At 34.9% G+C, this 72,089-nt stretch overlaps 1 non-coding gene and 1 pseudogene across 1 annotated transcript; both read left to right on the top strand.

Moving 5' to 3' along the window:
• Window positions 1-24,164: 24,164 nt before the first annotated feature.
• LOC112100451 lies at window positions 24,165-24,269 on the top strand. Its single transcript, XR_002906823.1, has one exon. It is a non-coding gene; the product is annotated as a small nucleolar RNA R71 (small nucleolar RNA).
• Window positions 24,270-51,313: 27,044 nt separating this feature from the next.
• Window positions 51,314-55,026, top strand: LOC18046460 (annotated as a pseudogene).
• Window positions 55,027-72,089: the final 17,063 nt, after the last annotated feature.

Genomic DNA, 72,089 nt, shown 5'->3' with positions numbered 1-72,089 from the left:
TAAAAAAATAGTTATTTTTAGATTTTAACAAGGGCTTTTATGGTTTGTAATTTTTGAAAATCAAGCAGGGGCTGAACCAATGTGTAACCTCTACTACCTCCTATTGTCTTTAAATACTCAATAATCCCCTTGGCACCATTATTTGTATTTATTATAAACTAAATAAATCATATAAATTGAAATTAAATTAAAAATTTAAATACTTAAAATAATAAATACAGGTTTCGGTGTGAATTAAAAATTAAAAATATTTTTTTTGTACTTTTGGTTATTTTTTGAACATTTTTACTTATAATAAATATATATTTTGTATTTTCAAGATCAAATATTAAGCAAATAACTCAGTTATCCCTCTTTAACTTTAAATGTTTGGTGCTAGGAGGGTTATTAAATATTAAAAATAGTAGGGAACAAATAGTATATGTTAACTTTAGTAAGTGGAAAAACTAGCAATCTCCCTTCTAAATATCATGTTAGAATACAAAGAAAAATGTTCCCTTCCTCAATTATTCCATTTATAAATGTGGATCAAGATTATTAAAATTTTCAAGAAAAAAATGGTATTCCATGTCAATTGAGAATAATTACTAAATTAAAATTATAAGTTGAGATGAACTTAAAAGCCCATGAGTTTCTAGATGGTACCAAAGTGTATATATATATACACACACACACACACATACACCAACAATGTGGTGGGGGAGTTACGCGGTGTAAGAAGAAGAAGCTTGTTCAATTTAAATCTATATTTTACACATGTGTGCAGCACATATAAATAATACTTTACAGATAATGATATCGGTTGTAACTTATAAGAAAGATAACGAATATGATAATTACAATACATAGTCTACATAATTATCTAGAGAATATCATGCATCCATAGTTATCTTACATAGTTATCTTATCACATCCTAATTCTATAACACCACACGATGTTATGTTTCATTCTCTCTTCTTTGTATCATCCTTCGATTTTATTTTTTTTTTCAACTTCCTTCTTTTTGAGTCCCCACAGGAAATTGAAATTTTAGTAGCTAAGTTTTGAATAAGGCTTGGATTAGAATAACAGAATCATTCAAACACGACACGTAAAGTATTTATGAACAACCAAAGACACGGCAGCAATGACGCAAAACACTATCTGTCCAAGTTATTTTTCAAAAGTTTATGTTTATTTACTAGATATGTTTTATCATTTTATTCGTAACAACTCTGTAGTTGAGTTATTTGACGCCTCCTCCATGAGGTAGAGGATTTGAATTCTTTTTTAAATTGTGAGAGTAATTCTTTAAAAAAAAAAAATTCTTATAACATTTTATTCCACACTAAACAAGAAAATTTCATCGCGTCATGCATGTTTCCAGTTAGTTAATCACCCCAAAAAAAATAATAATAATAATAAATGAAAATTATTGTAAGTTTTAAATTGTTTCTCGTGCAGAGTCTTTTAGTAATATGAAGAATTATAAATTAGAGCTCCATGCTATAAATAGTAAAAGGAAAATAGGAAATTGTGTAAGTGACAGGCTCCATTTGGTATTCTGGCATTATGGCTCATCGGTGAAGCCAAACTTAGCTAAGTAAACAAGGAAATTTTAGTTTGCCTATTGATTTTGGGTCTGTCAGGCTCATTTAAAGCGATTTATTGATTTAGGTAACAAAACGTAATTTTAAGCGAATAGCACTATAAAGTCTGGACATTCATACTCTTCACACTTATAAAAATGTAAATTCATATTTTTTTATTCAGGTGCAATAATCTGTATTTTTATTTTTATAAATATATTTATTTCACCGAACCTCTTTTCGAGGTAGTGCCTGGATCGTTATGCTTTTTGTAGAGGTCAGAACTTACCTGACAAAGAATTTTGCTACCTTAGGACTGTTATAGTTACAGCCGCCATTCGCTGACTCTGGCTCCCGGTTTATCAGGTCAACAACTTCTTTGACGTTCCGGCACTGGGGCAGCGTCATCCCTCATGCATGATCTTACAGTAAAACTTTTTTCACTGATCTACAATTCCTATTCAGCTGTAAAAGTGCAAGTAAATGCTTTATAAAGTGTAAACTTCCATACCGGATGAATCCATAAACATATACATGCATCTTCTCATGTACATTCACTCAAAGTTATTATATCAACGTAGGTATATTCTTTTTAAATGAAAGTGACATAAAAGAAATTTTATTTTGTAGTTGAGTAATAGTGTCATATTATTGCATGATCAGCCAGCAAATTTATCAATAGCGACAGCACACATCACTTAGCAGACAAGAATTAAGGTTGGTTTCCCATAGATTAATTTCCAGGATAGAGATATCCATAAAGCAAGATAAAGACCTTCTGGTGGTTTCTTTTTAGTCATTGCAACTTTGTCGTTAAAAGCCCAATCCAATTGCCCTTGCTTCCTCATTTACCTAGAGAAATTAATGAAGCCATCTTTTCCTTTCACCAAAAGAGCTTGTGCCTTCTCTCAATTTGCTGTCCCAAGTAAGAGCTATGACAGTTATTGCTACTACTATATCACCCTTTAGTTATGCACAAGAAATTAATCAATAATGTATCTGAATGTATTTTCATATGCAGTAGTATTGCATGTACGCAGTCGTGTGCACGAATGTGTATTAGAAAGATGCAATGGTGAGTGTTGATCATTTGAAATATTGTTTTGTGCAGTCAAACATTCGAATTCAATGGCAATAATCTCAATGATAATGGTAACAGTCCTTGTAGTGGTACTGGTTATCAGTTTTACAGTTGAAAAACAAAAACATAATGAAGCAAAGGTAATTATTTGCTTGTTAATTAATATGTTAATACACACACACACATGTAACTTCTGTTTTAACAGAAATTAAATAGCCTAACTTATAATTTCGAAGAAAAATGGAAATAATTTTAGTGTAAATTTTACGTAATGTTGAATTTCAGGATTGTGATTTCAGCGCCGGGAAAGAAAGTACAATCAATGTACCTGAAGCTGATCTGGATCTAGAAGTGGATCAATCATCATGTGAGTCTGGAATTTTGGAGACACACAGTCAACTGAATTTGCCTTCAGCAGTACAATCCGAGCTCCCACAAAATCTTGAAGAGGTCTGAATTTTGTCAACTTCTTTTTTTCTTTTTTCAAACAGGAGTTGTTATTGCCAAGTATGAATATGAGACTGTACTGCAGGTATATATATTAAAAAATTATAAATTATAATTAAATGCCTATATATATATATATATATATATATTATACGCTCCGTTTGGTATTTCTCTCTAGCATGCTATAACTTTTAATCCATAATTTATAAAGTATTTACAATTGTATATTGAAAGTTACAATTGTTTTACAGTTCGATGAAAAACCTGTATTATTACTAACTTTTTATTTTACATTATAATTTCTATTTTACCGCAGTTATTACTTTTTAGTCATAACATAGTATTAAAACCAGCTTTAATAATAAAGCTACTGTCTTTCGTGGTTTCAAACCAACAAGGCAACAACATGCATCTATTTGCATAGGAAAAATGAAGGGGAAAAAAATAAAGAAGAAATTGAAACAGAAAAGTTGATTAATTTTCAAAGACATGCTAAATGATAGCTCCGTGACTTTTTCATATGACAAGGAGACTTCTCTTCTTTTCTTTTTTTTCTTTATTTTAATAATCAGTAAGCCTTAGATTGTAATATCTACATATTGTATCCCTGAGATTTTTTATCGCATTATTTGGTTGGTCTAAGCTCATTCTTCATAAAGCAAAACTTTATATTATGCGCACATGTCACATATATACAGTAAAATTTTCTATAATAATATTTTATCTAAGAATAACCTCTATATTGCAATATGTTATATTATTTCTAAATCTCGTCTTAAGACATTTACCATCACATAATAATAATTGTCAGTATATTACAAAAAAAAATTATTTTAAATTATAGTTTTAAGATAAATAAAATATTCTTCAGTCTTTCATGATAACTTTACATAATCATAACATTACATCGATATATTATACTAGTTTTTTGAAACTATATGTGTCTGTCTCTTTTATCATTATCTGTACACTAGATCTGACATGTTTCATTAATTGATTGTCAATGTAGCACATATTATACCGCTATATCACTTGCATTAAAGATAACTAAGTCCAAAAAAAAAAAAAAAACTTTGCAACTATTCCTCTTTTAAGTTGACCCCAATGTTATGATTATGGAGACTTTACTATATTTTGATATTTATATATGCAAATATTTTGTTTTCTATATGATATGATATTTAACTCAATTATTTTCTTTCATGGGCAATGGCAGCTAGCTAAAACTACAGCAGCTTGTCAATCACCAATGACATTATTGCGAAGTTTGTCGTCTCAAATAGCGCCATTGATGCAGCAAAGTCTAAGAGCTGAATCTGAAGCACAAATTCTGAAAAATGGCTTGAAAATTGCGTGCGTTGTGATCTCAGTATCCACATCTGGGATTATTAGCTTTCTGGTTGGATTTTCAGGAAGTAATAATAATAATCGATATTCAACAAGAACCAGTAATAACGGGCTTCTCTTCAAAGCTGTGATCCTCTCAACGTGTGCCTCTCTGTTCTCAGCTTTAATCCTGTTATTAATCTCAACCATTAAATTTAATTTTTCTTGGTTGATTATGACTGTGAGAACCATAATCTGGATTTCCATAGGTCTATTGACACTTGGAGTGATTCTACTGATCGTATTTTACTTCCATGTAGCATAATTAACTGTCAATTAATTAATGCCGTAACAGTAGCTGGTAGCCATAATGAGAAAGGCTTGTATGGAATATTTACTTAACACCTTCACTAGAGAATTTGTACTTTTAGTACTTTGAATTTTATCGACTGTTCTCCACATTATATTTGTCAGAAAAGTATGTTTCGATTAGTTTGCAAATTTCCGGTCACTGAGGCTTGATCTTTAGCCGCCATTGAACGGTGAGGGCAATTTGATAAATTTATGACTTAAGGGTATTTCGGTAATTTCAAGTTCCAAGGTAAGTATCTTTCAGATCGCTAAAGGTTATTTAAATTATGATATAGTCCATATATATTTAATTTTGTTTATATTAATTGTGCTATGACCTGAAGTTTGTAACCATGTATATAATAACCTGAAGTTATTATAAATAATTTTTGGAGTTTTAAGTTTTGAAATTTAAATTGGACCTGAAGTTCTAGATTATTAGATTAGAACTTGAACTACAACCATATGTAAATGAACTAGAAGTTCTGACTTTAAGATCTATAGATCTAGAACTAGAGGTGGGCATTCAGATCGGGTTAACCCGAACCGAACCGAACTCAAAATTTATTTTAGGTTCGGTTTTATTTGGGTTAAGCTATAAAACCCAAACATGTTCAAAGTATCAACTCGATCGGGTTGAAGATTTTTTTTCTTTAGTTTAGCCTTTTAAAAATTAAAAAATATATGCATTAAAAAAATTCTCTCACACAGTCACACTTTTGTTACCCCTTCCTGTTCTTACCCTCAGCACGGTGCCCCCCAAAAGCAAATCCCTAAACAATAAACACAAGACCCACGACCATGGTAGCCATAAGCCTATTGCCCGCAGCCATCCATCTCCAGCGAATGCCCTGTTGCAACCGTTCTCCTCAGCCCGCTAGCCATCGGCCATCTCGCGCTCAATAGTCAAGATGCCCGCAACCAGGCCATTCACCTCGCAGTTCACTTAGCCCTACATGGCCATACTCTTGCAATCGATTAACTCATCAAGGTTTGTTACTTAGTCTATACTTAGTAGTCAATAGTCAGTAGGTTTGTTGCTGTTGTTGTGACTTGTTGTTATTATTATTAATTAATTAATTAATTAGTTAGTTTAATTAATTAATTAATTAAGTTTTTTTGTTTGTTTAATTTAGAATATGGCAATATGCTGATTCCTAGTTATTATTACTATTATTATTATTGTTTGTTTAACTTAGCTGTTGTTCCACAAAGTTATATTAATTCCCAGTTGTTGTTGTTAATTGAATTGTGATGTTTGTTCAATTTAGGATATTATAACATCATGCAATTCTGAGTTTTTGTAATGAAAACCCATTTTTTTGCTGTAAAATCATAAGTGGATGTCAAAATAGGATTTGTATTGGCTAGAGCGTCCAAATCCGCAATAGATTATTATTATTATATTAAATTACGATGTTTGTTCAAGATTTCTTTATTTTGTTATGTTTATGCTATAGATTGACTCTAATGACTGGTGCTATCATGCTATGGATTTATGATTCAAATGTCTGAGATAGATGGACAGAGCCACATGTCTACAATCAATTTTAATGACTAGTGCTATCCTGCATCCCTTTCTCCTTGACATGTACCCATATGTCAAAACATTAGGCTCATTACTCATCCCTGCGCTATACCTATGTCCCTTAAATATTCTACCCATATGGAACCATTCACCACCCATGAAATGATTTTGCACTAGCAATTTTCCAACTGGCCATTCTCCCTGAGAATGTACTTGTCGCTACCAGTTGTTCCCTCTCGACTTCACCTAAGCCATCATCATGTCCACATAAGCTCCTGTTTGTCTTCTTTGCAGACCACAACAAAGTTCCGTTTTTACTACCATGTTGTCAATAAAATCTGAAGTATCCATAAATCTGATAGCTACACATGCCTTTCTCCACCTTAGGCCACTACACTAAGCTTCCTCACAACACTGATGATCACCCAGCCATATGTGCTCTAATAAATAGAAAACGATACTACGGCACCCAACAACAACAATAAGAACTAAATAGCCCAATATGAAACTCTGACCGAACTTTCGCTTGCTGTTTTAAAGTACTCAAATCCGCACACTTCTTTGTCAATGTACCCTCACTTCTCTTGAACAGTAAAGGCTCACAACAGTCAGTACATTTTTTAATGACTCCCACATTTTTACTATTATCAGTCCTTCGGTTATGCTAGCTAAGGACTCAGCCTTCGATTCTTATTCAACTAAGTTCTTTTCTTTGATTATTAACGTGTTTAGTTCAAGCCTAAATGACTTTTCAGCCACAAGTTTTCTAGATTCCTTGGTATACCTGTTGGTAAATTTTATAATCAAATGCTACTAATGCCAATGTGCAAGTATACACAACAAGTAATAAAGTGATGCATATTCAAGATCGTCTCCACAGGGATTGATGTTACTTGAAATGCTATAGCAATCACAATAGTGCAAACTAACTTAAGTCCGAAGTTAACAAACATAAAGTAGTTTCTATTGTAATTGATGATTGTGAGAGAATAAAGTAAAAAAATATCGTAATGAAATAAACTAAATTAAATGTGTCTAAGATTCAATTGAGACTATGGTAGTTGAATGATCAAACTCTCCTTATGAGCTGACTGTTTTTCATCAAGTTAACACCAATTGTTACGGCAAGTGTTGCAGCACTGGACATAATTAATTTGTATCCTCAGCTGTCGTGTATTAGAACTCTCATACCTTTAAATATATTAGCAATGACCAGTTACTAATCTACTTATGATATGGCCTTATGATTCTTTAGTCTCTCCACCCTACAAAGTGGGCACCTATGTCTAGTGTGTCACAAATTTTAACTTCAAGTATAGCCCTTATGGGATTCAAGCTAACTTAATTCAGGAAACTTAAATTAAGATCAAGTAATACTCTAATAATATCCGCTAAGACATATCATTTTGCTGCTCTATCTTAACTTGAACTATTAAATGGGTGGTCAACCGAAATAACAGTTATATTAATAATAACTACTAGAGTATAATGCTACAGCAATGACATAACAACACATAAGAACAATCAAGTACCCATTAGATTGTTTGTCACTCAACTACAAGAAAATCTAGTTCATATTCTGAATGAGAAAAACAAGCAGCAAAATATTGGTCACGAAATACATTGGTTCAATCAAAGAGTAAAGAAAAGAACAAGTAAAGAATGATGAAGATTGAATCCAAATAACTCTGCTGGATTCTTCACTGATGCAGACTTGGTTCTCTTGAATTCTGATTATTTTCTTCTTTTCCTCTCGATTTCTCCAATGTTAATTCCTTGCCGCCGTTTTATGTGGTGCGCGCCCTTCTTTTATACTGCAAACTAGGGTAAATAAAAGCCGTGGACGTGCATGAGTTAAATTAGGAAACATGCAGATCGCAAATTTGCAGCTGACCCGTGCTTAAGTTTTCTCCCTCCGTGCTCCCAGATTGCTACATCATTGGTTGCTCTAACAATAGTTACAACACTGCACTATTATCGATTGTGCTTTACTTCTTTTGCGGCCATCTTCTTTCCTCCTCTTGCTAGTTTAATGTCTCAGCATCCCTTCATGAATTAAGACTTTCTAAAAACTTACAATTATGCACATGTTTTGAGTACAAATTACTTTGATTCAAGCAAAATGAATGTTTATGCAAAATATAACCAAAATGTAATAAAAACACCTTATTTACTCTCTAAGTGATCTTGATTTAAGTCTAGAATTGATGTAATAACTCTAATTTTATAGAGTTATCACACCCCCAAACTTAAACCTTTGCTTGTCCTCAAGTAATGACAACATACTAACACTTCACACAAACAATCATGCAACACAACTTTAGCTCTTTTATCAAATTTGTAAGGATTCTTCCACCTTCATATCACAATCCCAATCATGCAAAGTAACTATAGTAAATCAGTTCTAGACTTAAGCTTCCTTCTATCCATAATGTGTGTGTGCTACTTCGATTGAATTCCAGAGATACTATAACATCACCAAGAGATTGCATGTAATTCAGCAGTAACAAAATTGCATTTATATATGGGGTAGCATAAATTTTCCATGCTCAAACTGTGCTAATTTTAAGATTGAAAGCTTGAGAGTATTCAACCTCCTCACTGCAACATTTATTTGTCATGTCAATGTCAATCAATTGTAATGATGACACCCAATTATTCAAACCATGCACAAATCAAAGTTGCTGTAGCAATATCTGTAGTATAATCTTATCTAGATATATCTTTTACTCAAGGCTGAACATGGAGCTCATGAACAGACATGACTACTCAATGCCTTAGACAAAGGACTTTCTTGTATTATTGTCTTACTTTTTTTTTTAAGAACATAAAAATACTACAACATTGTTCATAACTCTTATTACCTTTGAACACAACTCTGCATATGGGGTACATACTTAGATCTGGTTACTCAGCAACTTGAGCCATTGGAACAAAGTTTATTTCATAGATATCGCAGTCAATCAAACTTGCTTTTACCCCCAAACTTAAGATCTTTTCTACTCTCTTGGCTTTACTCTAGCAGTCTCATAAAACTCAACCAAAGTCTAAGTGTTGGGACAGAATTTCAACCTCCATCTATAACTGTCTCTACTTGGCATTCTCATAAATACTGAATAACACTCAATTTATCTTCATTAGGTTTTCAAATCCATACACAAATATTAGATAACAGATGTTCACACAACATACAACACAAACATAAACACATGCATTCAGAAACACAATCCCCCCAAACTTGAAAGATGTTGTGTCCTCACAAGCATACACAACGAAGTCACACAATTTGACAAGGACATGAAAGACAGTAGAAAATACCATAAAAATTGAAAAAAATAAGGAAAGAAAAGTTTTTTTTTTTTAAAATGAAATAAATGGACTAGCAAGAAGGGAATACTTCCCTGTGGTTGGTACTGCTGCAACATGACGGGAGGACATCAGCGCTTCTTGGATGCACTGCGTAGCTTGCCTTTTGGTGAAACTTGTGGGGAAGTAGCTGACAACTTATTTGTCTTTTTCTTCACTGGGCTGGTAAGAGGAGTTGCGGCTGGGGCAGCTAGCGTAGTTGACACCGATCTGGTCCGTTTTAGTTGTGGCGAGGCTGCTGTAGCAATGCCTCTAGATGTACTGCCCTTTATTTTGCTGGATTGTCGTGGACTGGTACGAACAGGTTGGCCATGAGTTTGCTGTAGAGGAGTTGGGGTTGATGCCTCAGCTACCTGTCCCTCGGTTGTGATGGCGACAATGATATCAAGTAGCTGCTTGGCTTCTGTGGGTGTATTCGTAACTTTGGCTGCTGAAGCAGCCAGCTCTGCATCGACTTGTTCAATGTCATCTTCAGAGGCTGGAGGGGTTACTATTTTTTTCTTGCCTTTGCCCTTGCCCGAAAGGACTGGAATAAGGAGCTCATCTTCCTCTTCTTGGATAGTATGCCTTTTTCTGGTTTTAGAAGGGGTCTTGATGGAGGGTTCCTCACATTCTTTCTCAGACTCGTCCTCTGCCTCTGTGGGTGAGCCATTAGTCGCAGACTCGTCACCTTCTTCTTCAGGTTGATCAGATGGTTCAACATCTTCTTATTCTACCTCTACTTGTGGTTCGACTGCAGCTTCTTCTTTTGGTTCATCTATGGCAGTGGCTTCTTCACTGGCTTCTGTTGGAGCACTTGTGGTGGTGGTGTCAAAATTATACTGCTGGAGCAATGAATCAGGGAAGTTCCCGTGAGTGCTTTTCATGTAAAGAGCAAATTGGTGTAGTTGTTTGTCTAGGTGTTGTAGATAGCTCTAAAATTGATCGTTTTCCCTCTGCTGAGCCTCAGCACATTGAGTTATATTAGTGCTTAGCGCCTGAATTGTCTGTTCTAAACCAACAACTCGTCTTGCTCCTGTTACAACAGCTGATTTTGTTATCGTTCTAGCACTCTCACCAGCAATTCTCTCAATGGTATGTGCAATAAGAGAACCATCATTCTTGACATGTTCATCTTTTGCGTCAAGACGAACACCGGATACTACACAGATGCTGGTGATGAGTGAATGAAATAGCAAGACAGCAGTTTTATGATTCTTTACGGTACAATCTCTGATTTCTTTTTCACTGCCCATATCTATGGGAAGCCCTCGAACAATGGCATATAACAACACCAACCTTTCTTGTGAAACCGTAGTAGTGTGAGTGGTTGGCATAAGCCTAGATTTTAGAAATTTCACCCACGCCTTAGCAATATGTTTCAAGTCTATCCTATTAACTACACGCCCTTTCTCATTAGTCCATGATGCCCCTTCTATTGTAAGAGTTGTGAAGATGGTGGTCTATTTTTTCGGGGTCAATTTATCAAGCAACTTTGCATACTCACAATTAATTTCAGCGGGTAAATAATAGAAAGCATTTATAACTCGAGAGTCTAAAGGAACAAGTGTGTTTCTTACCCAAATATTGTGCTGATCAGAGCTTACCAAATTGGCGTAAAATTCATTGACTACTGGTAGCACAAGATCTTGAGGGTGGTTGTAAAACTCTAACCATCCACGCTTTACTGCAGCATTGTATATTGTTTGCACAATTCCGGTGAGTTGTTTTGGAAATTGAAACCCCTTTTCTTCCAGAATCTTACGCAACTCAATGAATTCTTCATATTTTTCTTCGACGTGGTAACTCTGGAAGCGTGAAGGATCTTTGAGGCGGCTAGCTATTTTCTTATACCTTGGCATTGCTATAGCAGTAACAAATTGAGGATGATGGCCCTGAGAGTAAAATGAGATATGAGAGTAAGAATTGTTAGAGTTGTGCTTGCGAAGGAGAGGGGGAATAGTGTCTTATGTCACTACGCACATTGATTCCCTTTTACAGTAGAATTTAAATGAAGATAAATCCAAAAAATAAAGATAAATTAGGGAAGAAAAGATTTTGAATATAATGAGTATATCCCAAAAACATAGGTCAGAGAAATTAATGCATTAATTTCGGAGATTTTTTCTCAATTGCTATCCAAATCCATGCAGCCATCCGTCCTGATTTATCTCCAACAGTAAGTGAGACGCTTCAATTTTTAATTTACTATAACGGTAATTTTGGTTGCTGCAGCACTCATTTGTTTGCTTGAGCAATAGTTTAATTCTCCACTATAATACCCTCTGACACATGGCTTGCCTCTGCACTCTGTCACCATACAACCTCACTTGTCAAAATGGAATTCAATTGCCACACATACTTCCCACAAAAACTAAAACTAATTCTAAAAATAATGAAAAATAAAGAAATCAAAAGATAGCAAAAGTAACGAGGTCAATAATATGAAAGGATAAAACTAAATAGCTAGAATTGAAAAACAAAATTAAATAAAATGGAAGAGAGGAAGAGTCGTCAACAAAACCAAAGAGGATCAAGCTTGGTTTGAGGTGGCTGTCTCCACAATGGGTTGGCTCCCATTGAGCGCTTGATTTAAAGTCCTTCAGCTTGACCTTCTTTTACTGCTTAATAGCTGGGTTCATTAAGGAGTAAAACCTCCTTTGAACAATCTGCCACTGGGTGTATGTAATGCTTAACCCTGTGTCCATTAACTTTAAATTCTTAACTTGTTTGTTCATTTAGAAGATCAACAGCCCCATAAGGATAAATTTTAACAGCTTAAAAGGTCCAGACCATCGTGATTTTAGCTTTCCCGGAAATAATCTTAGTCTGGTATTGTGGAGCAGCACTAATTGACCAGGGTTGAATTGCCTATTTTGAATATGCCTATCGTGCCAGTGTTTTGTCTTCTCTTTGTAGATTCTAGCATTTTCATATGAAAATAGCCGTAATTCATCAAGCTCACAAAGTTGAAGCTTCATTTACTCTGCTGCAGCATGAATATCCCAATTTAATTGCTTCAGTGCCCAGTGTGCTTTATGCTCTAGCTCTAGTGGCAAGTGACAAGCCTTCCCATAAACAATTCAGTAATGCGACATGCCAAGTGGAGTTTTGTATGCTGTTCTGTAGGCCCATAGGGAGTCATGTAACTGCAAAGACCAATCCTTCCTTGTTGGGTTCACCACTGTTTCTAAAATCTTTTTAATTTCTCTGTTGGACACTTCAGTCTGACCATTGGATTGTGGGTGATATGTTGTTGCTACCTTGTGTCTGAGTCCATATTTTACCATAGCTGCAACAAAGACTTTGTTGCAGAAATGAGTATCCTCATCACTAATAATTGCTCTAGGAATGCCAAACCTGGAAAAAATATTTTTCTGCAGAAAAGCCACCACTGTTTTAGCATCATTGGTGGGTAATGCTGCAACTTCTACCCATTTGAAGACATAATCCACAGCAACAATGATATATAAGTTCCCAAAGGATGGTGGAAAAGGTCCTATGAAATTTATTTCCTAGACATAAAAAACTTCCACTTCCAGAATGTTGGTCAATGGCATTTCATGTCTTTTAGTTATGTTCCCTATCCTTTGACACATGTCACAACATTTAATAAATTCATAAGCATCTTTAAAAATAGTAGGCCAGTAATAACCTGATTGCAAAACTTTAGCAGCTGTTCTGTGACCACCAAAATGTCCTTCATATGCTGCAGCATGGCATGACTCCAGTATGTAGGGAATTTCTCCTTCTGAAACACATCTTCGTATTACTTGATCTGAGCATAACTTATATAAATGCGGGTCATCCCACTGATAACTTCTAACATCATGAAGAAATTTCTTTTTCTCCTGAAACTTCAGCACAGGTGGTAGCAACCCACCTACTAAGTAGTTAGCAAAATCTGCATACCATGGAGATCCTGATGCTGCAGTGTTGTGCAAATTTTATTGAACTCGCAAGTGCACGAATCTATTGCAGTATAGATCAATGGTGACGAGTGTCGATCCCACGAGGAGGTGGATTTTAATTGTGTGTAGAATTAATTTTGTAAATGGGTGATTGGATTTGTGGTGGAAATGATTTGGAATATGCTAAAACTTAAATTAAAATGGCAAGAATAAATTCTAAAATTGGAATTGAAATGACGAGAATAAATTGAAGAGAATTCTATTGAAATGACGTACTTGGGTATCTAGATCCGTATCAACATGCATCATGGGCTAAATATTCCTTATTAATACCAATTAAATCATGAGGGGGGAATCCACACCTCATGAACCACACTCTAATCATTATGGTGCTAAGGGCTTATCGTGCCAAATAATAATAACCTTATACTAGAGAGCCGGTGTAACCAAGGAGGTATCTAGACAAGATTATTATTATTTGTCGACGAGAAGTCAAAACATCCACAAAAACTAGAGAGGAAGAGAAAATAAATTTACCAAATTAAACCCATGACATATGTTGAGACTTCACCTTCAACCCAAACTTGAAAGAAAATTAGCTACTCATAATTGAACTAGGGGCAAAATGGAAATTTATTAAAATACGTAGAAAATACAAGATGGAGAAGGAATTACAGAAAATGGATCCCAAAAATGGATTCAGAGATATCAAATTAGGGGGGGAGGCCCCCTTTCTATAGATACATTGAGTAAATCATGGCCATCGGATTAAAAACAATTTGGACGCTCAGGATTGCGCCACGTCATCAGTCAACAGTACGCGGTTTGACCACGCGGGTGAACAGTAACACGGTTTGACCCGACTTTGAACAGTAACGCGGTTTGGTTGAAAATAATCTTGTGTAATGCATGTATCGTACGCGCAAGTTTTGGTCCACTAATATGCTGCCACGTCACCATCAACAGTTCATAAGAATTTTAGACCAACAGGATCATGACACCTCATCAGTCAATGCCACATCATTGGTCAATGCCACATCATCGATCCGTTATGTGAACAGTATCGTGACCAGTAACGTAGACAGTACTGTACATGTGAATAGTACCGTACATGTGAACAGTGCCATTTTTCCTTTTATGTTCCTCCTAAGGTTTTTGACGTTTTGAGTTCAAAAGTGATGTCCATTTTGCCGTTTGATCTCTCGTTTATTGTGAAATGACAATGATGCCCCTAAAATACACAAAATACTTAATTAAAATAAAACACACATAATTAAATTACAAGAACCTTAAATACATAAAAGTAAGGGTTGTCAGTAAGACTTGAAATGTAAAATGACGATTTTCTCCTTTATAAATATACATTTTCTAACACTCAACACACCCCCCAACCAGCTTATTGCTAGTCCCTAGCAAATAAAGCGAAAACAAAATTCAAACACAAATATTTTTTTTTTAAACAATCTTGTTTATTCAATCAGACTAATGATAGCAATCAAATAAAAGTATAAGCATTATCTCTAGTCTAAAGCAACATCACACCCACATCAACCATCCACATGAATCAGCGTAGTAGATTGTCATAGCTACTTTGAAGAATGACATGTCAAATCCCAAAATCTCACTGGAAGTAGTGACACTCTCACAAAGAAATTAAACCCAATAAAAATAGTCACTCCAATGAATGGTACTTGAGAGAGAAAATAATAAAGAAGTGATATCACATGCTCTCACCAAGATGAACGAAATGTGCCCTCAGCTTAGAAATAATACGATCTCAAGTCAAACAAAAATGCTAGTCAACCCACTTTATTTATCTTTTTTTTCTTTTTTTTTATTATGCATCACTACATCTTTTCAGCCCATATAATTAGCTTCTACTTCAGACTATAGTTCCCTAAAATCAAGAAGGACTTTTATTAGGACGTAACGTAGGCTAGGGACATGATTAACAAAGAAGGGAAATAAGGAAAACAAAGTGGATTTCACCTATTATTGTTATTTTTTTTCTTCTCTTTTTTTTGAAACAATATATATATATATATATATATATATATATATATATATATATATATATATATATATATATATTGCTTTTGCTTGGCACAACGTCACTGAACAAAATAATTATTTACATTTTTCTCAAACATAAATAGGTATATATATATATATATATATATATATTGCTTTTGCTTGGCACAACGTCACTGAACAAAATAATTATTTACATTTTTCTCAAACATAAATAGGTGATGGAACTTATAAGACATCGGGTAATACTCCAAATCGGAGTGGGTCAAGATGATAAGTTTAACAAATAAAAAGCTTTTTTTTTCTTTTTTTTTAAAGGCTCAAAATGGTTAACTATGGATATTTCACAAAAAGGATGGTTAGAAAGGTTCAAACGGATCAAAAATGGCATTTCCATTGTCTTTTAGGGCTCTAAATAACCTTCCATATCTACTAATTAGATGGGCCTCCAAATGTAGCAACACACATGTTTTTTTCTTTTCTTTTTTTTTTAATTTTACAATTTTTTTTTAAGGGTTAACTCAAAAGAAATCTAGAGATCGTGTATACAATAATAAACTGCTAAGCTGTATAAAGAATGGGCAAAAGGGTTACTCTCCAAAAAAATGATAGGCTCAAAAACTCACTTGGCACTTATTTATGACATGTTCATTCCTTCAAGCAACTCATATTTGTCTCCGACATCAACATGTAAAGTAGCAAACATAGCATAACATCACTTAAGACCAAAGATAATACAAATACTAAAATTTGAAATTAATCACGTCATCCAATGTTAAAACAAATCACACAATTTTTTTTTTTGTTTTTAAACAACATCCTACCCCCCAACCTATTCTAAACATGAAAGGAAAATTTGCATGCAGAAATGTGAAAATGATGCAGAAAAACTAATTAGAAAAGTTACACTTAAAATAATAGAAAACAAAAATAGTTTTTTTTTAACTTAAGAAGATGCGTTTCTAGAGGCACTACACTCCATATTCAGCCATCTTCGACTCAAAAAAATTGAAAATGTATATTTATAAAGGAGAAATTAAAAAGAAGAAGAAAAATGAACATCAAAACTTAATAAAGAAAAAGAAAATGTCTGAATTTTTTTTGAATTTTTTTTTGTTATTTTTTTTCAAACGATGAAGATGCGTTTCTAGAGTCACTACACTCCATATTCAGCCATCTTCAACACAAAAAGTTAGCAACAATTAGTTTCTACAATAAACAATTAGTAAAAACTTAACCAAGATTCCACAATTGTCGACTATTCCCTCCCCCCAACCAGAACGAAATATTGTCCTCAATGTTTTAAAGGAAAAAAGTAGAGTTTAGAAGACATCATCTGGGTGGTACAACACAGAAGAAAATATTTACAGGCGGAGAGTTAAATCTAATTTGTACTTCTTACTGCGGCTACTGTTACCATCATTATTTGGACGCTCCAACACAAAGGTCCAGGGGTCTGGCTCCGGTTTATAAGCTTGTAACATATCAAGTAACTCATTAGCAGTGTGAGAACAAATAAAAAGTTTTTTCGCATTGGAAGGAATGAAGTAGTTTTTTATTGCATGGTTAAGAAATACGATAAAGCCATCATAAAAGTTATTGACATTTAACAAACCGATGGGTTTCTGGTGAATGTGCATATGGGCCCAAGATGCTAGTGTGATAAGTGCCTCTAGTGTTGCAAGATCTCCTTGAAGGAAAATAAAAGCATCAGCATGATTAAGCATTTCAATTATTCGTTCTTGCATACCTGAGACGACTAACTCTTCTCCAGTCGATGAGTCAGTCAAATTGCCCAAAGGTTTTAGGGCTCTTGGGATGATGCCTAACACTTGGCTGCCTCTAATAAAAGCTGCTTCTGAAACCATTTTTGATAACCCTCGATTACCTCCTCCATACACCAAGTGTAATTTTCTCGCTGCTATGCTTCGACCAAGATCTATGGCTGTCTCAACGAACTCTTTATGTTTGCCATAGTTAAATCCAGAAAGCACACAAATGTTCTTGAATTGTCTATTGGGAGTAGCTGCCATTGGAATACTTCTCAAAAATAATTTGTGAGTGCTTGACAAAAAAATCACATTTAAGAGTCTTGGTGACAGTGAGTCACAGTTGTGTATGAGGTAACATGTCAGTGTCAAACAACATGTAAAGCACATGGCTCGCGAGTAAAAAAGGAAACAGTAAAAAGGAAAAAGCAAACAGTAATAAGGAAAAAGAAAACAGTAATAAGGAAAAAGCAAACAGTAATAAAATTATTAAAGACAATAATGCAAACAATAAAACAATAGTGAAATAAAATAACAGTAAAGTAAAAGGATATTTACAGGTAGTTGCGACTGTGGCTCACATCTTCCTCTAGTTTTACGTCCAGAAACGACTTGAACGCCCTCTATGGGTCAAGGATAAGCTTCATATCTAGTTTTCTTATAAACTGGCAAACAAGGTCGTTTATAGTCAGATTCCCGAGACTATATCGTTCATGCTCTTTCTGGAATAATGGCCATAACTAGAGAATCGCTCCTTGCACATATCCACTGGGATGCATTTCAAGAGACAAAAGGATATCATCCAATGATCTTTATTCAAGCTATCCCTAATGAATTGAGTCTTATCTTCCCTGTTATCAGACACCATTCCTAAAGAACATGAGTTTTTATCGCAACTCATTCCGGCACACTTATGACAAGCAACAGAAATTCTTCGAGCTTGTCGTTTTCTTGCATAATTTCCTTTACCACAACCAGGCATGTATGCAATAAATTTTGGAGGTAACTCACCTACTAATCGTACTTTAGCCTCGATTAACCAACGGATGTCCGCAGGTATGTTATTCCTCATGAGCAATCACATGCGTTCGGACCGGACTTTATAGATCGTAAGGAGGGCATTATGAAGGAGTGAAGGGAATCGCTTGTGAAGCTTCGCTAGAATCTCATTTCTGTCCATACCTTCGCCTTAGAATATCAGTTATTATGGGAAACTGAAGTAACCGACTTGATTGTCACGGAGTACCGTTATCCGCCACTTCACCGGGGTAACAAACTAAAGCACACAAATAGAAAAATAAATTAAAACACACAAAGAAAATTAAAATCGTCCTCTTATTGAATTTACCTCAAGCTCCAACTGGATGTCGTAAACACTTCTCTTATTGTCTCTGAGTTGGCTTTCTAAACCCTCAACATAGGCTACTAACTCTGATGGTTGTAGAACCCAAATACGATGTGTTTTACAAAATTGAATCTGCCTTATGAGATGAGTTTTGACACGTTGAAGTGGTTTAAGAATATTCAGGAGAAACGGTCTAAGTATGGTACTCATGATTAAAAATGATAAGAGAAAACTTAATAGTTAAACAAACACACTTATGCAAAAATAATTTCAATTAGCAAAAGAATAATATAAAGAAAGAAAAAGAAAAGAAAAAAAAATCAAATCACCGAAAAGAAAAAAAGAAAAAAAAATCAATTCAAATTTGGTGGGTCACTCAAATTTATTTCGGTGTCTTTTTCATGTGGTTGGTACTCTAAATATGGCTTTAATCTTTGACCATTAACTTTAAACGTGACACCGTTCTTTGGGTCCTTAATTTCAATTGCCCCATGTGGAAAAGCAGTATGTACAATAAATGGGCCAGACCAACGAGAACGTAACTTACCTGGGAATATGTGCAAGCGAGAATTAAATAAAAGCACTTTCTGACCTGGAGTGAAAGATTTTCTCATAATTTGCTTGTCATGAAAGACTTTCATTCGTTGCTTGTAAATCTTGGCATTTTCGTATGCGTCATTGGGAATTTCTTCAAGTTCTGCCAGTTGTAATCTTCTTTCTGAGCTGGCTTGCTGCATGTCAAAGTTGAATTTCTTGATGGCCCAATACGCACGATGCTCGAGTTCCACAGGTAGGTGGCAAACTTTTCCATACACTAACCTGTAGGGTGACATCCCAATCGGGGTCTTGAAAGCCATTATATATGCCCATAATTCATCATCAAGTCTTAATGACCAATCTTTTCTGTTTGGCCTCACTGTCTTTTTTAATATGTGCTTTATTTCTCGATTGGAGATCTCAATTTGGCCACTGGTTTGCGGATGATATGGGGTCGCCACTTTATGAGTGATTGAATACTTTGTCAAAAAAGCTTTGAATGCTTTGTTACAAAAGTGGGCACCACCATCACTGATTATTGCTCGTGGAAATCCAAAGCATGAGACAATGTTGCTTTTTAAAAATCCTATCACCACATTGTGATCATTGGTCCTACATGGAATTGCTTCTACCCATTTCGATACGTAGTCAACAGCAACCAATATATATTGATGGCCAAAAGAAGGAGGAAAGGGTCCCATGAAGTCAATACCCCATACGTAAAAAATCTCAACCACTAAAATTGGATTTAGTGGCATCATGTTCCTTCGTGTAATGCTCCCCATTCGTTGACACCTATCACATGAAGAACAGAAAGTGTAAGCGTCTCTAAATATAGTTGGCCAATAGAAACCACATTGTAAAACTTTAGTAGCTGTTTTCTTAGCCCTGAAATGGCCTCCACAAGCTTGTTCATGACATAATGAAAGGATATTCTGAATTTCACTTTCTGGGACACATCGCCTAACAATTTGATCTGCACAATACTTGAACAGATAAGGGTCATCCCAAAAGAAATTCTTTATTTCTGCAAAGAATTTAGCCTTGTCTTGCTTGGTCCAATGCTCTAGAAGTTGACCTGTAACAAGATAATTAACGATATCAGCATACCATGGTAATACTTCCACACTCATCAATTGTTCATCTGGGAATGACTCATTCAATGGTAATGATTCTGTAATTGTGTCAAAATGAAAACGAGAGAGATGGTCAGCCACAACATTCTCTGTGCCTTTCTTATCTTTAAATTCTAAGTCGAACTCCTGCAAAAGTAACACCCAGCGAATTAGTCTAGCTTTTGCATCTTTCTTTGTGAGAAGATATTTAAGAGCAGCATGATCTGTGAATACAATTATTTTACAACCAATGAGATAAGACCGAAATTTCTCTAATGCAAACACTACTGCTAGCATTTCTTTTTCAGTAGTTGAATAGTTCAACTGTGCATCATTCAATGTCATACTAGCATAATAAATAACGTGGGGAATTCGATCAACACTTTGTCCTAATACTGCTTCTACTGCATAATCAGATGCATCACACATGAGCTCAAATGGTAAGCTCCAGTTTGGGGGTTGAATGATGGGTGATGATGTCAACAACTGTTTTAGTTTTTCAAATGCCACAAGACATGAATCATCAAAGATAAAATGTGCATCCTTAGCAAGTAAATTGCATAAGGGTCTAGAAACTTTGCTAAAATCTTTAATGAAACGTCTATAGAAACCAGCATGCCCAAGGAAAAATCTTACTTCTCTGACTGTTTTGGGTGGAGGAAGTTTAGAAATGAGATCCACCTTGGCTTTGTCAACCTCAATACCTTTGCTCGAAATGATGTGACCGAGAACAATACTTTATTTTACCATAAAATGGCATTTCTCCCAATTTAAGACCAAGTTTTTCTCGATACATTTCTGCAGAACTAGTGTTAGATGATGTAAACATTGATCAAATGAATCACCAAAGACAGAAAAGTCATCCATAAAGACTTCAAGGAATCGTTCAACCATATCAAAAAAAATGCTTAACATGCATCATTGAAATGTAGCAGGTGCATTACATAATTCAAATGGCATTCTCCTATATGCAAATGTGCCAAAAGGGCAAATGAAAGTGGTCTTCTCTTGATCTTTTGGTGCTATGGGGATCTGATTGTATCCTAAGTAGCCATTTAGAAAGCAATAAAATTCATGGACTGCTAATCTATCAAGCATTTGATCGATAAATGGTAAAAGAAAATGGTCTTTACGTGTGACAGAATTCAACTTTCTATAATCAATGCATACACGCCATCTTGTAGTCACTTTAGTGGGTATCAATTCATTATCAGCATTCGTAACTACTGTGACTCCTGACTTTTTGATGACAACTTATACAGGACTGACCCATGAACTATCAGAAATTGGGTAAATGATACCTGCATCTAATAGCTTAAGGACTTCAGTTCTAACAACTTCTTTCATGTTAGGATTTAACTGACGTTGCATTTCTCTAATAGATTTAGCATTTTCATCGAGGTGAATGTAATGCATGCAGTCTACTGGGTTTATACCTTTTATGTCCGCTATGGTCCATCTTAATGCTCCTTTGTGCTCTTTTAAAACATCCAACAACTTATCTTTTTGTTCGTCATTTAGGGATGATGAGATGATTATCGGCATAGTACTTTCTTCTCCCAAAAATGCATATTCCAATGTGTTGGGCAATGGTTTGAGCTCGAGTTTCGGTGGTGATTCTGATGATGGGATGAGTTTATTTTCTAATGGTGCTAGTTGTTCTACTCTTGACTTCTATTTATTAGTGTCCATGGATGGTGCTGAGTCAAGGAGGGAGTTGACCTCATCGACTGATCTGTCAATATCAAAATCCAAACCAAAGTGAGTTAAACATGTTTGTAAAAAGGATCATTACTAAAGTTTGAAACAAAAGTATTATCAACTATTGTTTCTATTAAATCCACATCAACGATTCCATCATCTGCACTGTGAGGTTGTTTGGCAATGTTGAAAATGTTTAGCTCTATAGTCATGTTGCCGAAGGACAACTGCATATTTCCAGTCTTGCATTGAATGTGAGCATCCACAGTTGCCAAGAAAGGTCGACCTAGAATAATGGGGATGTGCTTCCTTGAATCCTGTATTGGTTGAGGCATTGATTCCTTCCTTACTACAACAACTGTTTAATCTTTTTGTAATAGTAAAATCCACAACACTGATAAAATTACAATCTTCAACCTCATTTGAACTCTTTATAGCATCCAGACATTAAATGTAACTTGCTGATCTTTCACCCGCATAGTCAATTCTCATTTTTACACATTAATCAGAGTTTTTCTAGTGGCTAACAAAAGGTCTTCCTAGAATGATTGAGACTTCTTTATCTGCCTCAAAGTTCAACAATATGAAATCCACTAGAAAAATAAATTTATCCACCCTCACTAATATATCTTCAATCTTCCGTTCTTGAAAGACGTAAGATCTGTCAACAAGTTTTAAAGTCACTGTTGTTGGCCTAACTTCTCCAACTCCCAATTACTTGAATACTGATAAAGGTATAAGATTGATTTTAGCCCCCAAATCACAGAGTGTCTTACCACTATATTTAGTTCTTATGAAGCATGGAATTGTGAAGCTCCTTAGATCTTTCAACTTCTGAAAGATTTTGTTTTGAAACATATGACTGAATTCTTGTGTTAAAACAATTGTTTCAAACTCTCTAAGCCTCTTTTTCTTTGCCAGAATATCTTTTAAGAACTTAACATAATTTGGCATTTGTTCGAGAACATCTACAAAAGGAATGTTGATATGTAGCTACTTCAACACTTCTAGGAACTTGCTAAATTGTTTGTCTTGCTTTTACTTCTGAAATCTTCAAGGAAGGTAGAAGGTCTCTAAAATGTTGTGCTACAACATGTTATACAGGCTGCTTCTCTTTTGCCATGTTCTGGACTGATGTGGTTGGTACTGCAACACATTCTTCCACAATTGCTGGATCATTATTTTCTGCTAATGCTACAGATCAGTTGTTCAGATCAGCAGACTGGAAAGTGAATTGTTGTGGCTCTTCTTTAATTTGAGTTTTCCATTGGGCTGCAAAGAGTTCATCTCTTCTTTTTGGTACACCAACAGGAATATGAACATCTTTTGCAGACCTTAAGTTAATCACTTTACAATGCTCATTTCCTTATCTTTTGGGATCCTCTGTATTACTGGGCAAACTGCCCTCAGGTCTATTACTCAATGATGTAGCAAGTCATCCAATTTGATTCTCTAAATTTCTTAAGGATACAACTTGACTCTAAACAATTGCTTTATTTTTCACAATGTATTCCTTAAGTAAAGCTTCAAAAAAACTGAGTTAATCATTGCTGGTGTTTTTTTGCCCTTGGTTTTGTTAGTAAAATCCAGGTGGTTGAGTAGACCTGTTTTGTACGCTGGATACTGCAACATTATAATTCAGATTGCTCCATGAGAAGTTTGGGTGTTGTCTCCATTTAGGGTTGTAAGCATTTGAATATGGATTGTTGTACTTCTGTCTGTTAAAGTTGCCCACATAGTTGACTGAGGCTGGATTTCCAAGACAATTGTTAAATAAGTGCCTTTCTCTATAATAAACGCGGGATGCTTCAGCAACTTGGTTGACAGTTGCTGGAGCAGTAGTCATAACATTTAACCATATTTATTGATGAGGTCACTTGGGGTGATAACGCTGTCAAGGCGTCTACATTATGAACTCATGTTGTTTCTCATGCTGTAGCTTACCTGGTTGATGGCCAATCATAGTTATTGTTGGCTATCTTCTCTGAAATTCCATAAGCTTCTTTGTAGGATTTAGATAGCAAAGCCCATTTGCTGAAGGGTCCACCATTAATCTAATGCTTAGGTTGAGACTATTGTAAAATGTTTCCAACTATATACAACAAGTAATACCATGATAAGGACATCTCCTGAGTAGATCTTTGAATCTTTCTCTTCCATCATAAACTCTCATCTTCAAGTTGATGGAAATATGTGATCTCATTCCTCAATTTTGTATTTTTAGTCGGTGGGAAGTATTTCATCAAAAATTTGTCAGTCAAGTCATTCCATGTGGTGATAGAGTTAGGTAGTGAGGAGTTCAACCATACTCTTTTTCGATCTTTTAAAGAAAATGAAAAAAGTCTGAGCCTCAATGTCTCATGTAATGCTCCAGCAATTTTGAAAGCATCACTTATTTCCAAAAACAACTTAAAGAGTAGATGATGATCTTCAAATAGCAATCCATTGAATTGCCCTACTATTTGAAGCATCTGAAACATCACTAGTTTGAGCTCAAAATTATCAGCTTACACTTCGGGCTAACTATTTCAGGGTTTATGGCTAGAGGGATGTACACTGTGTATTCTCTAATGGCTCTATCTTTATCATCTGCCATATGGATAATATTGTTATTCCCTAATTTCCCATAAATAATCTACCCATTCTGACCTTCTTGACATCCTTGCATGTACATGGAATGATAGCCCTAATGATGTGGTCTATCCAATAGAGCTTGCCACGTGACACAATCCTAAGTATCTGAATTATTTTCATTTTATGGCCATGATTTATTCGCTATATTTATAAATAGGGGTTTCGCCCCCTAATTCACAATTTTGAATCCAAATTTGAGCTCCATTTTATCTAAATCTTGTTGCATCTTGTATTTTTCTATGATTTTTAAAAAGTTACCATTTTACCTCTAGCTCAAAATGAGTAGTTAATTTAGTTTCAAGCTTTGGTTGAAGGTGGACCTAGTGATGCACGGGCTTAATTTGGTAAGTTTACTTTTCTCTCTAATTTACTTAGGTTGTTTTGATTCATCATTGACAGATAATAATAATATTGTCTAGATTTTGTACAGTATACCAACTCTCTAATGCAAGATCATTACTGTTTGGCACAAAGAGACTTTACACTAAATTTATTAGTGAGAAAATCCCCTCTAGTATTTGTGGTTTGTCTTGACTCAGTGTTGACAGATAATTCATCTAAGTTATTTAGTAGATAATCTTGCCACATTGTGAACAGTATGATTATTATCACCTAGCACAACTTGTATTTAATACCACATTTAATAGAAGATTATTTTCCCCCAGCACAATGAGTGCTGGATATGATATTTACCAGAAAAAGGATTATGAGAAGTGGAAATAACCCCCTCATAAATTAATTGGAACGAAAAAGAGTATTAAGCTCATGGTGAAATGTTGAGTGTGAATCTAGAGACTCAAGCGCTTCATTTGCATTGTTTCATCTTTAATTCATTCCCGCCATTTTATTTTAAATCATAAGATAAATAAATCACATCCAACCAATTGGCATATAAACTTGGAAAATTAATCCTACATACGATTAAATCTACATTTTCGTGGGATCAGCACTCATCACCATTAATCTATACTACAATATATTCATGTGCTTGTGAGTACAATAAGGTTCACTGACCTTTTAGTTTTCGTTTGTGTGTCTCATGTTTCTATCACCGGTCGTTACACTTCAGCGTCCTCTTGAACCTACTCAGCCACTACAACTTAGCATCACCCTTAAGGTACATGCTTGTGATAGTGACCCGCTCCACTTCAGGCATTGGAGTAGCTCGAAAATATTGCTCCACATCCCACAGAAAATTCTCCAACTCTTTGACATTCCAAGTCCCATTATAAGCCTTAGGTTCGAGCACCTTGACTTTCGAAAGTTTATCCTCTGCACGAAAAGTGTTGCTTACTGCCTACTTCAGCAATCCAACTTCTTTATCAAGATCCCTGTTGGTGTATAAATACTAATGCTATTGGTGTTAATGTGCAAGTGTACACAACAAGCAATAAAGTGATGAGTATTCAAGATCGTCTCCGCAGGGATTGATGTTATTATACTTGCCACAACAATCTTAACAGTGCAGATTTTGTGTCTAAATTAAGATAAACAATTGATGAAACTAATTTACTAATTAAAATAAAAACACAATAAATAAAATTCAACAAAGTAAATTATCACGTCAAGCTCAAGGATAAAACTAATAGGAATATATAGTAGTTGAGTCAATAAACTCTCTTAATGGTCTTGACTATTTTTCTAATGTTTGGCTTGGTTGCAACAACATTTGCTACAGCACTGGGCAGAATCCTTATGCATCCCCAGCCGTCGCATGTTGGATATCTTATATCTATATGCAACCTAACAGTGATCAGTTGTTATGCCAACATAAGATATAGCATTACACACTTAGGTTCTATTTACCTTACAAGGTGAATCCTTATGTCTAGTTCATCACTAATCTTAAATCAAGCATGGCCATTTTGGGACTCAAGTAAAACTCAATTTAAGTTCAAGTATTTTTCTGATATGTTCCACTAAGATAGGCCCTTTTGCGGCTCTTCATTAGCTAGTATCATTAAATGGGTAATCAGCCGAAATAACGAATAAAATAAATACTATCAAAATAAACTGCTACAACAAACATGAAGCAACACATATTTCTAGTCAATAAACCATCAAGATTGTTTATCACTCAACTATAAATAAATTTAGTTCATGGTTTGTAAAAGAAAAATAAAGAAAAAAGTTTCAGTCATGAAACACATCCCCATAAATAAATAGAAAACGAGAAAGCAAGAGAAGAATAAGAATGATTAAGCTCCCAATTGATTTATGCAAATTTGAAATACAAGTATGCAACCCAAGAGGGGGGGTGAATTGGGATATTAAAAATTATTCAATTTTAAAACAAAACTCAATGCAAATCTAAGACGGATTTAAAGCAATAACAAATAAATTAATCAAGCACAATAAAAAGATTAAGGGAAGAGAAAACAAACACAATGATTTTTAAGTGGTTCGGCAATTCCCACCTACGTCCACGCCTCCAAGTTCACCGGGCTTAAGGATTTCACTAAGCAAGCTTCCAAGGCTTCAAATGCTTATAATTGACTTCTAAGGTGTCAATGGACCTTCACAACAAAAGATTATCCCAAATCTCTTAACCCAAGTGTATCCCAAGACTTACAATCTTTTAACTTGATTTTACAAAAAGGATTATAAATGAATTTCTCTCACACAATGTGTTTGATCACAAATGAATGCTCAATGTGTGAATGAATAAGATGAATACAAGGATTTAAAGCTCAATGAAAGTTGTATTCTCAATATTTTGCTCAATAATGATCGTTGGAATTCCTTTTTGTTTGAATTAGATTGAGCTTATTTATAGTTGGAGCTGAAAACTAGCCGTTATTGACTTTCTGCACACTGTCGGATCGCCGCTAACTAGATGTCGGATCGCCGCTTGACTGGTCAATATGATCGTTGGGGCTGATTTTTAAATTGTCGGATCGCCGTTTAGGTCCAGAGGCTAATCTTCAGTTCTGTTAAATATCGACGAGCCGTTTATCAAAATTGTCGGATCACCGTTTAGGTCCAGAGGCTAATATTCAATTCTATTAGATGTCGGCGAACCGTTATCAAGATGTCGGATCGCCGTTTTCTACAGTAATTGCTACAGTGACGTATTTTCTAAAATTATAGTTTGACCCCAAAACTTTATAAAACTATATTACGGCTCAAAACGTTATGAAACTTTACAAATAGGTCCAATTTTAGAATTTCTAAGTAATGCTTTGTTAATCCCAAAACTTTCTAAAATTATGATGTAGCCCAAAATGCTATGACACTTTTCAAATAAGTTCTTCTCCAAAATTTCAAGCAATACTTGTTGATTTCAAAGTTTTCAAAATTCTTTCAATTTAAACCATAAACTTGAAAAATAACTAATTTCATGAAATCATTTTTCCATTAAATATGAAACCTTTATAATGTAAAAATAATGATTTATTTAAAAAGAATAAAAACAACCAATTTCATAAAATCATTTTTCCATTAAATATGAAACATTTATAATGTGAAAATAATGATTTATTTAAAATATATAAAAAATAATTTGAGCTTAAAAGATTAATCATTCTTAATCTTGTTTGTTATCATCAAAATCAACATTATGGAAACATATATGTTAACAATCTCCCCATCTTTTATGATGACAAACATTTCATGTATTTAAAGAATGATTCCACAAATTGGTCCCCCTTCTTGTTTGTTATCATCAAAATCAATATTATGGAAACATTTATGTTAACAAAATTCTCCTCTTGTGCAGCCCTTAATCTCTCTCTTGAATCTTGTTTTTCTTTTGTTTTTTTGTGTTTTTCTCCTTGGGTGACGGCCCTCTTTAATCCTTATGATGTGTGCTTCTTTTATAGTTGAAAATTAGGGTAAATGGAAGCCTAGGGCGCGCATAAGTCAGATTAGAAAACTGCAGATTGCAATTCTGTAAGTATCCCGCACGGAATTTTCTCGGTTGTTGTTCCAGGATTGCTACAGCAACGGCTGCAGCAACTACACTTTTCCAGATTTGTTTCAATTCTTTTATAGCTATGTTCTTCCTCCTTTTTGCCAGCCTATTGCATCAGCATTCCTTCCATGAATTATAAGCTTCTGGAAACCTACAATTATGCACACAATTTGAGCATGAATTACTTTAAATCAAGCAAAACTTATTAAGACTAAACTAAAATGAATGTTTATACAAAATGTAACAAAAATGCAATAAAAACACATCATTTACTCTCTAAGTGATCTTGATTTAAGTCTAGAATTGCCATAATAACTCTCATTTCATAGAGTTATCAATCCCTAATGTCGCCTTTTAGCACCTCCGCTAGTGTAGCAACATCCTCCATTACCTTATTCAACTTATTCAAAAACTCATTTACAAACTCTGCACAAGTTTATTTCACACACGCTATCTTGATTGAGTTGATTTTTGTGTTCTTAGGCAAACTCTCCAAGTCAGGCTGTAAAGTACCCACAATTGCCTCCAAGCGCACCAACTTGTCCGCTGTCGACTCCCCTGTTATATTGGTCTCTGCCATCGTCAATTTTTTCAAAACTGTACAACTTCACTCTTGCACCTTAGCTTCCTTAAAACTACGCAATCAGTTGTCCGTAAATTGATTTTAATCGAGCCCTGCAAGATTATTGTCTTTCGAAACTGAAGGAAACCTTAGCTCTAATACCAGTTGTCACAGGAGCCTATCTCAAGGATGTGGCAACCCCGCGTGATGGGGCTAAGTCTCTGCTTAGCCAACCACTGAACAATGTTAAACAAAAGCAAATAAATCAGCAAGCATGCAAAGACTGATACTGGAGGTTATGCAAGAGACTAATTCTGCCAACAAACAAAGAACAATACAAAGCAATAAGAAAACACATTGTTTTGGTTTTTACAGAGGCCCCAACCCTGAACTTTTCTATTTCTACAAATAAGAAAAAATTACAAATAGCTCAAGGCATTGTATGCTTAAGAACACTACTCTCTTTACCAAAATTTGAATCCCTAAAACTTTCATTCTCATCACTATATATACAAAAGTTTGCAAATGACACCCCCATTGGCTAAGGCGAGGTGGCGCGCCACCTTAATTCTTTCTCCTAAAGTTTAGGCACCACTAAGCATGATGCGAGGAAGCACATCTCCATTCCCTCTTGAATAAAGCAGTTGCTGCCCACTTAGCCTAGTAACAAGGATGTGATGATGAGTAACCACCATTACCCACTTCCTTTGCCTTCATCTTCTAAGCATATGATCAAAGGTCATGTTCTCCCACTAGTTGCGCCCACAACTACCCACTTCATGCTTGATTTCAGGCCCCACTTTTATAGAGTAGCCAACATGCTTCATGTTCAACTACCACTGTCTGCACATAGCCCGTGTGAGCACCTCTCATCTTTGCATAGTTTGGCCCTCACGCATGCCCCCACCGTCCTATATGTTTGCCTGCTACCCCTGCACCCATTTGCGCTACTGCCTCGTGCCATCCTGCATTCTAGCCATATGGCCTGTACGCATCCCATGCATTATGTACGTCCTATGTGTCCTATGTTTGCGCCCCTGCACATCCATGCACTTGCTAGATGTTGCATGCATTACCCATACACGCCCTCTGTGCATGTTGTCTCACACTCCTGTGCTTGTCCCATAGTGTATGCTTGTTGCCATGCCCCAGCTCACACATCAGTCTTGCCTTGCTTTTGTACACACCCACAAGCACGCCCATGTTGCTGCCACACTTGGCACAAGGCCACAAGTCAAGCCTAGACATTTGGCTATCATGACTCACAGTGATGACACATAGCACGTTGTCTTTAGTTATATCTGGTCAATAGGTACAATTAACACCATATTGAGAGGTATTATTTAAAAAAATTAATAAAAATCAGGATATTTTTGTAAATTGGTCAAATGCCTCTAACAAAAAATTGACACTCAACCCCTTTCCCATTTAAAATAATGATACTTTAGTCCCTCTAGAATCAGAAATATCACAACAGTGCAAAATACATTTTTTTTACCCTACAAAAATAAGGCTATATTTGCAAATTGGCAAAATGCCCTAAAGGAAAAATGAAATTTAGGGATATTTCCACCCTAAAATTTTTTATAAATCCATCTCATTTGAAAAAATGATTTACAAAAGTTCACATTATTTTTAAAAATTAATATAGGAAAAACTTTAAAAAATTAATCAATTAAAAATCATTCTGACAGACAATAAATTTCATGAGAAATACCATAAATTTATAGCCAATAAATTGAATGAGATATCACGTCACAAATACATTTTGTTAGTTTAATTTAAGCTTAATTATCATAATTAATGAGGATTTAATTGGTTAATTGTTCAAATTTATTCTTAATTTAAAATTGTTAAAAGTATTGTGAATTTTTATAATTAATTTTTGGGTAAAGATATTTCCACCGCATTTGTATAATAACACTCTAATTTAAAATAGATCCAATCAAGATTCCAGTGAGACTTGGATTGGTGATTTTGCGATGAATATAGGCCATTGCTCGATCACAGTTGCTTAACTTTGGGGTCTACATAAAGGTTTAGTCATGGCTTGGGACTGTGATATTCGTTGGCTGCTTGTTGAAGTCGATAGTTTGTGTGTTGTTCAGCTGATTAATAATTATTCGGAGATGACTAATGAGTATTTGCTGCTTGTGAGGTCCATTAAGAAGTTCATGCAGAGGAGTTGGCACATTAAGGTCAACCATATTTATAGAGAGGCAAATTTTACAACGAACTACCTTGTGAATTATGCTTATGACCTCCGTCTTGGTCGTCATAATTTCAATAGTCCTCCTAATGGTGTTAATTAATTTTTTATTCATGATATGTACGGGACTGTTTATTCACGATTAGTCCTCTCTTAACTCTTTGTTTAAGAGTCCCTTTGTACCCAAAATAATAATAATAAAATAATTACAATAAAATACACCTAATCAATGCCAATCTTACCCGTAGAAAAATTAAATTTCTTCATTATTTTCTTTATTTACGTACGCTATGTTTCTAAATTGGAAAAAGAAGGAAGCAGGATCACGTCACTCCAACTAAGCTTTACAAACTCGATTAATTATTTGTTAGCTTTGGTTCTAATCCTTGGACACTAAAATACTGCAACACAACGAAATCGTACCATAATTTAAACAACGAGAGAGAATTTGAGAGTTGTAGTAAAGAAAGACTTTAACAAAAAAAAAATAATTTACTTCAAGAACAAGAGTAGTTCTTGTAAACTCGAATTTAATCTGAGTTGGAAATTGTATTCAAATTAAGGCCTCAAAGAGTATTATTCTGTAGGGTCACCACGCACTGTCAGACATTGTTTGCAAGAGAAATTATCCTTCGCCACAGCTTCCCAATTTCTTTTAAGTTTCAATTTTTAAATGACATAATTAATTGATTTTTGGAATTGAATAAATGATATTGTTGAATGCCATTTTAGTGAAGAAATCCTGTAGATTTGAAACTCAATTAAGAATAATGCATTTATTTGATGTTAAAATTGTAATCTCAACAAAAAAAAGTAATAATTGGGGTGTTATTATAAAACAAAAGGATGAAATTATCATCGACCTTGTTTTTTCAAAGAGTGATGAATTTACATAATTTGAGGGGTCAAAATATTATTACTCTGTTTCAGTTGAACATAATGATATTTTTGTATCTACAAAAATAAAAATATAATATTTAGTACTTGTTAGTTTGAGGGGTTGGACCGTTGTTAACTCTTTTAATACTGGGAAATTTATACTAATAACCATAAATATTTTGGTTTTTTTCATCTTAACCCCCCAAACAAATTTCTATCAACATTAGCCATAAAAAATACCCTTTGAGACCAAAATACCCCTCTCCCTCATCTCTCCCTTTCACGCATCTCTCCCAAACCAAACAAACACCCATCATCGGCGGCAACATCACCCCTCCATTCAACAAAACCTAGGTTAGCCATTTAACTTATTTTCATTAATTTAAAATGAAATTTTAGATTAATAATAGTTGTAGTTTGAGAATAATGGTGGTGGTGGTGTTTGTGGTGATTGTTATTGTTTTGGGAGTATATTGATTTGGGAGTGTATTGAATTGGGAAATGATTTGGGGAATTTGGGGGGGGGGGGGGGGCAGCGCGCGCGCGGTCCGCTGCCGCACCAATTTGGCGCGGCAGCTGCAGTGCTGCCGCACCAATTTGGTGTGACAACACGGCTCTGTCGCACCAAAAATTACAGTGGTATTTTTTTTTGACAAGTCATTTTTTTTTTTGCTGTAAATGCAATGTAATAATTTTATAAATATTACAGACACATGGAAAAATCAGAATCACCGGATATCGAAGTAGGCAAGATGTATTTTGGTTATGCCGATCACTTTCCTGGTCGAATTTCGAGCATGTGTAAGTTATCTTCGGTCGTAAAAGTCATCGAGGAAAAATTAACAAAGCGGCAGTTGAATATGTTCAAGAAGGATATATTTGGGCATTTCTTGGAGTGTCGAAGTTTTCCATTTAGTGGGGTAATCTTGCACAAGCTTTTACTGAGGCAAGTGGCCCATGAAGAAGATAGCTGTGAGGATTAGTTATAGTTTCAAATTGGTGAGCATTTGATTCGCTTGTCAATTGTAGAATGGTGCCTGGTTACTGGACTTTCATATGGTGTTGATACCGAACTAAGTGATGACAAAAAAGTGGATAGGCTACGGAAAATGTATTTTGGTGGTATGCATCGCAAGATCAATGTTAAAGAATTTGATGCATTATTTAAGGAGTTGAAATTCGAGGAAATGGACGATATGGACGCATTAAAGATTGCGCTCTTTTATTTTGCGGACAGAGTACTAAATGCAAGAAAAAATCACTGTCAAATCAATTTCGATTGGCTTAACGAAGTTGATGATATACAGTACTTCCGAAACCGTCCACAGGGTCTTGTGTCATGGGAAATGGTTACGATAGTCTTGATGATGCATTGTTCGAGAAAGACGAGAAATTTAAGACGACTCGGTTGAAAAACCCAGATCATAACATTGAAAAGTACAATCTTTACGGCTTTACGTCCGGGGTTCAGGTGCGTTGTTTTTTTGTTTATTAATAAGTTTTATAGTATTAAATATTTGATACATGTGTTAATAGGTTTTTCACTTTGGTTGTTGCAGGCTTGGATTTACGAAGCGATCGGAGGTTTGCCGTCAACATGGGTCATGAAAACGAAGAACAAGATTCCCCGTATCGTGCAATGGAAGCCCATGGCGTCTTCGAGAATCAACTTTGCTGAGGTTTATTCGTTGTTCAACAACGAATCTCGTATTGTAAGTAATATGTATTAGTTATTTTTTTAACTTTACTAAATTTAAGTTATGTATACTTAAAATTTTCAATTGAATTTATGGCAGGGGGACGTTTTACAAACCCTTGAGCCAAATTCAAAGGAGAGTAGCAGAAAATATTGACTCACTGTGAAGGATTATATGCCAAGCATTCCAGACTGGGTTCATAAGGTCGGTTATAAATCTAAGTACTATAAATTATATTTAATCAAAATTTTTCATTTTTCATTTATTAATTTTAAATGATACTTGATACAGCACCAACCCTCAATCAATGCGATGCCGTCGGTTTCAAGGCAATCAGACGAGCTTGATGAGCATGACAACATACCAAACCCAACACCAGAGCAGCGTCACGACACTTCTGAGGATGAGGTGGCTGTTGATGACCACCAGGAGCAGACACATGCCGACTCTGATGACGCACATGATTATGAGGTTATAAATAATATACGATATTCTTCTTTTATTAATCATTATTGTTTTACTATTATTCTAAAGATTTACTTATTTTCTTTTGTAATAGTCGAGGACAAAGCAGTTTAATGATTTCGTGCGACGACGACTGGATAAGATTTATCGTAACGTGTATGAATTGAAGTCGGAATTAAAAGATTTTAAAGAAACCGTGGTTGGCTTTATCGACACCGTTTCTACACGTCCAAATAAGGATTCTCCCACCGAACGCTCGTATGCGGTGAGCATAATTAAATTTAATAATTATGTTCGTTTAACTTTTAATTTAATAGTTGTGTAATATGTTCATCTTTGCGAATGGACAGGCCCCGGATGACTATGGAGTGTATACTGACGTGGGCAATCAACATTTGTCTACGCCCACGTCATTGTATAGTTTCTACGAGGATGTTAGTGGGGAGAGCGTGCAAGTGTTCTCTGAGGTGCCTCCGGGCGTTAGTAAGTTCAGCCGCGTGTACATACCGTCGTATGTTTATAACAGTCCTTACATGATTCCTCCACTCAGGCGAGGAAAGAACGTCCGGCCTATACCTCAACCCCAAATCATGGACCATGCCCAAGACATGAATACGAGTGTAGATATAAATTCACTGAGAGGATTGGAGGATTCTAGTCTGTTTCCTGAGTTTGATCGATGGTTCGCTGGTGATATGACAGTGGTTCGGAGAGTCCAGCACCCGTGGTCATTCTTTCAAATACTTTTGGGTTTAACTTCGATGGGATGGCTAGGCGATGAGATAATTATATTTTCGAAGTTCTTTTAGTGTTGTGGATTTGTGTATAAATTTTATCTTTTAAATCGTAATGTTTCTGTTTCTCAACAGCATATTCACGAGTATCTCCGCCTGATTAGCGAGAAACAACGGCAGTATCCGAATGTCTTAGTTCAACGTGTCACACATACTGACACATTTTTTTGGGTAACGTGCCGAAAAAACTTATAAATACTATTTATGTTTTTTTAACTATTGCCTTTAAGTTTTGTTAATTTATGCATTTCTTGGTTATCTGTGTACTAGGTGTTCTTGAATAAGTTATGGAACAACGGGGATTGTGCGGTCGATTCATTAGTATTCGACGACTGCTTGAATAGTTATCTTTGTAGGCGACAGCACACAATGTCCAAATTAATGACGGATGTCGATATGGTATGTATTTTATTGCATTTCACATACTCCATAATGAAAATATCCAAGTTGTCGCTTTTTCTTGGTTGTATTTCAATTTCATATATAACGAACATGTTTTTCAATTTTTATATATAGTTACTCATCCCTGTTAACTTGGACGGCGCGCATTGGGTAGTAGCACGAGTTGACTTTCGGAAAAATAAAGTATGGATTTATGACTCATTACTCACATTTCGCGACGACAAAAGGTACAAGTTAAAATTCAAGCCACTTGAAGTTATATTCCCTCGATGGTTGGAATATGTTGGTTTCTACAACATCTGACCTGAGTTGCGGAGTGCAGACCCCTGGAACGTTATGGCAGTTAAGAGCGCGCCACAATAAGAGCCCGGAACTGGCAATTGCGGTGTTTTTGTATTGATGGTTACAATGTATTTAATGGTCGGGCTTAGATTGGAGTTTAACGCTAGTCATGTCGAGTACTTTAGAAAGAAGATTGCAGTTGACATATTTAATGACGATATTGTATTGTAAACTGTTGTAGTAATTTGAATGTTGAAACTTGAATTTTTATTTTAATTTGCGCACTTAAGTTTATATAATTTTAATGCTCACATTTTAATATTTAAAATAAAATAAAGTTTTATGACATATAAGTGTACAATACATAAAAAACAATAACAGTTATAACCAACGAAACACAAAAAACAATAACAGTTTTAACCAACGAATCATTGAAATAATACAACTAACTTCGAGTCGACGCAATGGGATTCTTACATCGTTTACAATTATGGCCCAGTTCAAGACACCGCCCGCATCTTACAGTGCGCTGGTTAACGTCCTCGCCAACCGAGGGTATTCTGAGCTCTTTACGACGGCCAGGTGGTGGTGCCTCAACTGGTGGGTATACTTGCATCTCCTAAATTTCATCTGGAACTTCCCAATCAACCACATCACCAACTGGCTCCACTGGTTATGCATAAGCCATCGTCAACGATTCTGTAGTGTAAAAGTCCGAGCAAAGGTTAATAAAATCCACCCGGTGTGTTAGACACGCCGCAATTGCATGAGCACATACAAGCTGATCAAGCTGAAGTACTCTGCAGGAGCAAGTTTTCTTTTGCAAGTCAACCAAACCTTCCTTAAGCCCACCACCTATAACTTGAAATCGATGCGGAGACACCGGCCGAACTATCATTCTTTCAGCTATAGTTCTCCTCTCAGTGACTATTTCAACTGCCCATGTTGTTAGCCGAGTACTCATTGATTCAGCCACAATTTTTCTATCATAAAACCATTGCTGCAACGTTTTCCTAAAGTGATCAACAAGATGAGTAATAGGAAATTTTCGCGGTTCCCTCATGAAAGAATTAACACTCTCCGCGATGTTGGTGGTAAGTATGCTGTACCTCCTACCTTCAAACTGAGATCTTGCCCAATTACACGTACCGACATTATTTTCTAGGTAGTCAGCCGCACCTGAGTGGATCATCCACAACCCTTCAAGTTGTCTCTTAAATTCCTCGTGGCCATATGCTTTTGCTGCATTAATAAAGGCAGGCTCAAATTGATCCCAAAGAGCTTTTGACATTCTAAACTGTGACTTAATGTTACCTTTCACGTGGTAAAGTTGCATTGTGAAATACTTTAAGAACGGCTGTCCTTATGGCATCGATTAGATATAATTACCAACTCAGGTCTATCGGCAATCACTCTGTGTAACTTCATCATAAACCATTCCCAAGCATCATTGTTTTCTGAATTCATGATCCCAATGGCTAATGGATACAATTGATTATTACCATTAAGACATGTTGCCACGAACATGCTTCCACGATATAGCCCCTTGAGATGAGTACCATCTACAGTAATAACAGGCCAAATGTACTGCATAAAACCCTTGATGGAAGATCCGAGTGCTACAAAATAGAATAAGAAATTACCATCTCCATCCTGCTCGAGGTGAGTGACTGTACCCTCATTCGCTGTAGTTAGTACGTAAGAGTATTTAGAGAGCAATGTATGACTCTGCAGGATTGCCTCGAACTATTTCAAAACCAACTTCTCTCGCCCGATATGCCTGCTGGTATGTTAACTGAACACCGTATTCTTGTTATATATCTGCTCTTATGTCATTTGGAGTATAAATTCTCTTATCTTGAATATATTTATCTACGATAATATGACCGACAACTCGGCTCCTGACTTGATGACGTCCATCAACCAATACCTCATTATGACAAGTGTGTACATTATCAATTCTCCGCACCACTCAAGGAACATTTTGCTCGTTCGAACATCTAGTTGCTCGAATACGCCATTTACATGATTTTGAACAACAGTGAGCCTCGAAACGTGTCGTAGTAGACCGTGCAATCTTGAAATCAAACTTATCCTGAAAGGCAACCTTGAGTAGTTGTAATATAAACTCATTCTTCTCAGCAAATAGCTTACCCACACTGATATCATCTGAGTCACAACTGCTAACAAAGCTTGGAGCAACCATGTTCGAAGGCAAAGTTGGAGCAAGACTTGTGAGGGGGTCAATTCTCCTTCTCGATCGAACCATAAAAGGAATAGGTTTATTGCCTCTGTTATTCACAAGAGTATTGTCTTCACACTCATCCTCATGCTGAAACGACGGAACATTCGAAGGACCGGCTCCTCCATCATCACCATCATTATTGAAATGAGTGCCCCTCATATTATTAGAAGGTTCTGCACAAACATTATCCCCCTCTGTCTCATCATGAAAATCATCATTGTCCCGAAAATCATTATTGTGATACGGAAAATACCGTTGCTCCAACGACATCGTTATTGGAAATACCGTTGCTCCAACATCTTGTAACGTAACGTCGTTATCATTAATGTTGTCATAATTGTCGTGGATTGGAGAGTAATATTGCTGTAGCGATATTGTCCTTGGCAACACCTCTTCTTCATTATCGGGGCCAGACATATTTACTCTAAACGAAGTTTCTGTATCAACATGTGGCTCAATACCTTCGCTCGGAACTCGATGTGATGTGGTCACAAACATAGGAATGCATCCAAAATTAGCTACGTCGGATGCCATATGTAACACAACCCTCACCATTTCATCATCAAATATATTCATGAGCAGTGTACATACACGATATAATGTGTTACTAGACCTCAAAGTTGTCTTCATTGTGATACTATATTCATTAGGATTAATTTGTAACACATTGTATACTCTTGCCAATAACTGATCAAAAAGACAATTTTCCCCAACCAAAAAAGCTCTATTTTTACCATTGACATACTCCATACGCTCATTCTCTAATGTCTCCCACCAACCATTGTAACACAATTCAAGTACAACTGAATCCATTAAGCCTGAAATTATAAAAAAAATAAATTATTTCAGCCCTATCAAATTAATAGTTAATTACAATGAATTTGGCTTTTCGTGCGACAGGCTGACTGTCGCACGAAACTTGGTGCGACAGGCAACCTGTCTCCAGATTCACCCACGAAACCATCCAGAGTTCAGTCAAACTCACGAGCAAGTTTAGAAAACAACTCATACCACTATGTGATGCCGATTAGTGTTGGATCCAGATAAATTATGATCGGATTTCACTTTTTATCGTTGCCTTTTGCCGTTGCTGTTGGTTGATGATTCAAGAGTGGGAAGCTGCCTTTGGTTTTACGAAAGTGGAGAAAGAAAGTTGCTTTTGGTTTGTAAAGAAGGGTAATTTGTGGAGAAAAGCGTGTGTTTGGTTAATGTTGATAGAAAAAAGTTGAGAGAATTAATTGTGAAAATAACAAAAGTTTTATGGTTATTTTTGTAAATTTCCCTTTAATAATACTAAAAACGACGAAAATGCTTATATATTAAAAAAAAGGTTCAGATTAATTTTTTCGGCAAGCACATTGTTCATGAAAAAGATAGATATATATCACATAGTTCAACATAGTTATCATTATCTACTCCTTGATACAGAATAAGTATGAGAAAGATTCATAACTATTTTTTAAATATGTTCCTCTCATAGTTTTATACTACGTTTTTTGTTCTCTTCTAGCTTTTTTATTTTTGTGATTTTTTTCTCTTGAAATCTATTTATTTATAATAAAAATGAATCCAAATATTGGTGAAGGAAATTAAATCTCAAAAATCATTACCACAATGAGTGGGCTGACTTACAGTAGTACTCTCAAGAAAACTTTTCTCATTTGTTCAATGTTACTTCACTTGGAATACATCTGGCTGCATGTGTGGCAAAAATTGGGTACGATTAATGTCTCTATTGTATGGTTTGTGCTACCGGCAGCCAATATTCTTTTTTTGGGTGGATTAAATATTATTTATATTGAAGGTACTAATTACGAAATTTATTTTTAAAATAATTAAGAAATCTAGTAACAAAAAGATACATAAAATATATCCACTATAATAAGTTGTATCGCGTTAAAAAAAATGTAGTAAAAGAATAAAATACGTATTTTATTGAAACGTTTGTCAAGGGTATAAATAAAAAGTAAAGAAATGTTAGATCTCAAATTTTAAGTGATACAAATAGAAATTAGGTGGGATCGCAATTCGCTAACCACTTGATTAAAATAATGATGAAAGAAAAGAATCATAAATTGAACTCGAGATGATTATTTTATGAATCAAGCATTTAATTTTAGGAGAAAATTAAAACTCAAGCATTTAATACTGTATTTTAAATTTTTTTTCCATCAAAGTTAGGGAGTGCGAAGTGAGAGAGGCTTTAGATGAGAGAAATTGAGGTTACGATGAATAAATTAAAAAGTATAAAGAAAAGTTGAAATGTTATTAAATTTAATGAATATATTAATAATAACATTATGAATAAATTTATTTAATTAAGACTTATTTAAAATTTTACCAAAACTTTGGATGTGCTATAGCGCAACCTAAGACAAGGAAGTGGCTTCGCCGCTGGTTTGTGGGCTACTGGGCTTTAGCTGAGTTAACGCATTGTTCTGGTTTTGTTAGAAATAGGCAAACACTCCAGAAATTTGTAGGACACTCCTATAGTTAAGTTCCTGTTTCCGTTCTTAGCCACTGTGGATTATAGGTTAAGAGTGGGAGTATTTATACTGAGAAATAGAGACAGTTTCTATGTCCATCGTGCTGTTATGGTTACTGTTTACATGTCGTCATGTTGTTTTGGTGATTCGATCTCAGTATGATGTAGAAATTTTGCATAGAGAATCGCAAGTGACATTTACGTATTATGATTTTATGGAAGTGGATAAGTAAGCTCTTGGCTAAATGTTATAACATGCAATCTTTATTACAGCTTTTTAATTGAAAAATCTGGGAACTCCCATCCCCCGCTGTGACTTCTTAGTCTTAGTTTTGTGGGCCATATATATATATATATATATATTGGTTTGTTTGATTAAGATAATTGTTTGTTTAATGTTATCTTTTAATTTAAATTAGATCAAGGTAGCATTTAGTTATGATTTTGGATGTTTAGTTGGCAGAACTCTCCCTATGAATATATGCAGTTTTCCTTGAAACCAACTCTATTTTGATTTTGTCTGTGGTTTGAAGGACATCATCTTGGAACCTTGTACTCTATTTTGATTTTGTTTCTGGTTTAAAGGACATCATCTTGGAAACGAAATAATGAGTTCAAGAGATGTACATACAGTGTGTGCTCTCTACAAGTACCTCATAAACATTGCATATAGAAGTTCTTATTACCTACAAGCTACAAATATATGCAGGCCTTGTTTCAATCGTGATAGGTCCCGATCAAATACAGAAAAGCAATGCCTGATATTCGTTCAATTTATGGTATGAACAACCAGTATTTGTTTTGACTAATTTCCTTCCCTTTATTCGTTATGGTTGCTGCTTATTTATACAGATAAACATAAAGGATACTAGTGATTTGTAGCCTAAAATCTTGGCTCAAAACCAGCCAAATCAAATCCTTACTAACAACTAGATAAAAACAGAAAATAAATTAACTTGATTCTCGGCAACAACTTTGACGTAGTCTTCTCCTCAATTTACTCCAATATCAATTGCCCATAGTCCTCACGTGCTCTTATTCAAACTAACCTGCATGAATGATTTACGTGGGAGATCAATTGCATGGCTTGCAGTCCACCATCTTGCTGCTAGGCTTTGAAACTCTAGCTGATCTCCTTGGTTGTCTATCAATGCCCTCGCCAGGAAGAGGACCCTTGTCCTCAAGGGTCATAGATGGAAACTGCTACTGGATTGCGGTTGAATCTTCCCACGTAGCCTCCTCCGCCGGCAATTTGTTCCAACGTACTAAACTCTGTTCAATGAATTTCCCGCCACGCTTCAACCATCGTGTGACTAAAATTTCAGCAGGTTCAAGCATTAGCACACCCTCATCATCAATTGGAGGGATGTTGCTGCTATTCTCGGACAAGTCTCCCATGGCTTTCTTGAGCAAGGACACATGGAACACTAGATGAACACGGGCACTGGCAGGCAACTGTAGTTTGTAGGCGACGGTCCCGATTTTCTCCAAAACACGATAGGGCCCAAAAATTTGATGCGCCCGCTTAAACACAGAGGTTTGTCGATACGGTTGAAGTTTTAAAAACACCAAATCATCTTTGTGAAACTGCACATCTCTATGACGCTTATCTGCTGTTTATTTCATGCGATTGGTGGCAACAGCCAAATTACGCTTGAGCTGGGCAAGTAACTCATCTCTAGTCAACAGGGCTTTATCAACCTCGTTGACCGGTGAGGTGCCCACATGATATTGCGGAACCGTGGGAGGGTCCCGGCTATACAGTGCCTTGAAAAGTGTCATGTGCATGGATATGTGATATGTCGTTTTATACCAGTATTCAGCCTAAGGTAGATATTCATGCCACTTACGCGGCCACTGATGAACAAAGCTCCGTAGGTACTGCTCGAGACATCGGTTAATTACCTCGGTCTGACCATCGGATTGTGGGTGATAAACCGAACTCATGCTGAGTTTTGTACCCAACATTTTGAAAAACTTCTGCCAGAAGTTATTGATGAAGATTGGATCCCGATCACTCACAATGGATTTTGGCATGCCATGCAACTTGAATATGCCTTCTATGAATCATTCGGGCACTGTCTTTACTGAGAAGGGATGAGATAAAGACATGGAGTGTGCTGATTTGCTGCGTTTATCGACGACAACGAAGATGGTGTTCTTGCCCTGTGACATTGGTAGCGCTTCAATAAAATCCAACGTAATGTCATCCCAAACTTGGCAGGGTATGGACAGTGGTTGAAGTAGCCCGGCTGGTCTGAGAGTGGCGGCTTTTATGCGTTGTCAAGTCTCACAATTATTAACGTATTGTTGTAATGTGCGAAACATAGCCGGCCAATAGAACTGCTGTGCCAACCTCTTATAAGTACGCAAGACTCCAAAATGGCCTCCAATTCTAGTGCTGTGGGCTTCAAACATCAATTTGTCACGTATCTGGTGAGGGACCACAACCTGCCCATTATAGAAAACTAATCCATTCTTTGTTGTGTACGGTCCCACTGGTTGAGTTTCAACAAGTGTGGTAACTCGTTGAATGAAATCATCACCTGTTGCAGCTGTCTTAATTTCTTCCCAAAGAGTTACCTGCGGCACAAATAAATAATTCATCATTAGGTTGTTGAGAGGGAGTCGGCGGCAGTGTTGTCCCACCCCGGCCGATATAGGATTTCATATTCATAGCCCATGAGCTTTACCAACCATTTTTGTTGCTCAGGGGTCGCCGCTTTTTGTTCCAATAGGTACTTGAGACTCTGCTGGTCAGTTCAGATTATAAATTTCTGCCCCAAAATATACGGTCTCCACATCCGTATTGCTTCAAGTATAGCCAACATTTCCTTGGTGTAAATAGACCAAGATTTTTTTGAGACACCTAATGCAAGACTCATAAATGCAATTGGCCTGCCCTGTTGTTGTAGAACAACCCCAATTCCGTCTCCTGATGCATCTGCTTCGATAATAAAAGTGTCTTGGAAGTTTGGCATAGCCAATGTGGGGGTACTGGACATTGCTTTTTTGAGTCTCCGAAAGGCTTCTTCTGCTTCCTCACTCCAGCCAAATTGATTTTTTTTTTAGTAAGTTGGTTAAGGGCCGAGCAATGACGCCATATCCTTGCACAAACTTTCGGTAATATCCGGTTAATCCGAGAAATCCTCGTAGCTCTGTTATGGTTTGTGGCACAGGCCAAGAGAGCATGGCAGTAATTTTTTTGTTGTCTACTTTGACGTCGTGACACGTTACAATATGCCCCAAGTACTCGAGTTCTTGCTGCCCGAATGTGCATTTGCTGGATTTGATAAAAAACTTATGTTGCTTGAGAATCTCCATTGCCTGTTTGACATGATCAAGATGACTATCCCAAGTAAGACTATAAATCAGTATGTCATAAAAAAAAACCAAAATAAACTTCCTGAGAAATGGCCAAAAAATGGAGTTCATGATCACCTGAAATGTTGACGGCGCATTGCATAATCCGAATGGCATGACTAGATATTCGTAGTGGCCATTGTGGGTGCGGAACGTGGTCTTGTGAATATCCGGTGGATTGACTCGAACTTGGTGGTAACCGGCACGGAGGTCCAGCTTCGTAAAATAGGCGGCTCTGTAGAGCTCGTCAAGCATATCGTCGACGGTTGGGATTGAAAACCGGTCCTTGATAGTGGCATCGTTAGGGGCGCGGTAATCTGTGCAAAATCTCCAGTTTCCATCTTTTTTTTTTGACAAGTAATACTGGCGACGAGAAAGGACTAGTGCTGGGCCTTATTAATCCCGAATTAAGCATCTCCTGCACCTGCTTTTCTATTTCTTCTTTTTGGAAGTGTGCGTAGCAATAGGGTCTGACGTTGATAGGCTATGTTCCCTCTTTAAGCGTGATACAATGGTCAATTTTGCGCTTAGGAGGAAGTTGAGTTGGTTCCTGAAATAACTCCTTGTAATTTCGTAAAAGCCCCTGCATTGCCGCTGGTGTCGTGACCTCTTCCAATTGTAATTGGAAGCAAATTGCAAATGCCTCGTGTCCCTGTTTAATCTCCTTATTAACCTCCGCTACTGTTGCCGTTTGTAGAGACTGAGGATTGAGCCCTTGTAGATGTTGTGGCCTATTGTTCCAATTGAAATTCATAGTGAGAGATTTCCAGTTGCATTCTACTGTTCCCAATTCTTCGAGCCACTGTACTCCCAATACCAAATCTAATCCTAATATGGATAGCGCGTAGATCGTTAGAGAAAACGAATTATCTTGGATTAGAATTTGTATCTTCTCAAACTTCTATTGAAACGCCAATTTTTCACCATTTGCAACTTTGATAAGAAACGCAGTCGTTGGTATAATAGGGAGTTTCAGTAAGTTTGCTAGGTGGGTGCTAATAAAATTATGTGTTGATCCACCGTCAATCAACACGATAATTTCATATGGCCCGATTTTCGCCTTAACACGCATCGTTTGTGGTGTCGTCCAGCCGGTTAAGGCATAAAAGGTGATCTTGGGATTGTAGGATGCTTCCTCAGTTGGCACCGCTTCGAGAGTTTCCTTAGATTCTTCCTCGGCTTCTAAAATTAGAAGTTGAGCCTTAGTACACCGATGACCTGCCGTGAATTTCTCATTGCAGTTGAAAAACAAACCATGTGCCCGTCGACGTTGCATCTCCTCCCAGGTAAGCCTTTTGAATGGTGTTGCTGGTGAGTTCTTATTGACAATTGGTGATGTTGTCACTGCCCGATTGGAAAATATTGGCTGGATTAATTTTCGCTGCCGCGTGATCTGTTCATCTTTCATCCGTGCTAAGCTGATGGCCTCCTTAAGAGTTTTTGGTCGAAACAAGCAGATCTCCTCCGAAATCTCAAGTTTGAGTCCTCCCATGAAGGTGCCTACTAACGCCCGCTGAGTCCATCCGTGAACCTTGTTGCCCAGCCTCTCAAACCCCTTTTGATAATCTCGCAATGTTCCAATTTGTTGCATGCGAGATAAGGCCTCGTCAAAATCTTCACATTCCATCGATCCAAAACGCGACCACAACTCATCGACAAATGTGTTCCATGTTACTGCTTGTCCATCTTCTTCGTAGGTGCGGCGCAACCATTGCCACCACTAGTTGGCTTCTCCTTCAAGGTGGTAAGATGCTAGCACAACTTGCTGGTCCTCACTAGTTTCTTGATAATCAAAAAATTGTGTGACACGGTTGACCTACTCCATAGGGTCATCTCCTGAATATTTGGGAAAATCGAGTTCGGCAAGTCGTGGAGGAATCGGTTGTTGTTCCCCTCCACTCTCTCCTTGACCCGTTCGTGAAGTGTCTGTTTGATCATGCTGGTTTGGGGCTCTTTGGGATTGGCCAAATGTCTCAGCTAGCTTGCTGATCATGGCCTCCAGGTGGTGAAATTTGTCATTCATTCCCTAACCTAATCGTTGTATCTCATTCTGCATTCCGCCAAGTTCGGTTTCGACACGTTCAATTCTCTCTTTGTTGGTAGACACTAGACACTGCAAAACTCCTGCTCTGATACCAATGATAGGTCCCGATCAAATACAAAAAAGCAATGCATGATATTCGTTCAATTTATGGTATGAACAACCAGTATTTGTTTTGACTAATTTCTTTTCCTTTATTCGTCATGGTTGCTGCTTATTTATACAGTTAAACATAAAGGATACTAGTGATTTGTAGCCTAAAATCTTGGCTCAAATCCAGCCAAATCAAATCCTTATTAACAACTAGATAAAAACAGAAAATAAATTAACTTGATTCTCGGCAACAACTTTGACGTAGTCTTCTCCTCAATGTACTCCAATATCAATTGCCCACGGTCCTCACGTGCTCTTATTCAAACTAACTTGCATGAAAGATTTACGTGGGAGATCAATTGCATGGCTTGCATGGGCATGGTTTGCATGGTCAAACAAAGTCCACCAGCTTGCTGCTAGGCTTTGAAACTCTAGCTGATCTCCTTGGTTGTCTATCAAATCGGGCAAAGGAATATGTGAGAGTGAAAATCTGATCCCAACCCCAGAACCAATTGAGTGATGATCAATTGATTAAACTTTATGAAGATATCATATTGATCTCTCAGCAATGTGATGACAAGAAACATACAAATCACACGCACAGCACTATCTAGTAAGATTCACACGTATGGATACGGAACAACCGTCTCTTTCTATTATTAATGGTGCAAGATTCAGATTACAAGCAACATCGATACAACTCGGCAAAACTCAAATTAATAGATGATTTCCCATAGGCTTCTTTACTTGGTTAGAAGTCAAATAGATGATTCTAATACTCATATAAGTTTACAACAGTGACTTATTCGATGTTGAATTATATTGGGTACACTACTTAATCTTTGATCTGGGTGTAGGGGTAATATTCCCCGATTTTGAAGTCAACAGCTTCTTTTTCCCAGTTCTATATACAAGAATCATGACTGTTTACCATCTTCTTTTTCCCAGTTCTTTTTGGCTCAGTAAAAGTCAACAGCTTAACTAACTTACTCTGAACCGCTTGTGAAAGCGCAATAAACGTCAACGCATAACAAACTTTCAAAAATTAAAACCAACTAGAATTTGAAATAACTTATGTCTTTTCATTTTTACATAAACAGCACATTAATATATCCTTTTTTCCAGCTAATCTCAATTTCTTTGATATATATATATATATATAAGAGATCATGAAATGGTTAGTTTAATTAGACTTGGTCCTTGATTGAGTTTTACATCAATAAGTCAATTGTTTCACGGTTCCTACAAATACAGTCGATGACTATATGTTTCCTTATTTAGTAGTTGGATACGGAAACCTTGTTGCTCAACCGAAGTAAAATTTCATACCTTGACGTTTATGCTTTGTGTTAAATAAATTATTTAGATGCCCTTCATTAAGTTGTATTTTGGAATCTATTGTCAACTGGAGCCATTGTGCCTGTAAGTTGGTAAGCTTTAATCAAGTTCATCAACTGGTTATATACTGATAAGATACCAAATCGGGACTTTTCTGTATATACTTCACATGGGGCACACAAATCTGTGATGACTTCTACCAATACTTTGTAGTATCTACGCAGATTAAAGAGAAATATGTAACTCAAGTTAGTAGAAGAGCTTACTCAAATATTTTCTACATCCATCCACACATAGTGCAACATTTGTCTCCAGCTAGCTATGACATCACAATTACTAGATCAGATCATTTCCAAATGTATTTTTGACAATTTTTTTAGATTTTTGCAATACAACAATTTTCCAGGCTTAGTACTGCAAAACCTGTTGTGGGAATTTATCGAGAAGCCTCTTTTGCTGCTTCTATAATGCTTAGCCAGTAACTTCACCCCTTAAAATGTCGGAAGGTACTTCTTGTCGAGGCTCTGCAAGCTTCGAACATCATGTCTGATCTCTACTAACCTTTATTATAGAAGAGTTTCAAGCAAATGTACATAACCAGGTGTTTACAGAAGTTTTTGCAACATTCTGAATAGCATTACAGAATTACAGAGACCAAGGGTGAAGTTGAAGCTTAAAATGAGTCCAATATGGAGAAAAAATGACAAAGTTGATAACTTGAATCATGGTCTAATATCAGTGTTTGAACAACTAGTCCTGAAAGAAAAAGTTAGAACGTAAAAAGAGGAAGAGAGATTTAAGGCTACGGACATGCCTGAACACTTTTGATTGTACGAAAGAAAGACACATTTCGTGATCCTCAATTTACTAGGGATTGCAAGCTACATGGTACAAAATCAAGTCATTATCGCAGAAACTTAACTAGCAGTAACCAATAATATGAAGAGTGAGTGTTTGACAAACGACAATTAGTTACAAAAGGGATAATTTGCAAAAATCAACGATGATTAATTAATACAAAGAATTCAAAATTCTTGTTCTGTAAGGAAAATTATTGACTATATTTCTATTTGTTATTGAGGTGTTGTCGGTTAAAATCAATTTAACTTTCAAATCACAATATCAAATATTTACTACATACCTTTAATATTAAAATTTTAAATTATAACTATCCAATCATAATATCAAACCGGACATGAACCGTTGAAGTAAACTTGTAATTATAATTTAATAATTCACTAATTTGAATTAAAAAAAAAAGAAGAAGAAGAAGAAAGAATTGGACTTTTTAAAGTATATATATGCATATATGTATGCATTAATTTTACCCCACAGCCATGAGATCGTTCAATTTTATGGATATAAGGGGGCAAGTAACAACTAATAAAAATAAAAAGTTCTTCACTTTTTAAGAGATAATATTACTCTAAAAAAAATGAAGAAGAAATGTTTATAAATTTATGGGTTTGTTTCTGATATTAGAAAATAGATTAGGTTAGTTTTTGTCTTTTCTTCGCCAAATTTTGATTAAAAAAAGTCTTTTTTCGGAGAATTGTATTGGTTAAGAGAAAAGGTCAATTGATATACATGCTTATTTATCAAGTATGTAGTTACATGAATCATGGCAGATTGTATATCTCATATAATTATTATTTTTATCTATTCGTTAACACATAACACGTATGCAAATACTTTATCATGATCTTCCTCTCATCATTTTATGCTAAAATCTATTTGTTTATAATAAAAAAAATAATAATATTGAAGTACCTTAGGAAATTAAATTTCCAAAATCTTTACCACATACTCATAAGAACATTGAGCTGAAAGAGAGATAGCTAAAAGTGATCCAGCTAAAATATAAAGATGATATAGCTGGCCATTTATACCTCTATTGTGTTTTTTTATCTCATGATTTTCATTACTTATATTCGTTTTTTGCGTCAATAGGCATTTGAGTTTGGTATAAAACACCATGAATTGATTTGTACAACTTAAAGATGGGGGATTGAGTAGTGAATTCAGAATGAAGTTTTAGCCTTCTTGATGCCGATGGCTGCAATGAACAAGAACAAGATGAGATGTGATGTTGATATTGATGATTTGGGAACAAAAGTTTTAGTGATTATTTGAGATGAGATGAAAAGAATTTGGGAACAAGAGTTTTTTATTATTATTATCATTTTATTTAACTTATGTCATTAGCGGGCGTTGCAAACCACACCACCATGCTAGACATGGATTTTGTTAACAAAATCAAAATGTATCAAATATTTTTATAAATTAATTGTATGCAACAAGCCTAAAGTTCTTCAAAATGTTAAAAATAACCTTCCACACCTATTTCTTTTTACAAAAAAAAAATATTAATTAGAATTAAGTATCAAATATAAGTAGAGTAATGATAGACCTCCTAAATTTTTTATCTTAAATTTCATTTCAAATGATGTGTCATTAATTAAGTAGCTGATAACTCTATATAAGATTTAAATAAATTAATTATATTATCTCATCAACTAATTGATAATTATCATATTATTTGAGAAAAATATAAATTTAGGATTTTAAACATGATATAATCTATTTCCATTATTTTGCACGTTTTTTCTTACTTCAGTGTGACTTGTGTCATGTCTTCATTATTCTTTTTTCTTTTGGGTTTAATTTACTCACTGGTCCATCTCACTTTACTGTTTTATTATTTGTTTTTGCACTAAAAGATTTGATTGTAAGTTAACTTAAGAAAATACTTTTGTTTTTGTTTTTTGTTCTCACATCCACTTCTTTTGCTTTTGCTTTTGGTTTTTCTTTGTCCGTATGCTTTGTTTTTGCATGTGAATGCCAAGAATACTTATAGACCCATTAAAAATTGTAGAAAGAATTTTATATAAATTGATGTGGTAATATATAATTAATTTGTTAAAAATATATAAAATAAAAATAAATGACCTGTTCTTATCATAATTTTGATTTAACTAATAATATTAATTTGAACTTTATTTTTCTACAAAATTATTTGTAATGTTGTCATTACTCAAATATGAATTACAAATGCGAATTATTGTTGCCTTGATCTGAAAATGTTGCACACGTCATGTTTTGCAGGAACTCTTGCCGTTTCTTTTTCACTTCAGTAATCAAATTCAAGCGATTGCCATAAAAGGAATTAAAATTTTTTTATTTCTTTTTTGATTTATTGATCTTCATGGTCACCGACATAGTTAATTTCAGTTCAGTCCTTGGCTTCTTTAATTATTCCAAATGCTTCAATTTCTTCGTTAACTTATGTGCACGCAGCTCCAAATCCAAATCTTATATTGATTTCTCCTTTCGTAGCTGACTTATGAATCAGCTATTTTTCTTCTAAAAAAAGTCTACTTTATACTCTCTTTCCTTGAATATTCTCACAAAGAGAAGAGGAAGAGAAAGAAGGTCTTAAAATTTTGTTTGAAAGAAAAAGAGAAGAGAAGATAAAATTTTTGGAGCTAGTTATTAGCGGGTAAACAACTAATTAATGAACTACCTGCTGTGTGCTACTTAATCTAAGATAAATTTTAAAATAATGTTATATGTTGTAAGGTAAAAGATAAAGAAAAAGTTCTTATTTCGTAGTAAATTTTTTTTATTTGGTAATTAAATTTTTCGAAAAAAAATATTTATACCTGTAAAATTTTAAAAAATGGTCACATTGACCCTTGAATTTTTAATAAAACACACTAAAACTTTCTTTTAATTATAATACCTCCATAGATACTACTTGAATTTTCAGCAACGACATTCCTGTGATTTCGCTTGATGGGATTGATGGCAACAAAAGCGGTGAGATTTGCAAGAAAATTGTTGAGGCATGCGAGGACTGGGGTATCTTCCAAGTTGATCATGGTGTTGATGCTAAGCTTATATCCGATATGACTCGTCTTGCCAGACACTTTTTTGCTCTGACCCCGGAGGAGAAGCTCAAGATTGATATCTCCGGTGGAAAGAAGGGTGGCTTCATTGTCTCCAGCCACCTTCAGGTGGACACCGCTTTCATAAATTTCATCATTATTCAGATTAAGTTTACTATCGGTTGTATATAAACAACTTTGTCTTACCTTTCGACTTCAGTTATCAGTTGAAATTTATCTAGTCCTTGATCCTATACTTTACAAAATTTGGGATATCGAGTTAATATATTTTTAAATTGACTTTAAAATGTTGTCGATGTATGAAAACGTACATGGACAACATTTGTAAAAGAGATTCAAAATTTTATAAATTCTAAGATCTGAGACTAGAAAGCTTATTCGGTTATCAATTATTATGTTTTTTTTTGTGTTAAATTTAAATTATAACTAGGGTATGTCGAAATTGTAGATTTACATGATTATATCTTAGCAGGCATATATAACTTAAAAACCTACTCCCAAATAAACGAAAATTTATAATGATATAGAAATTAAATTCATTTAGATACCATACATGAGGATTTCTAAGAACCAACTAGTTTAAAACATGTCCTTAACATAGCTGAGCAGTGTCTTTTTCTTTGGCATGCCAACCTAGTTTGTCATTTTATCTTCAGTTTCTTCTTGATATATGTTTTTTATATTGATAAACTACAAATTGTAAGAAATATATTTAATGCGTTCATCAGTGTTTGGCGGTCAATTTTGATTTTGATTTTCAAGTTTCATTTCTTGAAAGATATAAAATTATTTGGCAAGGAAAATACGGAAAATTATGGGCAAGAAAGTCACAATCAATTGGAAAATGACCCAAAAGAATAAATGTGCGAAACAAATGAAAACGACAGCACATGTGGTTTCTGCCTAACAATTAAATTTAGGGGGTTGTTATGTTATATAATCATAATCATGTAACATACATAATTATGATACATACATAATTATGCATCAACCGTTGGATGAAAATCCAACGGTTGCGAAAATAATATGATTTTTTTATCTCAATCGTTGGATGAAATCTAATGGCTGTTACATAATCATGTGTGTTACATGATTATGTAACATAACAAAAGTCTTAAATTTAAGACATTTTGGTATATATTTTCAGGACACATTTAATGTTTGACTAAACAAATAAGATATCTTAAACAAATAATAACAGATTTAGAATTTACGTTCCCTTTTAATATACAAAATAATAGTCTAATATAAATGTGGAGCCTTTATATATAGCGGAATAGTTACCAATGAGTTAAGATGCTCTTGCTAATCCAACTTTGGAAGTATTGGAAGTTTGGAACCAGTGGCGGATCCACACAATTAAATTACAGGGGGCTTAGTTCAAAAAAAAATATTTAATTTGGATTTTCTTAATGTTCACTCTAATACATTTTAAGTCTTATAAACTCAAATTCTATTACTTTTTTCAAATTCTAAATAATAATAGTAATAAAGTATTTATTTTAAATGCGTGAAAGTATCATTTTTCTAAGTAGTTTCCACAAAATATTTTTAAAAAAAATAATGTGATCATTGGGATTTGACTCAAAACTTTAAAACCATCAAATGATACTCTTATATTGAACTACAAGTCTTTTGTTATATGAAAACTGTATTCAAATTTTTTTTATTTAATTCTTTTAGAAGGGATTTAGGACTTAAAAGAAAATTAATGATATAGGAGGGGCTTCATTCCAGAAGGGCTATAATTGGAGATACCATTGTTACTAGTACAAAAATTCCTATAAAAATAGAAAATGACCTACCTTAGTTGGGTCCGCCCATAATTGGAACAATTAATGTTTTACTATAATAACATAACTGAAAAATATACATAAATTCTTTAAAAATGATATGAGCAGGGTGATGTAGTAAAAGATTGGCGTGAAATAGTGACATATTTTTCATACCCAAAGCAAAGCTGGGACTATTCTCGTTGGCCGGAAAAGCCAGAAGGCTGGATAGAAGTAACAAAAGAATACAGCGACGGATTCATGGGACTGGCGTGCAAGCTTCTAGAAGTTCTATCAGAGGCAATGGGATTAGAGAAACTCAGAAAGAAGCTTTTAGTAAGGCATGTGTGGACATGGACCAAAAGATTGTTGTAAGTTACTACCCAAAACGCCCACAACCCGACCTCACTCTCGGACTCAAACACCACATGGATCCGGGTACCATCACTCTCCCGCTCCAAGATCAAGTTGGTGGCCTCCATGCTACTAGGGTTAACGGCAAGACTTGGATCACGGTTCAACCTGTTGAAGGTGCTTTTGTGGTCAACCTGGGCGATCATGGTCATGTAAGTATATATATGCTAACACTACTATTTCTCCCTCATTTTCTCTTTATCCATATATACTAATTATTTGATGGGTAAAAGTTTATTTAGTCCTTATATTTTGAGGTTAGCACTTATTTAGTCATTCTATTTTTAAAAATACCTCAAAACATCCTTACCGTTAAGTTATTGACACCTTAGCTGTTACTTTTTGTTTCTTTTAACTTGTTTTTACAATATTACCCTCATACAATAATATTTCTCTTTATTGGACATTAATAAAAAGAAAAAAATTAAATTATCAATTTAACCCCAAAAAGTAAAATAGAAACAAAAAAATTTACATTAATTTTTTTGAACACTCCACGAGGAGTTAATATATTAATTTTTTTATTAATGTCCAAAAAATTAGTAATTAATTTTTTTACAATATTTATTTTTTTGGACATAACTTCCACAAAAATTAATATATATTGTGTTTGTTTTTATTTTATTTTTGGGGTTAAATTGGTAATTTTATTTTTTATTAATGTCCAAAAAAAGAAACAATATTGTGAAGAGGTAATATTGTAAAAGTAAGGTAAAAGGAACACAAAGTAACGGCAGGGGTGTCAATAGTTTAATGGTAGGGATGTTTTGAAGTATTTTTAAAAATATAAGAACTAAACATGCACTAACCTCAAAATATAAGAATTAAACAAGCTTTTACCCCTATTTGATCACTAATGAAAACATTCAAATAATCTTTTGATATCCAACTTTCTATTATTAATTAAATATACAATTAGCTCAAAGCTAACGAAATAGTTTTCAAATAATTTTTTTTGGTTGGTTATTCGAATTCAAATCTTGTGGGAGGTAGGAAGTTAAAATTTAATTTAAGCTCTACGCATCCCTTTGTTTTTTTTTTTTTGTTAAAAAAATTATCACTTGTGTTCCTAATCTTAATTTTCTAAATTAAGTTAGAAATAATTGTCTTATTTTCAATTAATAAGAATGTGATTGTCATGTATAACTACTATCTATGATCAGTATATCAGCAATAGGAGGTTTAAGAACGCGGATCACCAAGCAGTTGTGAACTCAAACAGCAGCAGATTATCGATTGCTACATTCCAAAACCCAGCGCAAGAGGCAACAGTGTATCCACTTAAGATCAAAGAGGGGAGAAGCCAGTGATGCAGGAACCAATTCCATTTGCTGAGATGTACAGAAGGAAGATGAACAAAGACGTTGAACTTGCCAGGCTTAAGAAGTTGGCCAACAAGAAGCAGCAACAATTGCCAGATTCTGAGAAAACTAAATTAATGGATACCAAGCCCATTAAGAATATCTTTGCTTAGAAATTAGACAAATACCCATATGTTGCTTCCTATCCTGCATTTATGTCCTTGTTGAAAAAATTTAATATATAATTTAATACATGCATTCAAAATTTGCTAATGCATGCATTTGACCAACTTGGATACAAATGCATGTATTAAAAAATGAGAGCCAAATTTGTTGACAAGTTTTGGAAGAGGTGCTTAATTTTTGTTGACAAAATTGTTGGGGTTAGTGCAATAGTGCACCCCTTTTTTCCCTATAAATAGAGAGGAGAGGAAGAGCTTTATATCATCCCAATTGAGAGAGTTGAGAGCAATTGCAAGTGAAGCAATTTGAGAGAATTAAGAGAGCTTCCACTTGAGTGTTCTAGTGAGGATTTAATTGGGTGTATTGGGGTTGTGGGTTTTGAGAGTTTTTCTTACTTTTGTAATTTCCATTTGTTAGTAAAATTATCTTCCAATTTTTGCCCGTAGACGTAGGCATTGCGCTAAACCACGTAAATTATTGTGTCTTATTTTATTTGCATTTATTTGTCACATTTATATTTCTCCAGAAGTCACAGTCACCAAAATATTAGTAATTGTTCAATCCGCGCTTCCGTAACAATTGGTATCAGAGTCGGAGGTTCGTGCTTGGGGCATACGATATTGTTCACGTATACAGTACTGTTCATTGATACGGTGGAGATGATCATTTGTACTTGGGAGACAGTCTATTGTAAGTAGTGTGTATATTTGCATGTCTAGAAAAGTTCTGTCAATAAGGCCATAAGAACCTAAGGAGTCTGGGTTTTAAGTGGGAATATTGTAACTCTTCCATTCTCCTAGAAACTTTCCTGGTGCATTTATCCCCGCGAAATTAACGTCATAGAAGTTGTTTTCAAGTGTAAATAGTTGTTGAAGGAACTGACCATTTGAGTTAAGAAGGATGGCAGAAGCATCTTCTTCGTCTTCATCAGCGAGAACTACTATCACTAATGCAATGTTTGAAGCGGAGAAATTCGATGGTACCAATAATTTTGGCATGTGGTAATGTGAGTGTTGGATGTCTTATGTCAGCAAGAGTTGGACATTGCTCTTGAAGAAAAACATGACAATATGGATGACAAGGAATGGATAAAGACCAATAGACAGGCATGTGGTATTATTCGCTTATGTTTGACTAAAGATCATAAGTACTATGTCATAAGGGAGACATTAGCAAAGAAATTATGGGAGGCATTGGAAGAAAAGTACATGAAAAAAAATCTTGAAAAAAGGTTTTATATGAAGAAAAAACTCTATCGATTTACGTATGTACCTGACATGTCGATGAATGACCATGTGAACTCATTCAACTAGATATTAGCAGATTTGGTAATTTTGGATGAGAAATTTGAAGATGAAGATAAGGCATTGTTGCTGTTGAATTCCCTTCCTGATGAATATGGTTATCTTACCACCACTTTGCTTCATGGGAAGGACAGTGTCACATTCGATACTGTATGCAGTGCGTTGTACAACTTTGAGATAAAAAAGAAATATAGAAAGGATCACAGAGATACAGTTGCAGAAGCATTGACAGCGAGAGGTCGTTCACAAAGCTGCAAACTTGGAAAAAGAAACAAGTCTAAAGAGAGGCCTCCCAAAGATTAATGTGTTTTTTGTTTTGAGAAAGAACATTGGAAAAAGAATTGTTCTAAGTTACAAAAGGACAAGGCTATTTTTGATGCATTTGTAGCAGAGCATGAAGAGGAATCAGACTTTAGTCTAGTTGGCATGACGTTGACATGTCACTTTGATGAGTGGATTTTAGATTCGGGTTGTACTTATCATATGTGTCCTAACAAGGGCTGGTTTTCTAGCTTCAAGGAGCTGGATGATGGAGTTGTTTTAATGGGCAATGACAATGCCTGTAAAACTATGGGAATAGGCATAATCTAATTAAAAAATTATGATGGCTCAATCCAAGTCTTGACGGATATTCGCTATGTACCAATTTTGAAGAAAAATCTCATCTCATTAGGAGTCCTTAAATCTAAAAGGCTTATAATCATTTTTAGAAATGGAATTTTAAAAATAGTAGCTGGTGTACTGACGGTGATGAAAGGCACAAGAAGAAATTACTTGTACTATTCCAAGGAAGTACAATTATTGGATCAACATCAACAGTTTCTAGAAAAGATGCAGATTCAGCAGCAACTAAGTTGTGGCATATGCGTTTGGGACATACTGATGAAAAAGCAAGTGAGTGTATTTGATGAAGAACAAAAATGAAGTTTTGGGCATATTTCTAAAATGGAAGAAAATGGTCGAGACTCAAACTAGTCGAAAGGTCAAAAGACTTTGCTTAGAAAATGGTGGTAAGTATAAAAATGATAATTTTCTACAAATATGCCAAGATGAAGGCATTGTGCGACACTTCAATGTTCAAGATATATCACAGCAGAACGGGGTGGCAGAATGCATGAACCAGACTATACTGGAGAAAGTTTGGTGTATATTGTCTAACGCTGGATTGGGCAAGAAGTTTTGGGCTAAAGCAGTTGAATATGCGTGCCATCTCACCAACCATTTGCCATCAGCTGCAATTGAGGGCAAAACACCCATAGAGATGTGGAGTGGTAAAGCTGCTATTGATTATTATTCTTTACATATTTTTGGTTCCACTGCCTATTATCATGTAAAAGAATTAAGGTTAGACCAAAGAGCAAAGAAAGCATTATTCATGGGTATAACTGGTGGATTAAAAGGATATCGTTTCTGAAAATATCTAAACAACCCGAGAGGGGGGTGAATTGAGTTTCTAAAAATTATGAAATATCAAATTGAATCTAGATGTAAATCTTAAAATAAATTAAAGCAATAATAAATAAATTAATCAAAATATAAAAAGATAAGGGAAGAAAGATTCAAACACGGAGATTTTTACGTGGTTTGGCCAACTTCGCCTACGTCCACACCTCCGAGCACACCAGGCTTGAGGATTCCACTAATCAAGCCTTCAAAGTTTCAAGAACACTTACAATTGACTTCTAAGGTGTCAATCAACCTTTACACTAAGAGATTATCCTCAATCTCTTAACTTAAGTGTATCCCAACACTTACAATCACTTAAATAAAGATTACAAATTTATTTTTCTCTCACAAAGTATATAGTTACAAAATCAATGCCCAAATGTGAGAATAAATGAAACAATAATGTATTTAAGACTCAATGAAGATTGTATTTTTGATTATAAGCTCAATGATAACGTTGTAATCAATCTTGGTTTGAATTTGAATGAGCTTATTTATAGTTGGAGCTGAAATATAGCCGTTGCTGACTTTTTAAGCAAAATTGGATCGCTGTTAAAGCTTAACGGTTAACCGTTTTGATTGGTCCAAGTAACCGTTGAGCTGAAATTCAAATAAGCGGTTGACCGTTTGCTATTATCGATTTGTCGGTAATTTTCAGAGACCTGCAAAATAAATTTCTACTATCCGTTCTTGCTAAAACAGTTAAAGGTTAACATGAAATGATATTCTAGAAATTATCGGTTAGCCGTTTGTAGTTAACGGTTCTCCAGTTATTTCTAGTAGCACACAAAATAGAATAGGCTTATCCGTTTATCTTCAACGGTTCAAGGTTAGCACTTATTTCCATTCTAGAAATTATCGGTTCACCGTTTGATATAAACGGTTAGCCATTTAATTCTAGTAACCTTCCCTGCACACTTGTGTTGCCCGTTTTTATTAACCGGTTCAAGTTTAAGAAAATACTCATCTCTTAAATTTATCGGTTAACCGTTTGAATATTAACGGTTCACCATTTATTTCTAGAAACACAGGTTTAATCATCATTTTACAGAAGATATTTTCCCAGTTTAAAGTTTAATGGTTTCTTATATTTTAGGAAAATATTATATGACTTTTTAATGAAATATTTATTAAACAGAAAACTCCAACATTTTAATTAGAATCATTCAAAGTTTGTTAACATCAAAATCATTATAAAGAACATATACAAGATAACATTCTCCCATTTTTTGATGATGAAAAACTTCTTTCAATATTATGCTCCCCCTAAATGTATACTCCCTCTAAATATATGGCCAATTAAAAATTTTGATCAATAAACAAATTTTATAAATTTTATACCCCATTATTCATTATCTCCCTCTTCATCATAAAAAAAAAGATATAAAAAGAATACTTAAAGCACAAAATTGATGAAGAGATTACCCATGATCAGCTGGAGGCAGGGGGACAGATCGTCGACGAGGAGGTGGAGGATGAGCTCCTAGCCTAAAATCATGAAGCTGATCGAGAGAGTAAATGTCATTAAGCATCCAATCATCCTCTGGAGCAACCAAAGTATCCCGATTTTTGGAGTTTGAGGTCTTGATCCATTTGCCATTCTTTCTAGAAAATCCAATATTAGTCATGGCCTCCGAACTAATCCTTTTGGTCTCTGTAAACGCGGCATCCCAAAGAGGCACTTGAAAATACCGCAGTATCTTAGAAATGATACTACCATACGGAAGCAAACGGTGGTTAACCATTGGAGTACTCAGCATGTGCCGCACAATAACATAACCAAGGTTAATAGGTCACCTCGTAATGAGACTATCTAATAACCCAACATCCAACCTCGTTACCTCATCCGAATGACCCTTCCTATGCATAATAATGTGTTGTAAAATGATATGAAGGATGCGAATTTGGAGAGGCAATAATTGGGATCGAAAAAGAAGAGCACAAATGTCACCAGTAAGGTCCTGAAGTCGTCAAATGTTTCGAACACCAAGATGATGAGCAAAACTGGAAAATGAAAGAGCTTTCCTAGATGTCTAAATTTCATGGCCATCATTCATAATTCCCAGAATGTTGTTTAACATCTCAATATCAAGCTTAATGGGAACACCCCCAACTTGAGTAACCATCCTATCTAACCGAGTTGCGGAAATTTCCATGTTTGAATAGAAAACTCGGACTAAATTAGGATACACTCGATCATCAAAATCTATAGCAGACTCCCAAGGTTGAAGCATATTCCTAACACTTCTACCATATACAAATAACTCTGTAAAATGTTCTATATACATAAAAAGAGTCTAGTACCTTTTGGCCAATAAAGTGGTCCTCGAAGCGCTTGGCCAACAGGGCTGTTGGGAAATGAATTCTTTCGAATTCAAAAGTCTCCCGTGGTGGTATAGAGTTCCTAGGAGGAGCCCCTTTCCTCCTCTGAGTTTGCTGAGATAAGCTAGCCATAGTGAAATTGGAGAAAATGAGGAAAGTTGAGAAAGATGAAAATGAATGAAATGGAATTGATTATTGGGTGAAGAGAAAGTGGAGGAAGTGATTGTGAGGCTCAATTTGGTCGAAAGAGGGCAAGAATTCGGTCAAAAATGACAACCCATTCAGCTGCTCTTAGGGTTTTGAATTTGGGATTTGTGAATTTTAGGCTCGTTTTGAGGTTTTGAATTTGTAAGAATGATCTAGAAATGATTAGAAATGGTTTTATAGGTGTGATTTGGCAAAAGAATGGAGAAAAATGGAGAATTGAAGAGAGTGAAAGCTTCGGTTGCGCGTCAATGGCGGAAACGGTAAAAGGGTAAATGAAGAAGAAGGAGAAACCCTTTGAACAATTTTATATCACATAAAAACGGCGAGCCGTTTTTTGTAAATAGTGAGGGAGAAAATTCCAAAGAGCACATGATTAAGAACGATTAAAAGGTAGATGTTAACGATGAAGGAGTAATGGACATGCATCATATCCTAGTTTCTAGAATTAAATGGTACATCGTTTATTTATAAACGGTTATCCGTTTATGTTATCTATGATTTCGCACATTTTTTTAATATTTGGCTAACAAATAATACATTCTAAGATCATTTAATTGATCCAAAATATTTTAAGGGTCATTTTAATGCATGATTCACGAACTCACATGTATTTAAATAATCAATTCATATAAGCATTCAAAATTGAAAACACATCATTTATATATCATGCTCAAGCATTTCATTAAAAAAAATCAAATTATCAATCAACCAATTTCAATAGACTTAATACATGAATAGAGATGTTAATGTGAAAATTTCATCATCCCAAGCTCATGCCGAATTTTTTTTAAAAAAAATTTAGCAAAGAGATTTTGTAAAAATATCGGCAAGTTGTTTATCCGTAGAGATAAATTCTAATGTAATATCACACTTTTGAACATGATCTCTTAAGAGATGATGTCTAATTTCTATATACTTGGTTCTAAAGTGTTGAATTGGATTCTTTGAAAGATTTATAGCACTAGTATTATCACACTTAATAGGAATTTATTCAAGATTAATGTCATAATCTCTAAGTGTTTGTTTCTATATGCTTGGTTCTAAAGTGTTGAATTAGATTCTTTGAAAGATTTATAGCACTAGTATTATCACACTTAATATAAATTTGTTCAAGATTAATGTCATAATCTCTAAGTGTTTATTTCATCCAAAGACCTTCTGTACAACAACTCCCTGCGGCAATATTTTCAGTCTCGGTGGTTGAAAGTGCAGCAGAATTTTGTTTCTTACTAAACCATGAAACAAGTGAATGACCTAGTAAATGACAAGTTCCACTAGTGGTTTTTCAATCAACTTTGTAGCCAGCAAAAACCGCATCCGAATAACATGTTAAATCTATATGAGTTCCTCTAGGGTACCAAAGGCCAAGATATATGGTTCCACTCAAATAAAGGAAAATTCTTTTTACAGTAAGCAAATGAGATTCCTTAGGACATGATTGAAATCTTGCACACAAACATACACTAAACATGATATCGGGTCTACTTGTGGTTAAGTAAAGTAAAGATCCAATCATACCTTGATACATTTTGATATCCACTTCTTTACTTTTTTAATCTTTGTCAAGCTTAGTCGTTGTGCTCATTGGAGTGTTTTTGGTCTTTGAGTCATCAATGCCAAATTACTTGAGTAGGTCTTTCATAAACTCGGCTTGATATATGAAAATTCCTCGCTTATTTTGTTTTATTTGCAGCCTAAGGAAGTGCTTTAAATCTCCCATCCTATTCATTTTAAATTCATTACTTATACAAGACGTAAATTCCTTACTCATACAAGACGAAAACTCCTTGCACAAAGACTCATTAGTAGAACCAAAAATAATATCATCAACATAAATTTGTACAACAAGTATATCTTGGTTTTAAGTCTATTATACCATACTCTAGGCACTTGTTTTAATCCATATAATGCTTTAAATACTTATAGACATGATTTGGAAATTTTTCATTTTCAAAACTAGGAGGTTGTTTCACATACACTTCTTCCATAATATAATCATTTAATAAAGTACTTTTAACATCCATTTGAAATAAAATGAAATCTTTATGACATGCGAATGCTAATAGCATCCTAATAGATTCTAATCTAGCTACAGGTGCAAATGTTTCATCAAAATCAATTCTTTCTTCTTTGTTGTACCCTTGAGCCACTAATTGAATTTTATTCCTTATAACCACATCAGATTCATCTATCTTATTTTTAAAGACCCATTTAATACCTATAATGAATTAATGTTCCGGTTTAGGAACTAATTCCCACACATTGTTTCTTTCAAATTGATTCAACTCCTCTTGCATTGCTATAATCCAAGATTCATCATTTTCCGCATCCGCAAAGGATTTTGGTTCAATTTGAGATATGAATGCAGTATGCTCACAAGTATTTCTAAACGATGATCTAGTTGTTATGCCACGTGAAGGGTCTCCTAAAATTAAGTCTTTAGGATGAGAAGAAACATACCTCCACTCCATGGGGAATGATTGAGAAGTACTTTCATTTTGCTCCGCATTTGTTTCTTCATCTTGCTGCTCTTGATTTTCATGTGGTGCATCCTTGTGGTTATCCTTTGATGACTCTTTTTTGTAGTTCTTCATCTGCATCATTATCAACAACTTTCTCTCCAGAGGAAGAGTTAGATTCATCAAACGTAACATGCATTGATTCTTCCATAACTAGAGTTCTTTTATTATAAAATCTATAAGCTTCGCTTGAGTTTGAATACCCAAGAAAGATGCCAACATCGAATTTTGAATCAAATTTTCCAAGATTATCTTTTGTGTTCAAAATAAAACATTTGCATCCAAAAATTTTGAAATAACCAATGTTGGGTTTTCTATCTTTCCAAAGCTCATATGGTGTTTTATTAAGATGAGGTCTAATCAACACACGATTCAAAACATAACAAGCAGTGTTGACAGCCTCGGCCCAAAAATACTTAGGTAAAGAATATTCATTTAACATAGTCCTAGCCATTTCTTGAATTGACCTATTCTTTCTCTCAACAACTCCATTTTGTTGTGGAATTTTAGGTGATGAAAATTGATGCAAAATGCTTAAATTATTGCAAAAGGTTTCAAATGCATGGTTTTCAAACTCTCCTCCATGATCACTCCTTATGCATGAAATAACATATCCTTTTTCATTTTGAACTTTCTTACAAAACACTTTAAAAGCATCAAAAGCATCAAAAGCATCATCCTTCTTAGTTAAGAATAATACCCATGTGAATCTTGAAAAATCATCAACAATTACAAAAGTATAATACTTCCCACTCAAGCTAGCATATCTTATAGGTCTAAATAGGTCTACGTGAAGTAATTGAAGATGTTTTGAAATAGAAACATGATTTTTGCTTTTAAAAGAAGTTTTGATTTATTTACTAAATTGGCATGCTTTACAAATTTTATCTTTTTGAAATCTGATTTTTGGAAGACATTTAACTAAATTATTTTTGGAAATCTTTGAGATTAAATCCATGCTTGCATATTGTAGTCTTCTATGCCATAACCAACCATCATCATGCAATGCAGAAAAATATTTATCATATGTAGATGCACAATTTGTATCAATGGTGTAAACATTAACACATCTATTTCCTACAAACAATATCTCGCCATCACATGCATTCTCAATAACACATCTGTTCTTATCAAAAGCAACTTTATGACCCTTATCACATAGTTGACTAATGCTAAGCAAATTGTGTTTCAAGTTTTCAACCAAACACACATTTTCAATAAGAGTAGAGGATACATTACCCATATTTCTGATACCAATGATTTTCCTTTTGAGTTATCTCCAAAGGATACGTTTCCATCGTTTTCAATCTTGGTAAAACTTGAAAACCAAGAGTAATTTCCTGTCATATGTCTTGAACATCCATTGTCCAAGTACCACTTATTTTTCTTTTTTTTATCCTTGCAGAAAAAGTTTCTAAGTTTTAGGTACCCAAAACTTCTTGGGTTCTTCAGTGTTAGCAATAGTTCCTTTTGGAACCCAAACACATTTAACATCATAATATGCATTTCTTTTCACTGGACATCTATTTTTTATGCGATCATCTTGATTACAATAATGACATACAACTTGATCATTAATAGGGGTACTCTTTACAAAGTAATTCTTATAATATTTTTGTTTCAAATTTGGCTTATAACCAATACCTTCTTTGTCAAACACACATTTTTGTGAATTGAGCATGCTATCCAACATCTTTTGCCCATTTTTGAATTTTAACACAATTTCATTTAGCTCATTATTATTTTTCTTAATCAGGTCATTTTCTTTTATCCAATCATCAACATGTGATTTTTCATGCTCATATGAAGTGTTTTGTTTATTTTTAAAAGATGCAATATTCTCATGCAACATTTTATTCTCTAATTCTAATTCTATCATCATCTCATTCAAAGAATTATTGCATTTTCCATAGCACTTTTTTCATTTGTAAGTTCTAGCATTTTCTTTTTAAAACATGCATTCTTTTTACTAATTTTTATCCATTCATCATGCAATTCTTTAAAAGAATCATGTAATTCATCATATATAGGAAGATCATTTACCTCATCAAGTTCATCCAATGATCCTTCTCCGATCGCCATGAGAGCTAGATTTGTCATTTTTTTATGCTCTTCATCGTCACTCGTTTCCTCATCAAAATCATCTTATATCGCTACCATTGCTTTCTTCTTTAGCTTGTTTAGAAGAGGACATTCAGACCGTATGTGTCCAGGCTTTTTGCATTTATAGCAAGTGATCAGCTCATTCTTCTCTTTTTGGTTCTTGAAGTTTCTGAACTTTCTTCGCTCATTAGTTTTCTTGTAGAATTTTCTAAATCTCCTAGTTAGCATAGCCATCTCCTCATCATCCGCCTCACTTTCCTCATCACTCTCATGTTTTGAAACTTTGAGAGCAATGCTTTTCTTCTTCTCCTCATGCTATTTTTCTGCTGCCAAATCTTCTTCATATGAAATGAGAGAGCCAATTAAATCATCAATAAGTAAAGTAATTAAGTTTTTGGCTTCTTCAATGACAGTCCTCTTAGGTCTTCATTCTTTTAAAAGTGACCTAAAGATTTTCTTGACTTTCTCGTTATTCGAAAAATTCTTTCCTAGGGCTCCTAGGGTGTTCATTATTTCTGTAAATCGTGTATACATAGAATACACACTTTCATTCTGTTCCATTTGGAACAATTAGTGTTGGCGAGTATACGTACTGATTTTTTACTCTTTAACTTGATTTGTCCCTTCATAAACAACCTCACGTTTGTTCCATATTTCTTGTGCACTTTCATAACTAGATACTCTATGGAATTTTTTCTTATATAGAGCACAAAATAGAGCATTCATTGCCTTGGAGTTTAAAGACATTGTTTTCTTTTCGAACTCACTCCATTCACTTGACAATTTAGGAATATCATCTCATTCTTTATTTTTAGTTATAGGCATAAATGGACCATCACAAACTACTTCCCAAATTTCATAATCTAACGCTTGCAAATAAATTCTCATCCTAGTTTTTCAATATGCATAATCATTACCGTTAAAGAACGGTGGTCTAGTTATGGATTGTCTTTCTCTAAAGGTAGAGTTATTTTGGGTTGCCATGGATCTTTTACTCTAGACGATTAAGTCCTCACAAAAGAACAAGGCTCTGATGCCAAATGAAATAATATCTAAACAACCCAAGAGGGGGGTGAATTGGGTTTCTAAAAATTATGAAATATCAAATTGAATCTAGATGCAAATCTTAAAATAAATTAAAGCAATAATAAATAAATAAATCAAAATATAAAAAGATAAAATAAAAGAGATTCAAACACGGAGATTTTTATGTGGTTCGGCCAACCTCGTATGTGTCCACACCTCCAAGCACACCGGGCTTGAGGATTCCACTAATCAAGCCTTCAAGGTTTCAAGAACACTTACAATTGACTTCTAAGGTGTCAATAAACCTTTACACAAAGAGATTATCCTCAATCTCTTAACTTAAGTGTATCCCAACACTTACAATCATTCAAATAAAGATTACAAATTTATTTTTCTCTCACAAAGTATATAGTTACAAAATCAATGCCCAAATGTGAGAATAAATGAAACAATAATGTATTTAAGACTCAATAAAGATTGTATTCTTGATTATAAGCTCAATGATAACGTTGTAATCAATCTTGGTTTGAATTTGAATGAGCTTATTTATAGTTGGAGCTTAAATATAACCGTTGCTGACTTTTTGAGCGAAATTGGATCACCGTTAAAGCTTAACGGTTAACTGTTTTGACTGGTCCAAGCAACTGTTGAGCTGAAATTCAAATAAACGATTGATTGTTTGCCACTATCAGTTTGCCAGTAATTTCCAGAGACCTGCAAAATAAATTTCTGCTATTTGTTCTTGCTAAACAGTTAAGGGTTAGCATGAAATGATATTCTAGAAATTATCAGTTTGCCGTTTGTAGTTAACAGTTCGCCGGTTATTTCCAGTAGCACACAAAATAGAATAGGCTTATTCGTTTGTCTTCAATGGTTCAAGATTAGCACTTATTTCCATTCTGGAAATTATCAGTTCACCGTTTGATATAAATAGTTAGTTGTTTAATTCTAGTAACTTTCCCTACACACTTGTATTGCCATTTTTTTTAACCGGTTCAAGTTTAAGAAAATACTCATCTCTGAAATTTATCGATTAACTGTTTCAATGTTAATGGTTCACCGTTTATTTCCAGAAACACAGTTTTAATCATCATTTTGTAGAAGATATTTCTCCAGTTTAAACTTTAATGGTTTCTCATATTTTAGGAAAGTATTATACGACTTTTTAATGAAATATTCATTAAACAGAAAACTCCAACATTTTAATTAGAATCATTCAGAGTTTGTTATCATCAAAATCATTATAAAGAACATATACAAGATAACAGCTTCTAGTGTCCAGTTAAAAAGAATATTATTTTTACTAGAGATGTGACTTTTGATGAATCAGCCATGTTGAAACAAAAAGATTCACAAGAGGATGACAAGACCAGTAGCACTTTGCAGCATGTGGAGTTTGAAAAGGTAAAGGCTGATTCAATTGGTGTCGATGAGATAGATAATAATTCTCCATCAACCGAGGATGACGAAGAAGTTCTGACTCAAGAACCTTTATAGCAACAAGATTCAATTGCATATAGAAGGCTACGAATGGATATTCGTAGACCTGCTCGCTTTGTTAATATAGTGGCCTATGCACTTCCAGTTGTAGATGATGATGTTCCTTTCACTTACAGAAAAGTAATAAGTAGCCCTAAAAGTGTACAGTGGAAGCTAGTAATAGATGAAGAAATGCAGTCTCTTCATAAAAATAGAACTTGGGAGTTAGTTATACTGCTCAAGGAAAAGAAGGCAATTGGGTGCAAATGGGTATATGCAAAGAATAAAGGATTTCCTCGTAAAAATAAGATTCGATACAAGGCTAGATTGATAGCGAATGGTTACGCTCAGAAAGAAGGAATAGACTACAATGAGGTATTTTCTCTAGTTGTAAAACACTCATCTATTCGAATTTTGCTAGCCATGGTTACGCAATTTGATCTTGAACTAGTTCAGCTTAATGTAAAACTTGCATTTTTACATGGTAATTTGGAAGAGGAAATCTACATGACTCAGCTAGATGGATTCAAAATTTTTGGAAAAGAAAATTGGGTTTGCAAATTGACAAAGTCGCTTTATGGATTGAAACAATCTCCGAGGCAGTGGTACAAGCAATTTGATCGGTTTATGAAAAGGCAAAGGTACACAAGGAATAAATTTGGTCATTATGTGTATTTTTGTAAGTTACAAGAGGAATCCTTTATGTATTTGTTCTTGTATGTCGATGATATGCTAATAGTATCCAAGAGCAAAGATGAGATTGAGAAGTTGAATACTCAACTCAATCAAGAGTTTAAGATGAAAGATCTCGGTGATGCTAAGAAGATTCTTGGCATAGAGATATACAGAGATAAAGCTTGTGGCAAAGTTAGTTTGTCTCAGAAGCAATATTTAAAGAAGACACTACTACAGTTTGGCATGATAGAGTAGACAAAACCTGTGAGTACTCCGTTGACTTCTCATTTCAAGCTTTCTGCACAACTATTTCCTTCAACATATGCAGAACGAGAATACATGTTACAAATTTCGTATTCAAATGCAGTGGGCAGCTTGATGTATGCAATGGTTTGTACAAGGCTTGACATTTCATATGCAGTTGGTATAGTGAGCAAGTATATGCATAATCTTGGTAAAGGACATTGGCAATCTGTAAAATGGATTTTACGGTACATTCAAAAGATCGTGGATGTTGGTTTTCTGTTTGAGTGAGATGGTACACTTGGTAGGGGTGGGCAAAATATCCGACCCAATTCGATCCAACCCGACCCGATCTAAAAACTTTCGTGTTTGGATCGGATCGGGTGGTGAAGAAAACCTGATCAGGTGAATTTGTCTCAACCCAATCGGATCTGAAAACTCGATCGAGTTGAGACAAAATAATAAAAAAAAGAACAAAGCCAAAAATTACAGTATTACACACTCACACACTCACATAGTCACATACTACACTAGTGCACTACAGTACATGGAGTCACGAACACCACACAGCACACACACACAAAGTTAGTATTCACAAATCACAAGACTCACAATAATTCACAAAGAACACACACAAACCCTCACGGCCTCACGTCCCTTACAAAGAACAAAGCCAAGTCTGCCATTAACGCTTACCACACACACAAACCAGCACTCAAGCACAAGCAGCCAGCCCATTGCCGACCGGCAATGTACAAGCCACACCTATTCACGACCTCCATCGCTCACCAGACACCACAAACACACACGCAAAGTTCACGAAGCTAGCTTCATTCAGCCACCGCACGCAGCAACCGCCGCAGGGAACAACGCCAACCGAAGCCGAAACTGATTCGCGAAGATCGTGACCCGATCTACGAATCTACTGCAACTAAGCACAGGATCCACGCCTTCAATCCTCTACTCCACCATCACTCGGTCCGATTGAAGATCCACCTGGCAAGCTGCCCCTGATTCAAGCTCTATTTGCATTTTGGATCTCAGTTGTTGACTCTAAAAAAGTCTTTGAGTTTTGGAAGCCCGAATCCGACCTTTGATACTTATTAAGTGATGGTATATAATATATATGCATTAATTATAATTGTTATATGTTATATGAGAAAGTGAAATGTTAATTGCAATTTTTTATGTTAATAATATATAATTATATATTGTTAAATTTTAACAATAAAATGAAAATAATCGGGCATTAATTTTTTGTTACTCATTAACAATTGATTTTTTTGTATGAATAGTAATGGTAGATTAAAAATTAAAATTAAATATTATGTTACAATATAAATTATAATTATATATGTCATATGATATGTGTACTTGTGCAGTAGTTTCAACTTTAACAAAAAATTAACCAATTTAATTGCAGTAGTTTCAAGTTTCAACTTCAACACAAAATTAATCAATTTAATTAATTGCATGATAACCAATAAGTAAATATTAAGTGGTTAAGTACATATAATGTGGCATAAAATTTAGGGGTTTATAATAAGAATTAAGAATTTAGGATACATATATGTAATTAATATTATATTATTTTGGCCAATGGATAATTGATTTTATAAATTAAATAATTACATTAATTTCTTGGTTTTCTTTTATGGAATGTGCATCTTGAATTCTTGATCATATATAAATATTATGGTGGAAAATTGGAAATATTGATTTCAAAAAGTTTCATAAAATTAAATTAACAATTATTTGAATCAATTTGTAATACTAACTATTAAGTAGATTTTTTTAATAATCTTTTTTGTGTTTTGATTTTTGAATTAATGATTAATAATTATTTATTTGTATGTTTAGATGTCTGGACACTCAAGATCGAATTCGATAAGTGATGATGACAATCAAAGTGTTCAAATGGAAGGAACTCAAAAGGCAAAGCGAAAAAGACCACCGATGAAGAAAAGATTTGAGACATGGAATCATTTCACTTTACTTGAGGACAATCCAAACAAATGCAAGTGCAACTATTGTGGTAGACAATATCAATGTCATTCAAGGCGTGATGGGATTACAAATATGAGAAATCATATACAGACTTGCCTTGCATACAAGACATTCAGGGAACAACAAGAGGGAAGTCAACAAAACTTCACAACTGAGGGTGGGGAAGGAAATGCAAGTAATATGGCTTTGGCTAAAGGGTGGAGTCAAGACAGTTGTAGAAGGGAAGTCACCAAAATGATCATTATGGGTGAGTTGCCGCTTAGTTTTGTGGATAACAAAGGGTTCAGACATTTCTGTAATGTAGCCATTCCACAGTTTGTTATGCCATCTCGAAGAACTATTGTTAGGGATGTTATAGATTTATTTTTAGAAGAAAAGACAATGTTGAAGAGTTTGATTTGCAACAAGTAGCGAGTGTCTCTTACTACTGATTTATGGACTTCCGTTCAAAACATGAGTTACATGGTGATCACAGCTCATTTTATTGATAGTGACTGGTGTTTGAACAGAAGGATTATTAGTTTCAGTGTGATTGAAGATCATAGAGGAAAAAAGATCAATAAAAAGATTGTAGCTTGTTTACAAGATTGGGAGATAGAGAGGTTGTTTGCAATAATCATTAATAATACCACTATAAATGATATTGCTATTAATTATGTGACTATGCAATTGCTTGCTTGGAGGAATGATGATGCACTTGTGTTGGCGAGACAATATATGCATGTGCGTTGTTGTACACATATTTTGAATTTAATTATTGTTTCGGGGTTGAATGAATTGCATGCTAGTGTTGCCGCCATTCAGAATGCTGTGAAGTATGTGAGATCCTCCACTACGAGGCTACATGCATTTAAACAGTGTACTCAACAGGTGAAATGTCTAAATGGAATGGTTACTTTTTATTGTCCTACTAAGTGGAATTCACCTATTTAATGTTGATGGCTGCGTTGAAGTTTTAAGCGGCATTTGATAGAATGGCAGAGGTGGATAAACCGTATGAGACATACTTTCTCGAGAAAGAATATAATGCTAAGAGGGTGGGCCCATATGGACTTGAGGATTGGGAGAGTGTAGAACGAATTATGAAGTTTTTGAAGGTATTTTATGATGCCGCATTGTTATTTTCTGCCTCTTTGAGTGTGACTTCTAATCTTTGTTATGATACCATTGGCTTAATTAAGAGGTCATTGATTGCATTAGAGGCAAGTAAAGATCCTTGGGTGGTGGTCATGGCTTGTAATATGAGGAAAAAATTTGATAAATACTAGGAGTCTTTAGGGAAAATAAATAAAATGTTGATTGTTGCCTCTATTCTTGATCCACAAGCTAAAATGGACTGTGCCAAACATATTTTTTAGATCAGTTTTGCCAATGATGGTTGGAAAGTTGAAGAAATGACCAAAGCAGTGAAAGATTTGTTAAATGCTTTATGATGCATATAGTGCAATGTGCTCCAGTTCCACACCATCGATGTGTAGTGAGAGTGTTCCTAGCGGCAGCTATGGTGGTATAAGTTATTCTCCTTATTTTACAACTGAGGTTGGTTTGGCGGATGTTCCTAGTGGTGATGGTGATGACATTTTTTGAGTTTCCTGCCCTTTCCTTGGGTATACTCAGAAAGTGTTTGTTCAGAATGAGGGCAAGAGAGTAGTATCTGAGGTGGAACGATATTTGAGTGGCCCAGTTGAGGATCCGAGCAATCTTAAGCTCAATGTTTTGCTT

This window comes from Citrus clementina, unplaced genomic scaffold (genome assembly GCF_000493195.1).
Source record: "Citrus clementina cultivar Clemenules unplaced genomic scaffold, Citrus_clementina_v1.0 scaffold_3, whole genome shotgun sequence".
Taxonomy (NCBI): domain Eukaryota; kingdom Viridiplantae; phylum Streptophyta; class Magnoliopsida; order Sapindales; family Rutaceae; genus Citrus; species Citrus x clementina.
The sequence above is the reverse complement of the archived record's forward strand: the minus strand, read 5'-3'. Positions and strand labels throughout refer to the sequence as shown.